This window comes from Humulus lupulus, chromosome 5 (genome assembly GCF_963169125.1).
Source record: "Humulus lupulus chromosome 5, drHumLupu1.1, whole genome shotgun sequence".
NCBI classification, from domain to species: domain Eukaryota; kingdom Viridiplantae; phylum Streptophyta; class Magnoliopsida; order Rosales; family Cannabaceae; genus Humulus; species Humulus lupulus.
In genome coordinates this window covers 151,818,089-151,890,177 of record NC_084797.1, presented here as the reverse complement: position 1 = coordinate 151,890,177, position 72,089 = coordinate 151,818,089, and the positions used below count along the sequence as shown (strand labels likewise).

The following is a 72,089-nucleotide window of genomic DNA, read 5'->3' as shown; positions in this document are numbered from 1 at the left end:
AGGGTAATACGGTTCAAAAGTTACAACCTAAGCCGACCTAGGCTACAAAATAAGGGATACAACTCTAGCTCCACCAAGATAACCCCGGTCGTGGTGGTTGAGAAACCACATATGTACACGCCGCCACCGCAGCTCTCCAACTCATGGATAGCCCAGCTTCCCTTTTCCCTTAATTGCACCGCATAACACTCGTGAGCCAAAGCTCATCACAAACTTAACCATGTGCAGAAATAGTTAATAAAGATTCCAGATGCATATCTAGCATGCCCTACAGTAATAAACTACTCATGCATGCATACAATTACAAATAATTGATTATGGGATCATTCTGGGGCCCATTTCCCTGAATAGATAACCATAGAGTCAACTCGGGGCCCTTTGCCCTAGCTATGTGACCATAGAGTAACCTGAGGCTCTTTGCCCTAGCTCTGAGTAACTAACCATAGAGCTAGCCAAGCATTTTCTTCTTTTCCAAGCAACTATAGGGTTGGTCAACGTAATAGTACGTCACTAATTAGGCCTAATAAGTCAATGCCTTAACTAGATATTTAGACAGATAGATAAAAAGATAACCATATACAAATAAGCATACTTTAGATAATATAAGTATGCATAAATATTAATCACAAATCTCAACCAATTAAATGCAAACACAGTAATAACCATTTTCCTTAATGGGTCCAAGCCCTAAATACGCAGATAATGCAAACAATCATATATCATTGAACAATTATCAAATCACAGAGCATTCAAGCAAGCTTAATCAACGAGCACACTCATAACTTTAATCACCTTCATTCTCAGAGGCCCAAGCCCTATTAATAATTATATTTAACAACCGTCCCAAGCCTTCATCACATATATCACGTATTGGGTGTAGTTTTCTTACCTCAGGTCCGAGTGCAATGTATAATAAGAACGACCCTCATGTACAATCCCGATTCCGAGGCCCTAGGGGTAACCTAGCCACAACCATAATATAGGAACCTATCAATAACGAGTAAATGAAGGATTCCAAACCGATTCCTAGCCTCCGAGACATCGAATTCTACTAAACTCGGTAGAAGAATCAATCCCGAGCCCTTATGTTTGAGTTCCTGCACTCAAAACCTTCCGGGGGCACAAAAGCCCTTCAAGTGTTGTGGCCCAAGGTAAAAGAGTCGCGGCCCGCCTCAAGTCCGAGAGATCAAATCCTACCAAAAACCAATCCAAACATAGCCAATCCCATAAAAAAAATTCCCAATTAACTCAACACTTACATACCAACAAAAACCAAGCTTAAACTTCGCAAAAACCTCACCAAACCTCCAAATTCAGAATTGAGTTTTCAAAAATCCAAGACTTAGCTAAAACTAGAGAAAACACATAGGATTAAAGCTAGAAATCAATACCTATGTTGCCCAAAATGATGCTAAAATTCTCCCCAAGTAATTCTGAGCCTAAGATAAGCTTCTCACGAAGGAATTCCCAAAGAATTGAGAGAGAGCATATATGAGAGAGAGAGAGAGAGAGTGCTGAGTGTTTTCTTTATTTATTATTTTTTTTTTTTTGTGTGTGTGGTTTACCTAAGGTTAAAGTAACCTTAAGCAAATCTCGAGGCTCGGGATACCAAAAATGTCCCCGAGGGTAAAATGGTCAAAATCCCTTAAATTCCTCCTAATTACCTGTTATCCTCAAATATTTACTCCCATTACCCGTTATCCCGACAATGTACTAAATACCCCTTGACTCACCCTGAGTCGGGTATTTGGTCCTGTTGTGACTTTCCCGCTAGTTGCTCCCTAGGATCTCATCATGCCATGTAACTCGAATATATCCACATAATAATGTGGTCTCATGCATATATGACATATATGTACATATATTCAAAATATACCTATAACGGGCCAATTATGCAAATTTCCCTTCTAATATGAAACGGGCCCACATGCATATTTAAAACACCTAAACATGCATATCTAATCATATTATAATATAACTCACAAAATCTTATATTGCTACACATATATATCACATAAACACATATTCAATAATTAAATCACATATATTCCATAACTTTCCATCCTGACCCAAAATCAAGGCCCTAAGCCTTATTAGGTAATTTGGGACGTTACAAATATCCCCTCCTTATAGGAATTTCGTCTTAGAAATTTTACCTCAACAACTCGGGATAATGGTCCTGCATATCTAATTCCAGGTCGAAGGTCGCTTCCTCGACCTTGCTGTTCCTCCATAATACCTTAACCTAAGATACAATCTTGTTCCTCAGGGCCTTGTCCTTCCTATCAAAAATCTAAACTGGCTGCTCCTCAGGATAAATCTGTCTCCAGTTCCATATCCTCAACATGAAAATATGAAATACATTGTGCACACTAGATAGTGTCAGGGGTAAGGCCAACCTATAGGCCACCTGATCGATCCTCTCTAGGATCTCAAATGGTTCAGCAAACCTAGGGCTCAACTTGCCCTTCTTCCCAAATCTCTTCACCCCTCTCAGTGGTGAAACCCTAAGGAAGACATAGTCTCCCACTTAGAACTCCATGTTCCTCCGCTATGGGTCTGAATAACTCTTCTGTCCATTTTCAAATGCGAGCATCTGAGCCCTAATATTTTCAATAGCCTTAGTGGTCCTCTGAACTGCCTCAGGACCCAAATATTTCCTCTCACCCATCTCATCCCAGTGAATGGGAGACCTACACTTCCTACCGTAGAACATCTCATAAGGTGCCACCTCAATAGTCAATTGGTAGTTGTTATTATAGGAAAATTCTATCAGAGGAAAATATTTACTCCAGGACCCTTCAAAGTCCAATACACATGCTCTTAGCTTGTCCTCCAATATCAGGATAGTCCTCTCAGACTGACCATCGGTGTGAGGATGATAAGCTATACTGAACTTTAGCTGTGTATCCATCGCCTTCTGAAAACGTCCTGAAAACTTTGAAGTAAAGATAGGGTGCATATCTGACACGATAGATCTAAGAGTCCCATGAAGGCGTACTATCTCTCTCACATTGAGATTTGCATACTGGTCAATTGTGTAGTTTTTCCTCATAGGTAGAAAGTAAGCTGACTTCGTATACTGGTCCACGATGACCTAGATTGAATTGCGATGGCCCACTATCCTGCGCAAACCCACCACAAAATCCATCATGATGTCCTCCCACTTCCACTCTAGGATGTCTAGAGGCTGTAACAACCCTGCTGGTTTTTGATGCTCTACCTTGACCTGCTGACAGGCTGACAGGTCAGGCACTTTTCCACATACTCAGTCACATCCCTCTTCATCCAATGCCACCAATATAAAACTTTCAGATCATGGTACATCTTCGTGGTGCCTGGATTTAGAGAATAAGGGGTAGTATGAGATTCATCCAGAATCTCCCGTCTGATCCTAGTGTCCATCGGAGATCCTTGTACTTCAATAAACCCATGTCTGACACTGTATAGTTCTCATCCACTCCAACTAGGACGTCCCCTCTAATCTTTCCCAACTGTGGGTCATTCAACTGCTTCTCTTTAATCTTCTCCAAAAGAGTAGACTGCAGGGTGATGTTGGCAAACTGGCCCACCACTAGCTCAATACCTGCTCTACTCATATCCCCTGCCAACTCTCTGGATATCTTCCTAGCACTATACAACTGTCCCTGACCCTTCCGGCTTAAGGCATCTGCCACTACATTGGCTTTCCCTAGGTGATAGAGGATCTCACCATCATATTCATTCACCAGTTCTAACCAACCTCTTAGGCTCATGTTCAAGTCCTTGTGGGTGAAGAATTATTTCAAACTATTGTCATCAATGTATATCTTACACTTCTCACCATAAAAGTAGTGTTAGCACACCTTCAGTGCAAAAACCACTGCTGGAAGTTCTATATCATGTGTAGGGTACCTCTGCTCATACTCCTTCAGCTGACATGATGTGTCGGTAATCACCTTTGATGTATGCATAAGGACACAAAGAATTAAGAGAGAGCATACCCGAGAGAGAGAGAGTGTGTGTTCTTCAATTAGCCTTAAGAAAATCCCGAGGCTTGGGGTACCAAAAACGTCCCCGAGAGTAAAATGGTAAAAATCCCCAAAATTCTCTCCTGATCTCATTAACACCAAATATATCCTCAAATATTTACTCCCATTACCTGATATCTTGGTAATGTACTAAATACCCAAAATACCTCCTTAACTCACCCCGAGTCGGGTATTTGGTCCTATTGTGACTTTCCCACTAACTTGCTCCCTAGGATTGCCTCATGCCAAGTAACCTGAATATATCCACATAATAATGTGGTCTCACACATATATGACATATATGCACATATATTCCAAATATACCCATAACGGGCCAAATTACGCAAATTTCCATTCTAATAAGAAACGAGCCCACATGCATATTTAATACACCCAAACATGCATACCTAGTCATATTATAATATTACTCACAAAATCATATAATGATACACATATATATCACGTAAACATATATTCAATAATTAAATCATATATATTCCATCATTTGCCATCCTGGCCCCCTAAACAATGCCCTAAGCCTTATTAGGTCATTTGGGACGTTGCAGCTACCATGGTGGTACCTCGCTATGAGGGTCCACTCGCAGCCCTTGGGCGAGTAGAGTAGACCTTATGACATTAACCATCTCTTGCAAGGCAGCGATATTTCCCTCATGGGCATCAAGTTTTTGCTGCTGGGTGGCAACCTAGCTGCAGAGCGCCACCACCGCTGCTGGCTGATTCTTTGTGTCCATAGGTTAAGGATAGTCCTCCTCATAAAACTCTCCATCTTCACCATCATATTCAACATTCTCATCGTAATCTTCTTGGGCCATCTCCGAGAAGTCGTGTGGAGGTGGCTAGTTTGTTTCTCCTCCTTCAGCTCTAGTGGGAGGTACAACATCGGTTGTGGCGTTTCTACGCGTGGTCACCATGACTTTTTCTTCAATCTTTCCTCAAGTTCTCAATGAAAGCACCAAAATGTTGACTGACTTTTTCACTATCAACTTAACAACAAAACTTAAAGAAAATAATGAAGATAAAAACTTAGGTTTTATGTGGTTCAGGTTATAAAACAACCCTAGTACATGATTATGTAGTATTATAGTTTTTGAAGCTTGAGATGGCAAGCTTCAATGGGGGTTTTCTCAAGTAGCGTATATATTGCTCTGAGTAAAAAAGTTGTGAACCCTTTATATCATTAATTACAAATATTCCCCAATTTTTGAGGAGTTAATTGCTATTTAACCCCTTTGAATGTTCTAATAAAGATTGTGGGCATGTGCGTATCACAGAGGGCCTGAGTCGTAGGTTGCAGCCCACCATCTTTACAGGAGACATGCCTCTGATACTGTCAGGATGAAGCTGCACACTTTCACATGTCAGACAACATTGTAGGAAATACCAATTTTTGAGTGTATGAACTTGACATCACTACTCGAGACACCCAAAAAGTTGTCAGATAATCTGATAGGAAGTATCTGGGAATGATAAACTCAGAGAAAACAAATAGTAGAGAAACTATAGATGAATTTGGAAGATAATATTGAATTAACAGGATTTAGAGAGCCTGTATCTCTCCAATTACAAACCTACTCACACATTCCACCCCTCTCATCTCTCTAGACTTCACAGTTAATATCCTAAGGAAATCCATCCAGTATTCCCTGTACCCCAATATAGAATACCCCAGCCCATATAACTAACTCCCTCACTAATCACATCCCTGCTGATTCTTTATTTCCTACAGCTGACTGAGCAGCCACCTCACCCCTCTTCCTCTTACGAGCATACACATATGTCAAGGGAGGCCTATCATAATCTTGTGGTGGCCCAAGGTTAAAGTGATTGACACCTGGCACTACCTCCAGGCTCAAGGACAAAGCTCCTAGACCTGAAGGACTATCAAATCAAGAAGACGGGAGGACCTCTAAGGTGGTCCTTGGAACATGGCCTCACTTGGAAACTTCCACACCTTAGGGAAACTCGGCCTGCAAGGGCGGATACCGTATTTTGAGGATATATGAGCCAGCTCTGCACAACTTCACTATCTTACGAGGAGCTTAATTACTTCTCTAATAACTGTCACGCGTCCAATGATTAAATCACAGACTATATGTATAATTGGAGCAATTACTTGCTTACCAAGTCTACTATATGGCTGACCACTTGAGGGTATAAATGTCATTTTGATTTTTCAATTTTGTTTCCAAAATTACCCAAAATCAAATCCTTATTTATTTATTTTAAAATATAATTAATTAAATTCTTGTTCAAAATAACAATTTATATTTTGAACCTTTATTTAATTTATTTTACTATTAATAATACTAACATATTAGTATCAATAAAATTGACCAATTTTCTATAAAACTATCTTTTTAGGATTTCCAATTAAATCCTCGCACTTTCACTTATTTCTAATTCTTACCTAATATCAGTAAGAAATTCACCATTATTTATTTATGTTGACCCAGTCAACTCGATATTACTAATTGATAATTAAATCGATTATTTAAAACTATTAGATTTAATTTTACTAGAGACAACATGTGGACCACTAATCCATGAACCCAAACTATAATAAGTTCCCGTGAGTTTATTTATAGTAATAAATTATCTCACAACTTATTAATTCCTCGTGACTTTGTTATAGACTCGGAATTGAACTCTTGAATTCACAGATCGTAATTTCCAAACAACAAATACGTTATCCATTGTTATAACCATTACAGTCAGTCAATCCTCTATCGATGACTTACTAACGAGTCGGGTGCAAATTACCGTTTCACCCATCATCAGTATTTTATCCTTAATCACAGAAATGAGATCTCAATCATTTAACCTTTTGAACAAAGAAATAAAGGAAATTATCTTTTCACTTCTCATATAGAAGATATAGATTTTATGTCTATGAATAATACCCCCACTTAATTACACTAAAAAATCTCCAAGATGTAAGTATGAGTTGCACCGTAGGGTAATCTAGTAATGAATAAGTCAAGAGATTTAAATAATGTAATTAGCAGAATATTATCACTCAGAATTAAGATCAACTTGACATTTATTAGATTTGGTAACAACAATCTTATTTATCTATCAATAATTAATATCTGTCCAAGTTTGATGTACAAAAATACATCAGATCTTATCTAATTTTTCAATGCCTTGGACAAGTCATCACACCTCAAATGTGTAAGTAGATCATATCATAGTTTGCCAAATCAATGTTTGTATGGTTACAACTAGAATCCTCAATGACTTAGTCACTATAATTATAATCATACATATGTTAAGGATTTTATGAATGTTTGTATTAGTTGAATAAACATGTAATAAAACAGGCGAACAATGAGATTGAATAAACAAAATGATTTATACTTCCTTTAATGACAATAAAAATGTGATACATGAGAAATATGGTTTTATTAAGGCATAAAACCCAACAGCTGCTACCATGCTTATCTTTGGATCAATCCATTGAAAGAAATGACATGCTTTTGCATTGCGATCCTACCATACATGTTATATGATGATGGAAAATTTATGCAGGCTTTACAAACTTGGTAATGCAAAATGTTATTATACTTATAAAAAGGAGAATGTTTGTATACAAAAATCCCTTTAAGAATCTTTGGCATGGATTTGCGTTGGAACATGAATCTCCAGCATGGATTTTCGTTGGAACATGAAGTCGTTCACACATTATCCATACGACAGTAACATTTGGGAACCTCATCACTTCACATGCAACTCGAAGAGGATGCAGAGCTCTCCATGGGAAAGAAGGGTTGACTATAAGGCATATAAAATTATGATTGATTATAATTTTGGACATATATTGTGTTAGTATACCTATAGGAAGATGAAATAATATTAATAAATTATGTGGGGTACAATTCACTACACCTTTTCACTAATAGCTGTAAAATTATATACTGAAAAAAATCGTTGTAAAATAATTAATATTATAGCATAAAAGAAAATCAATTACCAATCAGAAAATTTGCACGGTCTTCGAGGACTAGAGCCCTTATCCGGCATATATTGGAATGGTGTTACCACCTATATTGTGACATGTACAGGGATAAGATTCACTGTTTGGGTCCAGCATCCCTTACTTGATGCCTAAAAGTGGAAGTTGCAGTCTTCGGGGACTGGAACCCTTATCTGGTCTATATTGGGATGGTGTTACCGCCTATATCATGAGATATGTAGGGCTAAGATCCACTGTTTGGGTCAACCATTCCATATTTTATACCTAAAATTTGAAGTTGGAGTCTGCGGGGACTAGATGCCTTATCTGGTCTATAATGGAATGGTGTTACCACCTTTATCGAAACATGTGTATGGCTAAGATTCACTGTCCGGGTCCACCATCCCCTACTTAACATCTAAAATTGGAAGTTGTGGTCTTTGGGGATGGAACCCTTATCCAACATATATTTGAATGGTGTTACCACCTATATCGTGACATGTGTAGAGCTATGATTCACTGTCAGGGTCGACCATCCCTTATTTGACATGTAAAATTTGAAGTTACCATCTCCGAGGACCGTCAACCTTATCCAGTCTATATTGGAATAGTGTTACAACCTATATAGTGACATGTGTAGGGCTAAGATTCACTATCCGGGTCCACCTTCCCTTACTTGAACCCTAAAATTGGAATTTGCAGTCTCCGGGGACCAGAACTCTTATCTGGTCTATAGTGGAAAGGTGTTACCACCTATATCGTGATGTGTGTAGGGCTAAGATTCACTGTCTGGGTGCACCGTCCCTTACTTGACACCTAAACGTGGAAGTTGCGGTGTTCGGGGACCAAAACCCTTATCCAGTGTATATTATAATGGTGTTAGCACCTATATCGTGACATATGTTGGTCTAAGATTTACTCTCTAGGTCGAGCATCCTTTACTTGACACCAAGAATTGGAATTTATGATCTCTAGGGACAGATCTATATTTAAATGGTGTTACAACCTATATCGTGGCAGGTGTAGGGCTAAGATTGACTCTCCGGATCAACCATCTTTTATTTGACACCTAAAATTGAATATAGTTGTAACCGGGGATCGGAACCCTTATCCAGTCCATATTGGAATGGTGATACCAGTTATATCGTGACATGTGTAGGGCTAAGATTCACTGTCAAGGTCGAACATCCTTTATTTGACACCTAAAATGTGATGTTTCAATCTCCAAGGACCGTAACCCTTATTCGATCTACATTGGAATGATGTTCCACCTATATCGCGACATGTGTAGAGCTAAGATTCACTGTCCGAGTCGGTCGTCCCTTACGTGAAAACTAAAATTTGAAGCTGATGTCTTTGAGGATAAGAACCCTTATCTCATCTATATTTGAATGATGCTACCGCCTATATCGTGACATGTGTGGATAAACATTTTAGTAAAGGTACTGTGTATAATAGTAATTATACATGACTGGACTGATGTAAATTAATATCTTTTATTAATGTGTCGTTTATAATAAAAGATTTAATTTATATCACAAAGATGATCATTAGTAGACCAGTCTAAATCTTGAGTATTAATGAACTCCTGTTTGTGTTTATTAGGTTCTCTGATTCACTCGTTCAGGTATCTTATATATAATGATACCAAATAACTTTTGTTTTGGGAACTTAATAACATGAATGGCTGGGAACATGTTATACAACAGTGGAATCTAAGCTTTTCGTAAAGGATCAAATATTAGTTCCCTTGAGGGTTAATTCTGGGAGTGAATTTAGTTATTGAGCTCAAATCTATAATTGGATTATAGATTTACCATTCATTATGAATTAATGGTACTTAAGGAATCAAGAGATAATTAGAAGGGTAAAACAACAATTTTGACTAGCTCTAATTATGAACTAATAAATTGGAGGACAGAGCTACTTATATTAATTATATCAACAGACTACTAGTTAGAACTCAGTAAATATAATTTTATATTTTCTAAGAGTGCAATTCCATATTTATAGTGGAGTAATAATGGAATTAATAAATAAGGTTATTACATTGATGAGTTCAATCAATAATTTTATTTATTGGAGCTTAGACTCATAGGTCAACGGTCCCCAAGTAACCTCTGTACTACACTGTCCAATGTAAGATTGACTAAGGAAAGATTAGTGACAGAAAGAACTATTTTGTGAGAAAATTTATTCTCGAGGGTAAAATGGTAGTTATGACATAATTATTATTATTTAATTAATTTTAACTATTTAGTTTTATTTATTAAAACTATATACTAGTTAAAAGAGTATTATTTAATTATTTAAATAATATTATTAAATTACAGATAAAATAAATATCTTATTTAAAGAAATTATTTTAATCCAATAGAATATTTTATTAGATATAATATTCAAAATATAATTCTTTAATAAGATATTTTGATTAGTTTAAAATATTGGATATTAAATAAAAAGGTAATAAAGATATTTATTATTTAAATTTAGTTTAAATAAAAAATATATTTTTATATTATTTATCTTTATTGGATTAAATAAAACCCTATAAATACATCATAATAGGTTTGACTTACGATGATGATCAATCTAGTTTTTTGAAAACCTAGCCCCTATCAAAAAAGTCTCTCTTCCTTTTTCTCTTCACCATCGCTAAGTGTCATGAGTTTAGAACACTTAGTGATCACTAGAAATCAATCCTATAGTAATCTATGCGCCCACACACATCCTGGTGGGTTAGAGTCTGATTTGGAAGATCAAGGTGTGAGATCTATCACGTTGGAATTGCGAGGATTGGATAATCGTAAATATACAAAAAGATACAAGCATTCTTGATAGGCATCAAGAGGTAACTTTCTTTATCTTTAATATGATTAATTTAATGCAATGCATATATGTTTAGATTCTAGGCTTATGGTTTTAATTGAATAATAATAAATTGCTTCAGCTGTTCTCTAATTTAGACCATAAAAGCCAACAATTGGTATCAGAGCTATCTCCATATATGCTTGCATTAAATGCTATGTGGGTTTCATGCATTTAATATGTATGTGATATATATGTGAATGGATGGTTGAGTTTATGAATGTGTGGTTGAATGTTAATAGTTAATTATATGGTACTATTGGGTTATGTTTTTTCATGCATTGTTAGAATTCATGTAAGCCATTTTTAATGGGATAGGAATTTTTTTCAATGTTTAATGTAAATTATTGCCATAAAATTTTGACTCACCATGGATGAGCGAGCTTGGGTTCAAGGAGTGAACCCCGGCCTCATCGAGATGAGACTGAGATGAGCCAAAGACCCGATCGGCCCTGGAGGACCAACCCTAGCCACGGCTTCCAGCCATGTGTCTCAGTCTCGAAGTTACAAAGCCACCGCCTCGGAGCTTTATTGCTCCTCGTCGATGTTGGGAGCTTCACAGCTCCCATTCCTCATGGTTGATCGGAGCCATCGACCCCATCTAGCTTAGCCGCATGCATGCGTGAAAGCCATGCACGAACGGATCCCAAGGGTCAAGGCCGACGTCCTATCCCATCCGATCAGACCACAACCACATGGCAGTGGTGGTACTTGTTGTCGCCGGCCGTGCGGTTCTCCCTCCCGAGCCGACGATCAAGCACCGGACCACCACCACAACCATCGACTCCTAGCAGCCGAACCCCTATAGTTATGGAACTATTTTCTTAGTTTGAACATTTTTTTAATATCCCTATATTCTTGCAAAATTGGTTCAGATATTTTTTGTTTGTTAAATTAGTTAATTAGAAATTAAAAATATTTAAATTATTTTGCTTTTTCTAAAAAATAAAATTGGTTAGTTGTGTAGGGTATTTTTCCAACATATCTGAGTTTAAATAATAGGTTTAAATATTTAATTATTTTTTATACAACTATATAATTAAATATTATTTTAATATTTTAATTAGTTAATTTGTTAAAATTGGTTTAATTGGAAATTAACTATTAGTTTTTCAAAAGAGGTTAGTTGTTAGTTTTTAAAATAATTATTTTGAACATTTATTGCTTAAACAACAAGTAATTTTTTGCATAAATATCTTGTGAGTTAGTTAAAATTGTTTAATTTGAATTTTAACTATTTATCTTAATTTCAGAAATTAAAATGTAGTTAGTTGGTTTAGATATTTTAAAATATCTCAAATTTAAATAATTAATTAAATTCCAATTATTTAATTGCAACTAATTAGACAAGATTACTAGATTAATTAATTATAAAATTATTTAAGTAATTATAAATATATTTTTCTAATTAATAGTGGTGGGCCATGGTGATTCCTAAAATTACATAGTATGGGTTTTCAAGAGAAGAAGAGAGGAGATTGTGGTTTCTACATCAATAGCCCATTTTGTAATTTGTTTCTATTTTCCTAAGAATTGTAATTTTAGAATTGCCCAATAGCTACTCGGTTCACTATTCATTGTTTATTTATTTATTGTATTTATTTAAATAAATGATATTTGATAGTTGATTAATTTCATACTCATGCATTATATCCTGCCATACATGTAATCCCACACAGTTATTTTGATAATCACGCATCTCATTTATAGAAACATGATTATTTAGAATGCAATGGAAAATAATTAAAATATATTCAAGCCAGTTTAATAATTTAGTTAATAATTACATTGCCAAGGTTAAATAGAATTAAAACTTATTTTAATAAAAAATAGTTTTAATTACCAAAGCACATTTTTTAAAATAGTGAGTGGGAGAAGGTCATCATTTAATATGAAACTTACGGTCTCCATTATTAGTACAACAATGTTTAGTTTGGGAAGGCCTCACAACGGCTTAGTTTTCGTCCCCCTAAGAAATGTATTGAACCCTGCTTTTACAAGGTTGACTTCTTTAATTAGATAGGATGAAATGACGTATTTTAGGTTGAGCGACCCTAAGGCAGTTAAGTCATGGCATCTAAAATAATGGGTTACACTCACAAAGTCACATCTTAGTCTCAATACGGAGGATGTGACTTGACCAAATAAACGGTACTTTATTTTATAAGGAAAATAAGAGTTTTTTTAGTTAAAAATAATAAAGATAAGACTGTCTTATAAACTATTTGAAATTAATTTAACCGACCCTAAGGCGACACTTTAACATTTAAGTCCTTTTATCGTGGAATAATTAAATGCTTGTTTTATGTGTTTCAATTGTGCTCATGCATCATGTTTAATTTTATGAAATTGATATTTATTTTTCATTTATTATTGTTTAATTGTATTTTTTTTTTTTTTGCTTAAAATCTTTGTTTTTCTTTTATGTTTTATTTTCCAGTATAGTTTTAATATTGTTTGTTACGCTTTTAACCAAGTGTTGATGCAATTCTTCGCCAACAGTAGTATCATAAATCTAATAAGGATATTAGTGCTTATTTGTAAACTGCAATGAACTTATATGAACATTTTTTCACAAACACGATTTTACGTGGTTTAGTTGTTAAAATCCATCTAATGCAAGAGACAATATTATTACTCTCTAACAATATCGATAAAGTTTCAGTATTAAAAAAAGTCGTCCCCTTTCCTATCCATTATCCCTAACATTTATAGTGGAATTTCATGGACATGTTTGGGTAACCATGTGCATAAATATGGTAAACATTTAATAAAGATAATTCTCATTTACATAGGGATATAATTGTCTGACAAAGTATACTCCTGTTATCTCAGACAATAAATGTGCAATACAACCTAGACATTAATGAGTGTATAGAATTCCTACGAGTCTCTTAGGATCCTTCAGTATGCGTCATGACCCGGTTTCCACGAGCTGTACATGTTCATCGAGCTGAGGATCGAAGACAATCTGAACCTTAGTTCGGACTAAGTTCAAAGCGCCCTAAGAGGGATCTAGCCACTACATGTCTCGAACTAGATTGTCATCCTAAGAGGCGACACGTTAATAACTTGAAAATCGTACTGCCAAGTATTGACTCAAGCTGCTAACATTATCATTAGGTAGATGTTCTACTCGTCTGCTTTTTCCATATATTCATCTGCCAACTCTATCCCTAGCTTAGTGATTAAACCCGTGCTAATTTTTTAGGGTATAACATTTTCCCCCCAAGGTCCTGCTCATGCTTAACGTCAGCATTTTCTTACATGCACAATATGGGCCTTCAGGCTTCCGTCATGTAAAATTGTGCCTGCCTACTACTCGATTGTTGAACACGTGGCCATCTGTAATTTGCATATGTTCAGGTTTCGAGGACTGTGACAACTGTCTTGTCAACTTTTTACTGTGGCACTGGTCATTTAATCTTCACCTTTGGATCTCGAGCTGACCCAATCAGATGGCATAAATTAATTCCAACAGTTTACATATAAATAGGGAGATCAAACCTTAACCTTACCACCTTTACATTCAAAAACTTTCCTGTCACAAAAAAAAAATTCCCTTTTTCTCTCAATTTTTTTTCCATAAACCTCCATCGCCCTTCAATTTCTCAAAAGCTCTCAAGCTCTTACCTCTGGAAGCATGAACATTCTCATCGAACAAATGTATAAACTGTAAGTATTTCCTCATCTGATTTGAATATTTCACTTATTTCTTTCTTTTTCTAACCTTGACTTGCCTTTTCCGTTTGCAGTCTGTCCTGGCTCAACTTCGCGGTATTTCTCGGGTCTGGCCTAGGAGTGACGAGCCCCAAACCACCCTAATCGCTACCCAAGAGAGTGAGCGGTCCACCATAGCTGCTCTGGTTTCCTCCCAGGAGAGCGAGCGGTATGCAAAGAATCAGATCGTGGAAGTGAGTTGTTGACTGGACCAGCTACAGACCAAGAATGATAGCATCAAATATTAGCTTATCGAGGTCAAGGCCAAGGCCGAGGAGCAGGTTGAGAGGGTGAGGTTGGAGATTGTGGAGTTGTCAAACTCAATGGAGGAGATGCTTTACCGGTGTTGGGCTTTCAACCAGGATGGGAATTTCACTTTCATGCACCCAGGGTTTTGGGACCTTGTCTTGCCCAATTCATGATTTGATTCTCTCAGGAAACCTCTGAGACTGTCGAGGCCTCCGATGCTACTAAAAGGGACGAAAAGGAAGTGACATCCTCTGAGCAAGTCGATAGAGCTCAATGATTCCTTTTCTTTATTTTGTATTTTGTAACTAAGTCCCTGGGGATTAAGACTATCGCTTCCAGGCTCAAGTCAAGGTTTTTTTCCTTCTCAAGATAACTATATGCTTTTGAATACATATTTCATTTGTGATCTATTCGTGTTCCCCTTAGTCTATTGTTTTCTCATGTTTGCAAATTCTGAATTCTCATACACTTGAAATCTTAGGAGTTGCCTTTAGATCGCAATAAGTTTCATATGGCTTGACTAGTTAATTTTAGTCGATATCTTAGTTATATCCATGATTTTAAAAAGTCGCTGAATAATCAATTTTTCCAAAATTTAAGTTTCAAGCTTTATTCGAATTCGCTAAACTCTTTTAAAAGCTCTCTTCAGTTATGTCCCCCCCAAGTGACCAGAACTTATAAATGTTCTAGGTTGCTTTTACAAAAGAATCCCGCAATAATAAAACGACAAAATTGATTACGTAATAATCCAATTTTTATTAAAATGAAATGGCTTTTAAAGATAAGCCTTACATGAACAATAATTCCAAAAACATTAAACACAACAAGATTATTGATAGTACTTTTTGAGGTGTAGGGCATTCCAAGTTCGTGGAACTATTTCTCTATTTAACCGAGCTAGCGTAAAGGTCCCTTCGTGCAAGATCTACACTATCTAGTATGGTCATTCCCAGTTCAGCCCAAACACACCGTCCTTGGGATCTTTATTTGTAAGAAATACCTTTAGGAGAACCAAATCACCTAGTCCGAGTCTACGTCCTTTTACCTTCGAGTTGATGTAATGAGTGATTTTCTGCTGATAATGGGCGAATTGCAATTGTGACACTTCTTGTTTTTCTTATATTAGATCAAGGGATGCACTGAGTAGCTCATGAATCTGATGTCAATCAATGCTTTTTTATCTATGGGTCATCAACAACGCCTCAATTGGGAGCATAGCCACGCTTCCTAAGGTCAGAGGAAAAGGGCTATGTCCTGTGGTGGTTCGATGTGAGGTTCTATAGGCCAAGATTACTTGCGGGAGCTGCTCGAGCTATAGTTCTTTGGCTTCATCTAATCATTTCTTTAAGCTCACCTTTACGATCTAGTTTATGACCTCGACCTGCCCATTAGTCTGCGGGTATGCTACCTTTAAAAACTCTTGGTTATGTCATATTTTTCACAAAAGTTTGTGAAGAGATCACAATCGAGTTGAGTTCCATTATCAGACACAATTTTTTTTGGGAGCCCAAATCAACAAATGATATTTTTTACGACAAAATCCAGGACTCTCTTCGAGGTGATGGTTGCCAGAGGTTCAGCTTCGACCCACTTCATGAAGTAACTGATGGCGACAACAGCATAACGAACTCCTCCTTTTCCCGTTGGGAAAGAACCAATTAAGTCAATTCCCCATACTGCAAACGACCAAGGGGATGAGATCATGGTTAGCTCAACAGGAGCTACTCGGGAAATTATGGTGAAACGTTGGCATTTGTCACATTTCTACGCGTACGAGATCGATTCCTTTGTCAGCATGGGCCAAAAATAGCCTTGTCTCAATACCTTTAGAGCCAGGTTTTATCCCCCATCATGGTCATCGCAGAAGCCTTTGTGTATTTCTTGCATGATAGGTTGCGTTTCCTCGGGCAGAACACATGGTAGGAGGGGTAGCGAATGCCCTCATTGATATAGAATCCCTTCAACCATAACATAAAGCGGAGCCTGATATAGCAGCTTCCTTGTGTCCTTTCGATCGTCGGGTAACCTTCCAGTTGTGAGATACTCCACCATGGGATCATCTAGGTCAGTTTTATGTCAATCATTCTGACCTTAATCATTTCTGCTATTATGCTTAGTTTTTCCAAGAAATCTACCAAAACTACGTTCAGTGTATTCACCTCTTTGGTGGTAGCAAGTTGAGCTAAAGCATTAGCATTAGAATTCTGCTCGTAGGGTACTTGTTCAACGGAGCTAAACTCAAATTTAGATAACTCGCCTTTAACCTTGGCTAAGTAGGCCGCCATCTTGATACCGCGAGCTTGGTTTTCTCCCAATATCCGATTGACTACGTCCTAGGAATCACTATAACATTGGATCGCCTTTGGTTTTAGCTCTTTCGCAACCCTTAGCCCTGCCAATAAGGCCTCATACTCGGCTTCATTGTTCGATTCTTCGAATCTAAACCTTAGAGTTATATGGAATGGATGCCCTTCAGGTGAGATTAAAATTATCCCAGTTTCCGATCTGTTTTCATTAGAGGATCTATCAATGAATATTTTCAACAACTCATGCACCAGTTCTCTAATTGACTCTTGATTGTTGTGCGTGGCATATGTAATATCTCGAACTGGTTGAGTTTGATGGCCCACTTTAGTAGATGTCCCGACGTTTCACGTTTTTGCAAACACATGCCTTAAAGGTTGGTTGGTTAAGTCAAGGATAGTGTGGGACGTAAAATATGGCATGAGCTTCCTTGAAACCAAAATAAGGCATAATGCGTGCTTTTGTACTAATGGATATCGAGACTGAGTTCTGAGAAGTATTTTACTTACATAATACACTGGTTTCTTTGCCCGATTTTCCTCTCAAACTAACACAATGTTGATCTCATTTTCAGTTACACCCAGATATAGAAACAAACATTCTCTATATGTCGGTTTCGATAGTATGGGGGATTCAGCCAGGTGAGCTTTTAGGTCGTGAAATGCCTGTTTGCATTCTTTGGTCAACTCGAACTTCTTGTTTCCATTGATAGACATAGTTAAGTCACTGCTATCACCTTTATATGCCAAGCCTCCTGCATTATTAGGGCTTCATCCACTTTCTATCCTTCTCTAATCTATTCAAGTAGGGATGATTGTAATGTGAGGCTTGCTAGGCCTCCTGCCACGAACTCAATACCACCATTTATAATCGCTTTCTACAGATGCACCTCTATTGTGCTCAGAGCTGAGACACTCCCATGTCCTCGCCAACTCAATGCATCAGCAACTACGTTGGCCTTGCCTGAGGGGTATAGAATTTTGCAATCATAGTCCTTAACCAGATCTAACCACCTTCCCTATCTCATATTCAACTATTTATGAGTGAAGATGTATTTCAAAATTTTGTGATTAGTGTAAATTTCACACTTATACCCATAAAGGTGATGTCTCCACATCTTCACAGCAAACACCACTGTTGCTAACTCAAGATAATGGATGGGATATCGTTTCTCATAGTGCATGAGTTGTTTAGAAGCATAAGCTACCACCTTCCCATCCTGCATCAACACACACCCTAAGCCATTCTTCGATGCATCGCAATACACCACCAATTTCCTGCCCTCTGTAGGAACACAAAGATAGGTGCAGAGATCAACTTATCATTCATAGTCTGAAAGCTTTCTTCACATTTCTTGGTCCATGTGAAATTTTGGTGTTTGTGAGTCAAGTTGGTCAATGGTGTGGAAATTTTTGAAAAACCCTCGACAAAATTCTGATAATCACCCACTAACCCTAAGAAGCTTTGAAACTGTGAGGCATTTATTGGCTGGGGATAGTCTCTAATGGCCTCGATCTTTTCCGGATCAACTGCTATTCTATTTGTGCAGACTATATGCCCTAGGAAAGTCACTTGTTCCAACCAAAACTCACATTTAGAGAACTTACCATACAACTGATGCTCTTGTAGTCTATACGGTCATCCTCAAGTTCCCCTCACGATCCTCCTTTGTCTTTGAGTAGATAAGGATATCATCTATCTACACTACTACAAACTTATCCAAGTATTCCTTAAATACCATGTTCATCATGACCAAGAATGATGTTGGGGCAGTAGTGAGTCCAAAAGACATCACTAGAAGCTCATAGTGCCCATAGCAAGTTCTGAAAGACGTTTTAGGAATGTCTACCTCCTTTACTTTCAACTGATGGTACCTAGATCAAAGATCAATCTTTGAGAATATTGCTGCCCTTCGCAGTTGATAAAGAAGGTCATCTATCCAAGGCAAAGGATATTTGTTCTTAATGGTTACCTAATTGAGTTCTCGATAATCGATGCACATTCTCATGCTTCCATCCTTCTTTTTCACAAATAGGACTAGTGCCCCCCATGGCGAATGACTTGGTCTTATGAACCTCTTATCCAACAATTCCTATATCTGGGTCTTGAGTTCCTTCAACTCTCCAGGTGCCATTCGATAGGGTACTTTAGATAATGGTGCAAGTTCGATCACAAATTAGATTTCTCTGATTGGGGGAAACCTGGAAATTCCTCAGGAAACACTTCCAGAAACTCACAAACGATATGAACATTCTCTGGTTTCAACTCTATCTCCTTGGATTTATCCACCACATAAGCCAGATATGTCGTACACCCATGCTGCATCATATTCTGAGATTCTAGTGCCGATATTATGGGTATACAATCATTGCTCCATGTTTGATTAATCAATCCATGCCAAGTATTGCCATAGTCTAGTATGTCTAACACTATAAGATCTGTCAGGCACTCCCTACCATTTATTATTATAGGTGCTGACTGTAACAACCTAGTTGACAACATCATGTATCCTGACGGTAACATTGGTTTAAAACTATGCTCAAACAATTTGCAAGGCATACCCAATTTATCAATCACATTCATAGAAACATAAGAGTGAGTTGCTGCAGAATAAATAAGGACTCTACACATCATACCAAAAATAGGGGGCTGACCTGTGACCACGGTGTTACTATTGATTGCTTCCTTTTGGGTCAATGCAAAAACCCTTACTAGCACTAGGTTGTTGTTACTACCCTGCCCCGCTTTCCGCTATGGGCAATCCTTCTTCAAATGGCCTGCCTAACCGCTCTTGTAACATTTGTTGGTGTCGGCGTGACATTCCCCCAAGTGTTGTCTCGAGCATTTAGGGCAGCTAGGGTGCTCAACTCTATTGTTCTGGTGATTCTCGCAGTTACGATCATTATTGTGATTGTTGTGGTTGTTGTGGTTGTTATGACTATTGTGATTGTTTATATTTGTGGCCAGGGGTATAGGCCTCTTGTTAGTGCCACTGTTCTTCCCTTCATTAGCCTTCTTCTTATTTCCCTCATGGAAGCTGTTTCTATTGGCCTCTCTTCTGGCAACACTGTCCTTCCATATACATTCCTCCAAGTATTCAGCTTCAAGTGCCTTATCCAATAACTTAGCATAACTGACCACCTCAGCACTAGTCATCTTAACATCTCTAGCAATCATTGGCTTAAGTCCTCTTATAAACCTTTGGACCCGCATGGCTTCGATTGATACTACTTTAGGTGCAAATCTAGCCAACCTATCAAACTTCTATGCATAGTCAGTAATAGAGAGGTTCCCTAGAACCAAAGTCACAAGCTCATCCACCCTGGCTGCCAATACAGCTGGACTGTAGTACTTCTTGCAAAATTCCTGAACAATGTCTTCCCAGGTAATAGTATTCAGGTCACGGGTCTGCTGTAACCCCCTGAATAGCCAAGACCTTTACACTGTGTGTTTACAAATGTGCAAGACTTGCTAACCAAGTCATTTAGTTAGAAACGTGTTACAGAAACTACAGTTGAACTAGGGCTAAAAGATTTTGGTCTCAAAAGTTTCATTTCTTATAATCAAACATTTTTACATGGGATCCCAAAAGTAGTAGCATTAAAATACACTTTACAAAATTTCAGGATAAAAGTACAGTTACTAGCCAGTTGACTATGTACACTAAAACAGACAATTAGGCTTTTCTCGTCCTGTACCACTCCTCGGCTGTGGCGGCCGACCAGCTGACTATGTACATTCAACCCGAAAGCTCTCCATCTCAGGACTGGTCCACTTTTCCCTTGCCTTTACCTGCACCACGTAGCACCCGTGAGCCAAGGCCCAGCAAGAAACCAGACAACAAAGCATAATCATTAAGCAATCAATTTGCAAATCAGCAATCAAGCAACTCATAATGCATAGCCATATACTCAACAATCCATAGTATTCATATAAATAGATATTCAACATACCAAACTCATCGTTAAACATTTAGAACCAATTCACATAATAAACAAGGTTGACACCCTTAGGCCGCACTCCCTATTTACCCCACTGACTTTGGCCCGCTTAAACCAAGCTCAGTGAATATTAAGTTGTCCTCAGCTACCAGTGGCCGAGCCGCGCCCTGTGAGCAAATATAGATTATGGCACTCTTAGGCCGTTTATGACATGTCCCATGGCATAATTCCATCTATGACACAATTCATGTATAAGGAGCTCTTAGTCCCATCATTAACACATAACCAGGTGAAGTTTCTTACCTTTAGATTCCGATAGCTTTGTTCAATTCAACCCTCAAGCACGATCCCATCCGAGCCCTAGCGTACACCTAGTCATGGTCACAAGTTAGAACCACACCAAACTTCAATTCCAAAACCTAACCTCGAGACCAATCCCAAGCCCTCGGGAAGCCCTAATTCCATCAAACGGGGTGGTGGAATCAAACCCCGAGCCCCTGGACAAAAACCATAGGAAATAACCCAAAACTCCCCGTCTGGGAATAGGGTAGCGCTACAGCGCTATAACCACAGCCAAAAATGCCCCAAACATCCAAGCCTAGCGTTGTAGCGTCCTAAGGCTAGCGCTACAACACTAGTCACAGCCAGACAATCCCCAGATTTCTCCTCTTCGAACCTCCTTGAGCCAAAACCCTCCAAAATCCTTCCAAACCTCAACCAAACTCCAAAACAACCCTACCAACATCTATATCTCACCCCATAAGACCCAACCATACCAAACTCAATCACATGAATCCCAAAATAAAGAAATCACCATAGCTGAGCTTAGAGCTCAAAAACTCAACAGAAAACAACAAAACCTTAGGACTATGGAGCTAGAATTTCATATCTTCAATGGAGATTCTCTTCCTAGATTATCCCTAGTGTCCTTTCAGCCTTAAGCCCTTCACTTCCTCAAGCTTATCCCCCTTGTTTCCATCAAAAACTCAAGTTAGAAAATCATCTCAGCCAAAACCAGAAACACAAGAACAGAACCTAAAAACCTACCTTAGTTGGATGCCTAATCCCTGCTGTACTCTCAAACTTGATCAAGGTCTCAAGTGCATAGCCTTAGCGAAGAGCTCCTCTGAATTTTAGTTCCAAGAGACCCCAGGAATGGAAGAAGGAACCCCAAACCGTGAGAGAGAGAGACTTCTATTTCTTTTTTCTTCTTTCCTTTCTTTTCTTCAGACTTCTACTACTTTCTACACATCCCACTAAGGCATAAAGCAGCATGACCATTATCTCTGATTTTAAACACCCAAAGACCAAACTACCCTCCCATTTAAAACTAAGCTTTTAAACCTCCTAAGGGCGTTTTAGTCATTACACCCAATTCCCGCTAATTCCTCGAATGTCTCTAATATTTACCATTTACTTCCCAACACATATCTAATCACCAATTATATTATTTAATATCAAATAATCTTTGATATATTTCCTGAATTCCCAGAAATACCCCCAAGCTCACCCCGAGCCGGGTATAAATCCCCGCCGTGACTTTTTCGCTAACCCACTCACTAGCATCGCCTCGAGTCACAGATTACAAATATATCCACATAATAATGTGGACTCAACAATTTATCACAGATATTTATAGTTACGCCCTTAACGGGCCAAAATTACGAATATGTCCTTCTAACCTAATCAGAGCCTACATGCATACTAATAGACATAGTCATGCATCACATATATCCAAATTATCATATAACATGCTTTTAATCATTTATTTCACATATAATCTCGTTATGCCCTCCCGACACACTAATCAAGGCCCTTAAGACCTATTAGTAAATTTGGGTCGTTACATTTACTTTACCGCATCCCACCATATTCTTTCATCCAACATGAGTAGGTGGGCTACACATGAAATTCTTTGATGATCGTTCAACTCCATGTGATCGAAGATGGCTTCTACTGAATTCAACCAATCCTCTGCCACCATAGGGTTAGCTTTCCCTTTGAAAATAGGTGGGGCATCCTTTCTGAAGCGCTCATAGACTGGCTCAAATCCATAAGCCATAGGTAGTGGTGCAGGTGGTGGTATTGGAGGCTCAGGTTGTGCCACCAGTACTTGGGGCACTTGGGGTCCTTGCCTGGCTTGAGCCAACTCCTCATCTCTCTATCTTCGTTGTTCCCTCAACCATGCTATCCCTACAGCCAAATCCATAATCGGTGCAGCTGGGGCTGGTAGTTGTGCTGGTGGCATTCCTAGATCAGGAATTGTTGTGGCATTAGATCTTGTGGAGGCACCTCTTCTTCGACCTCTCCCATTTCCCATGCCTCCTTTTCCTATTGTTGACTTTATCAGATTCTAAGGCACCAAAAGAAAGTCATAAGAGAGGATAAATCACATAATGGTTTGGTTTGTATAGATATTCATGAAGATTGTCATACATTCCATATCCCCACCATTTGGAGTTTGCTAGAGAAAATTATAAAACTACATTCAAAGTTTGTTAAAAAATTATTCCTAAATTCAAACATCCCATAAAATGTTTAATGACCATAATGAAAGCCATAAGTTCTTAAGGGTTCTTAATGAAAAGTCCCATCTTATTCGTTAACATTTATTGAAAATAAAATGCGAGACAGACTCTAGTCCTCAACTGTGGATTCATCCCCTGAGCTGTAGTCAAAGACGTCCTCCGAAATGTGGAAGTAATCAGGAGCGCTCGCCAACACCCTCATCCTATCACTTATTTCTGGAATGGGGTACACTACCTCTTCACACGCCATCTCCCCTTCCAAATCGTGCACTTTCTCGTATCATTCCTCCATCTCTCTGTCATCCTTCTTTACCATGAGCAGCTCCAAATGATTAAAATTGTAATTATCTATTGGGTCGTAGATCGTGTATTCGATGGTGCTGAAATCCACCTCGTTCTAAATGACGTCGTGCCATGCTATGGTCAAGTGGAGGAAGGCCTCAGGATATATCAATAATAATTCCCTTAACACCCAGTATTGTTCTATGAGCCATATCAATGCCCCTCATTGGTTAATCATTCCTTGAATACAATCTCAAACCACCGTTGTCATTTTTAGTACAACGATCCTCCAATCGTTGTGATCCTCATAGAGTTGAACCTAAGGTATTGCGCAAATCTCCTTGAGTAACTGTTTCTTAGTGGTTCTAATAATAGGAGGCATCTTTCTACACTACAATTACAAAACTGCAACATTATAACCAGAAAGAATAAAGATAACATATACAACAAATACTTACGACACGGTGAGGTGAGATTTTCCCGTCTTTAGCGTGTATAGGGAGGATCCTTATAAACATGAACGACTGTCTCTGATAACATTTGTAAAGCACCCTATCCTATTACTTTGTAAAAACATCTCTTATCTCAAAAATAATTAAAAAATACAACTTAACATATGATATTCATTGGGGCATTGATAAACACATGCAAGTTAGGCTCAATTGCTTAAAATAAAAATAAAGTGTTCTTATGGAACATTTAATGAAAATAAAAATTTAAGTCCCACTAGTAATTTAAAACTAAAGTCCATAACATGATTCTTTAAAACTCGGCGCTTATGTTGATCATTTATTCGTTCATAGGATACCCCCACGTCATACACACCTAGACGTTGGAACTCCCCACATCACAGTGCCTACCAGAGAGAAACCCTATTTATTACCTGAATGGGGCAAAGTAAGAGGGTGAGCTAAAAGGCTAGTAAGTTGTACAACAAAAATCAAAGATAAGGCAAGACAAAGATGTATAATATAACAGAACAATTCATAACATCATCATATTCGTATCTCATCTCTCATAATCAAAATGAAACATAGTCACACATCACATTCATTCAACATAAGCATATTCTTTGTGATCATGACACCTCTATTGTCCATGTCACACCTTGAGGTAACCAGTATAACTGGGTTGGTAAAACCTCCTCTATGAGGTAAACAGGATTTCAGGTCCTTGAATAACATCGGCGCATCCGCCCTCTCAGTTACATCATATCCTTAGTAACTCCTTTGTCGCGTCACTGCTACAAAAATAGGCTTTAACTTTAGCTTTTTCGCTTGTTATTCTTCAGATCCCGCTGAGATATTAACCGAAGTCAATCCAAGCAAAGTTAAAAGTATCTAAGAACCGAAGTTAAAAGGTAAAAGTTAAAAGTATCTAAAAACCGAAGTTAACTTCGGTTATTATAAAAAAACTGAAGTTAAAGGTATTTTTCCCTAAAAAAATATATTTATTTTATTTGTATTAAGAATTTGGTTTTTTATTAAATATTTTAATAATTATTTTTTAATTCCAATTTGCAATTATTTTAATATTAATAAATATATTTGAACATTTAATAAACCTAAAATAAATTAAAATTCACAAACTATAAAGACTTAACATACATATATATACACATCCAAACAGAAATAAAAGCTAAGTACCACATAAAAATGTAAAGTGTTCATACAACTAAACATGTGAAGTTCACCTAAGAAATTATTAGAAATATAGAAATTTCTTATGTATTAAATATTTTTCAAAAAAATTAGCAGAATTTCCCCTATAAATAGGACTACCCAAACTTGTTGACATTCAATTTACAACTAAAATTTGCAACAGTTCACTGAGCAAATAAGCATAATCATGTCAAGTTTATCATAAATTGGCGGAATACCTCATACCGAAAAGCAAAGCTTAGTCTCCAACTACAATAGAACTCATGTTAATCCATTTTCATCTTGAATGCTTGCCTTGAATTTTGACGATATCCATAAGCTTCCTAGTTCAAAGTAACTTTATCTAGTCAAGTGGCATGATAAGGTTACTTCAAACTAGGGACTTATGGTTATCACCACAACACACAAATTCCTGATAACCCATTCAAACCTAGCGCCAAAACTAAAAAGTTTAAATTATAACTCTATGAATAAATACTACATATTTAAAAACATGTTCAATTAATAAATCCTAAAAAATTGGGCAGAGTTTCATATGTTTCTGTAACATATCCCAATTTCATAGATACCTATTAATTCAACACAAACAAACATAATAATCAACATGAATAATTTCACCATCATACCACCGCAACACACAAATTTCTCAGAGCCTACTTCACTAATTTTCAAACCTAATTTCCACTAAATTCAATATGGTTAAACTATAATTCTGTAAATATGTACAACAGTAATAAATAAAAATAAAAATCTCACTCACCTTAAAATTAATCTTCAAGCTAGTAACTACCAATGAAAACCAAATTACCTCCAAAACAATAACCATCCTAAAAATAATATAAACAAAATTAAATACAATAATTATTGAGTTTATAATAACTAGTGTGGATGCCAAAAATCCACCAAGAAAAAAATCCCCAGTAAATGGTTAAAATACGCACTTAGTCACATTATCAGGCTCAGACCTGTAAGTCTTGTGAAACCGAGAGATTATCCCAAGGGAAGCATCACCTTGTGGGCTGTGAAGTATGGCTTTGTTAGGCCAGGAGGCCAAGCTACGGGTCACAAGGGGCCAGGCGCATCAAGGGCCTCGCGCCATGCACCCCCCGACCACGCACAAGGGTCTCACTATGCGAGGCTACCCTTCCCCCGCATGCGCCTGCCAAGGCCACAAGGGTCCCACTATGCGAGGCTGCCCTTCCCCCGCATGCGAGGCTACCCTTCCCCCGCATGCGCCTGCCAAGGCCACAAGGGTCTCACTATGCGAGGCTGCCCTTCCCCCGCATGCGCCTGCCAAGGCCACAAGGGTCCCACTATGCGAGGCTGCCCTTCCCCCGCATGCGAGGCTACCCTTCCCCCGCATGCGCCTGCCAAGGCCACAAGGGTCTCACTATGCGAGGCTGCCCTTCCCCCACATGCGAGGCTACCCTTCCCCCGCATGCGCCTGCCAAGGCCACAAGGGTCTCACTATGCGAGGCTGCCCTTCCCCCACATGCGAGGCTACCCTTCCCCTGCATGCGCCTGCCAAGGCCACAAGGGTCTCACTATGCGAGGCTGCCCTCACCCGCGCGCCTCGCGACCCAGCTGCGCGCCAATGCCTCGCACAACAAGACACACCTCACCACGCTCATGTGCATCTCGCGAGGTATGACCACACTATGGAGCCTCGTACCACCATCGTCTTGTGGCCCTCATGCAACCCCATCACGCCTTGTGAGACCCATGTCCGAGCCTCGTGAATGCCCGGGTCATACATGGGTACTCACTTAGGCACCATGGGTCTTGCCTTGTGAGACACATCCCCATTCCTCGTGAATGCCCAAGTCATGCCTGGATACTCGCTTAGGCACCAAGGATCTTGCCTTATGAGACCCCTCCCCAAGCCTCGTACATGCCTATTTCCAGGCCTCCTACTTGGAGGTAAGGACAGGATAAAAGAAGTATGGATCGACACTTACTAAAATATAAAGAAACCTAGAGAAGATATTTAGGTAAAGGGGACCACTAGGGATGAGATAAATGTACGAGCACGGGATGTACAACCCTGAAAAAGGGCAAAGGCATGACTCAGACATCTGTGTCCTACAAGTAGTGGAGGTACGGATTTGTACAGAGAGTGGAAGCACTACATGCATACCTCTGACTATGTACCAGGCCGACACCATAACCTTCTGCTCCACCACGACCTGTGCCACTACCCTGACAATGTACCTCTGTACAATCTTGTCCCCTGGGACCACAATGTATGGGGAGCCATTAGAGCTCCAGTATAAATAGGTCATCACCCCTCTAGAAAGGGGGTTGGAAAATTGATTGTATGCTAAGGCTGTTAAGTAATATACAATTTCGACTCCATTGCAGTTCTACACATTTACTCTTTCAAGTTTTCTCCATCTTCTTCTGAGATACCTTTGGCAATATAGTCTTAGTTTTCTAACCTTATATCGTTGACGAGATTTCACCGTCAACAACTAGTACCAAGCATTAAAACATATTATACAAATAAAACTTTATTTTTACTAAATATTAACTTGAAATTTCTTTTACAACAACAACATATCTAAACATTAAAACTATATTTTACAAATGAATTTTTTTTAACGAGATATTAACTTGATCTTTTTTTATTATAACAAAAACATATTAACCTTTTTTCAACAACAACAAAATATTAACTTCATTAGTTTTGTAAATAATTATTTTAAATAAAAACATATTGTAAAATAAAAAAATAAATTAAATAAATTATAAATTTAGAAATACATTAATATTAAATTCAGATTGATAAAAAAAATTATCACGAACACATTTTTTAAGATTCATACATTCTTAAATAATCAAATACAACTCTAAAATATTATTATCAACCATAAACACATATACATTATCAATATATTATCAAAAAAATATAAGAAAATTAGAAGTAATATATATAGAAAAATCATGTAAACATCTATTTAACGATCAATACATAGTACAAACCTCAAAACTTTGTATAGAAGTTGAACATCCGTTAAAAATCCCAAAACAATGGGTATTTCTGACCACCACATGTCACCATTATCAAGACACCATTTTTTTCACTCAAAACTGAAAATAACCAAGTTTCTATGATATATTTGAGTTTCCAGCAAGATTGATGGAAGAAAATGAGGGACAATTGTGTTCTAGACGCTCAGTATTCCGCGCCCATAAAAGAACCAAGCATCGCGGGACGGCCCCGAGTGCCCGAGCTCACAGCCCAACAGCATCGGCCTCGCGTCCGAGCGAGGCCCCACCTCCTCCTGGTGCATACCCCGCCTCGCGTCCGAGCGAGGCCCCTGATGTGCGCGCACCCCGCCTCGCGTCCGAGCGAGGCCCTTGGTTCGCTCCGCCTCGCGTCCGAGCGAGGCCCCTGCTGCGCGCCCCGCCTCGCGTCCGAGCGAGGCCCCTGATGTGCGCGCACCCCGCCTCGTATCCGAGCGAGGCCCTTGGTTCGCTCCTCCTCGCGTCCGAGCAAGGCCCTTGCTGCGCGCCCCGCCTCGCGTCCAAGCGAGGCCCCTGATGTGCGCGCGCCCCGCTTCACGTCCGAGCGAGGCCCTTGGTTCGTTCAGCCTCGCGTCCGAGCGAGGCCCCTGCTGCGCGCCCCGCCTCGCGTCCGAGCGAGGCCCCTGATGTGCGCGCGCCCCTCCTTGCGTCCGAGCGAGGCCCTTGGTCTGCTCCGCCTCGCGTCCGAGCGAGGCCCCTGCTGCGCGCCCCGCCTCGCGTCCGAGCGAGGCCCCTGATGTGCGCGCAGCCTTGCTGAATCTCCCTTGGTGTCACACCTCGGCACCGTAGCCTCGCACCTCAGCAGATGTTCAGCCTCACGCCCCTAGTGAACCACGCTTTTGCATGGCCACGTGAGAGGAAGAAGGCTTTGTGAGCAACTAGGAAGCCGCATCGTCAATAGGCCTTCCAAGGGGGCCTCACGAAGGAGTAGGAGACACGCTACCTGGTAGCCACGCGAGCGGAACCATGCACCATGTGAGCCGCACCACCAAGGTTCCTATCCCTTACACCTGGAGACCCCTATGCTTAGGAGATCCAGTACGGGTCGAATGGGACATACTTGTACGACCCAGTACTGGGTACGGATACCAGTGCCAGTGAGATTGCTGGGGTAAGAATCATGGTCCGTACGTCTACGGCCATGGGTCAGAGCCGACACCACTACCTCCTGCGCCACTACGCCTGCCACCATGCATCAGATACGGGTACAGATGAGTAGTGGAGACATCCTCCTGACACCTGCTCCTGTACAGGATGTACAACCACAACCTCTGGAGCCACCCCCCTAGTACAGTACGTATGTACCACTTGGTCCCCTGGACCACTATGTACCTAAGGCCATTAGAGCCTACTATAAAAGGAACTCCAAGGCCACCTGAAAGGGGGTTGGAAATTTTACTGTAGCAGAGGCATTAGTGTGAATGAGATACTGAATTCTCCATTGTTGTTATACCATTGTTCTTGAGTTACTGTTCAATTTTTCATAGCTTTCCAATTAGCGATTTTAATTTGATAATTTTTCCAACTTAACTTCATTGACGAGTTCTCACCGTCAACAGTTTGGCGCCGTCTGTGGGAACGTTAGTTTCAAGCTACTGTTCCACCATTATTTCCGACAAGAAGAAGATGCCAAGACGCTCGAAACGACTGAGGGAGACGCGGGAGGTAGAAGTTCACCTGAACGGAGTCCAGCTGAAGGCCTCCATGAAAGACGCTCCTCCACCCAGGGACGTGGAGCCCCCGAAAGACCCTGAGGTTCACGGAGGAGACAGGGTGGCCTCGTCGCCAGCCGCTCCACCTGGAGGGAGTCCTCCCAGAGCACCACCGGTACACGCTGATGATTTCCCTCCTCCGAAACCGCCGCGGGCACCGAACTCTGGCCGGCAAGATCCGGGCCCTTCTGCCTGTAGGCCTGACAAACACCCCCGGGTCCACTCCGTGAGCTCGAGTTCGAAGTTCCGGTTTTACGAAGAGGAGATACGTGAGCTCCACCATAAAAACCAAAGGTTAGAAACTACCTTAGAAAACATGCAAGAGGTCCTTAACGGCCTACTGCAGGGGAAGTCCAGCATAACCTTGCCTAAGGGAAAGGAGAAGGGCAAGGATGGGGTGGAGACCACTGTGCCGGTAGATGATGGAAGAACCCAGCATTCAACTAGCAACACCCCCCGCGCGAAGCAACATGATCACCCCGAACCGCCTAAGCAGGCCCAGAAGCCAGCGCCGAGAACTAACGCTGCCCCTCGCCATGAGGATGAGGTCACCTCCAAAAGAACACCCCCAGACTTGCAGGAGGAGCTCAATAAGAAGAGGGCGGGCAAAGGAACCGCGCCCCCTGTGGCGCCTCAAGAAGGCAAGGGAAAGGCAGATCTTAGCCCGTCCACTTTGAGAGACACCCTCAGCAAAAGGAGGCAGGACCTAGATACAGAGATGCGGAGCTGGCGGAGTAAGATCGTCACCGCGTCGGGTGCCCAGGCCTTTGAGGAAGACTTTGACCATGAGTCACCTTTTGTGCGGGAAATTCAGGCAATCCAGCTCCCTGCCAATTTTAAGGAGCCCAATATGACCCCTTATGAAGGGAACACGGATCCAAAATACCACCTGGATGCGTTTAATGATCTGATGAAATTGAGGGGATCGGAAGTGGTGCCAGGTGCCATTGCTTCGCTGTTACTCTGAAAGGACCCGCCTACAAATGGTTCAAAAGGCTAAGGCCAAGGTCCATCAGGTCCTGGTAGCAGTTCTCTGACGAGTTCCTCCAACAGCACCATGCCGTGCGGGACTACACGATGCCAGGTACCAGCTTGGCCAACGTGAAGCAAGGGGAGAAGGAAAGCCTGAAGAGCTACATTCACCGGTTCAATATGGAGGCCGCAAAAGTGGGGAGCCTAACGCGCCGAGAGTTAAAAATGGCCATTACCGCTGGAGTGCTCCCAGGAAGCAAATTGTGGGACAACATGTTAAAGAGGGAAGTCACTGACCTGGATGACTTCTATGAAAGAGCACAGAAGTACATCCGTGTGGAGGATGGCCACGCAAACCTGAAGGCAGGGAAGGAGGAGCCCCACGCGAAGTCCCCAACCAACGACGGGTCGAATGTAGCAAAGAAGAAAAGGACGTACGATGGGCCGGGGGATGACCAGCAGAGGAAGACCAAGCGAGGGGGTGATCATAGGCCAACAGCCTATACTTACTACACAGACCTCACAGATACCAGGGAGCACATTTACCTCACCAATGAAGATCGAGTTCCTTTCAAGAGGCCCCCACCAATGAGAAAGGACCGGTCTAAAAGGGACCCTAGCAGATACTGTCGGTACCACAAGGATACCGGTCATACCACGGCAGAGTGTATCCATTTGAAGGAAGAAATCGAGGAACTCATCCGCATGGGACATTTGGGCAGGTATGTGCGCAAGGATAACCAGAGGCCAGAAGGAGGAGTGTCCCCGCCGCGGGCACGTGAGGTGGCCCCAGAAGTGCAAGGAGAGGTCAGGACCATCTTTGGAGGACCAGGATTCGGAGGCGATTCTAGGAAGGGGCGAGACAGGTATGCCAAGGAGGCCCGACGAAGTCCACCACATTGCGTTTTAATCTTGGAACAACGCCCCCCGAAGAGCTTCAAGGGCGAGAATGACTCAATAACTTTCACTGAAGAAGATGCGCAGGGAGTGCACTTTCCTCATAATGACCCCCTGGTGCTAACCGCCCAGCTAGCTAACATGAGGGTACATCGGGTCATGGTGGATAACGGGAGCTCCGTGGACATCTTGTATCGACAGGCGCTGGAGAAGATGGGGTTGAGCCTCCGTCACCTAAAGCCTTGCACTACGACTTTGTATGGGTTCACGGGAGATTCGATGCAACCCCTGGGGACAATCGAATTGGCCCTCACCATGGGGGAGCAACCCAGGCAAACCACCGTAATGGCTAACTTTGTCGTGGTAGATTGCACCTCAGCCTTCAATGCGGTATTAGGGAGACCCTCCCTGAGAGAATTGAAGGCGATAACTTCAGTGTATCACCTGGCCATGAAATTCCCTACCCCTGGGGGAGTAGCATGTGTGAAAGGGGAGCAGAAGGAAGCGAGGGAATGCTATAACATGTCCCTCCGCGTAGCCACCAAACCATCCATGTCAATGACGATGGCTATGCATGAAGGAGCGACTCACACAAGTTAGATCCGCACAAGATGGGACAGGCTACGGAGCCTTCCGAGAAGTGCAACCAGCAAGGCTTCGGCTCTTAATGCCAAAAGAACCTATGTTTAGCTTGTTCTTCGTTATTTTAGTAAGAATCAAAGAGGCTGCCCTAGGTAGCCTCCTAGTCAGATGTAACCCCCCCCCCTTTTTTATTTTCAAAGTTAGATGTAAACCGCGTTCTATGAATGAAACCGTTTGCTACTTCCTGTGTTTATTTTCTTCGTTGCACGAGCATCAGCCAAAGTGCCTGCCAAAATAAATTTCACCAAGCACTTGGGGGGCAGGACAGGAGGGCAAGAACATGTAGCCAGCAAAAGGAATCCTAAAAAAGGACCCTCTAACGGAGGATCCTAAAAAGGACCCCTTGCCCTCCTAACTCCTAAAAAGGGACCCTCTAACGGAGGATCCTAAAAAGGACCCCTTGCCTTCCTGACTCCTAAGGGAGATCCTCTACCAAGAGGATCCTCAAAAAGGACCCTCCATCAGGAGGACCCCAAAAAGGACCCCTTCAACAGGGATCCCAGGGGGACCCCCTATATGAGGGCCTTAAGCGAAGTCTTTACAAGGCAACTCCTGAGATCACAAGGATTAGCTACCCGTGTGAATATCAAGGAGGCCTTAGGGACTCACAAAAAAATATATATATGGTATCGATGATAATAAGTCTAGAGCGGCCACCAAGCCATCTAGCCAATAATAAGTCTAGCCATTATATGGTGACGACAATAATAAGTCTAGAGCGGCCACCAAGCCGCCTAGCCAAAAAGGGTCCCAAAGGAGACCCTTGCAAAAATAGTACTATGAATAACGACGAGAAGGACGCTTCTCGCAAAGAAATAATAAGCGCGCGCAAGAAAAACATGAAAGGATAACTAAGACCCAAGGGGTCAAAATATCCTTATGAAAGCAACCAAGAGGCACCAAAAGAGGTCCCAGTGAACCCTTGCACATGGGCTCCAAAGGACCTCCAGCCTGATAAATAAAAGAGGGGAACCAACCAAACCCCATCATACAGGCATAAAAGGGCCTCGAATGCAATAGAACAAAAAATAAACAGCAACATCATATGTATTCATACATTAGAAGAAAAAAGAGTTCTCTAGATAATACAAGGGTTACTAACAGAAAAGTAGCACTAGTAATGACGTTACAAAATAAAAAACAAAAAAGGAGCGAGACTATTTCAAGGCCTCCTGTAGTGGGCACTCCACCAGGCCGCTCGGGCAACAGCTTGCTCGCCGAAAGAGGAGAAGTCAAAGTTGGGATCCTGCCTCCACACATTGTAAAGAGCCCGGTCTATAGACTTGCGCTCGGTTATGACCCTCTCCGCTTCCCAGGAAGCCTTCTCCGCCTCCAAGGAAGCGACCTTCTCCTGAGCCGACTGTAGTTCAGCCCTAAGGGCCTCAACTTCAGTCCCCATTCGGATAACCATCTCATGCGACCCGGATGCAGCGGCCTTGGCCCCCTTGAGCTCGCGCTCCAAGCATTTGGCCTTGCCCCTCAGCTCCTTGATCTTAGTCTTCAGCTTACCATTCCTCGAGTCCGACTTGGCATACTTAGTCTGGGCTTTTGACAATTGGACCTTGGTTGCGCTAAGCTCATTTTCGAGCTCCTGGACCTGGACTATGAGGCCGTCCCTCTCAGTGGTAGATGCGGAAAGGATGCCAGTCGAGTCAGCATGTCGAAGAGACACGATATAGACCTGCACAAGAAAATCAATGGCATCAGCAATAAGTAACAAAAAGAAGAACACAGGTGCATCTATGCATAATGCTAATCAACGCAAGGTGTAAAGCCTCACCCAGGCCGCGGCACGCCTTAGCATCTCCCCGAGGTCTGATTGAGTCACGTTCCCCAGGCCCCTCCAGTCGGAGACAGGGAGACTCGCAGCTATTGGAACGAAACGCTGCCCATAAACTGAGGCCATCCTGGTCACCCAAGCCTCTGCCTCCACGCTAGGAGCATCTGGTTGTACCGGGACAGACGACCCACTCGCCGAGGCAGGAGGAGGCGCAGCAGAAGAGAAAAATTGAGACTCTGGTGCATCAGCAGGGAGCTCCGCGAGCCCAATGAAATCAGCATCTGGTACCCCGAGATCATGAGGGATCGGAGGGAAGGCATCGCCGCCACCGTGGCCAGGAGAGGCGTAGCATCCTGCCGCGGCCTGCAGGTCCAGAGGGTGAAAGGCCGTGTCCTGGTCGTGGGGGTCATGAGGAGGACGTCCCCCTGGGGACAGGGGGGCATCGTCCATCTCCACCTCAGCCTCATCCTCGTGCAGCGATGGCCCAGCCGGCGTAGCCACAACCTTTTAGACCCGGTGATCGACCACAGGAACTTGGAGTTAGTGACCGGGGACAATTGGTGGCGGGTGAGATTTTCCACCGTAAAAAGGACCGTCGCCTTCTTCTGAGCGGAATCTGCAGCAATGAGTTTGCCTATGGCCTCCGCCTCAGACCCAATGACCGAAGGATCCGCAAAGTACCCTACAAGAACCGCGTCAATGTCAATACAAGCAAGAGTGCAAAACAGTAAGTTCTAGCAAGAAAGAAAGAAGGATCAGGATACTTACTAGGATTGGCACGGAAGCTTTCACGAACCGAGAGAGGCCCCTCTACCCAAAAAAAATCTTGCTTCCAAGGCCCGGTATTGGACACCGAGCCCTCTATTAAGGGGAGCTCACTGTTAGCCTTTTGCAAGTAGTAGAAACCTTTGGACCTGGGCAATGCTATAAGGTTATACAAAGTATGCACCTCCTGCGCCGTCGGGGCACGTTTCTCATTGTCCTTAAACCAGATGAAGAGACAACTTAAGGTCAGCCAACTGTTGGGCGACAGTTGGAGAGGGGCCAAATCAAAATAGTTGAGAACCGCCACGAAGAATGGATGCAGAGGAATGGTGCCACCCGCCTTCAGAATCTGTTCGCTCAAAGCCACAAAGCCCCGTTTAGGGCGGTCAGCCCGGCAAGTCTCTTGAGGAGCGTGCAGGGCATATTCTGGAGGAGCTCGGTAATGTTTCACGATTTCCTTCAATTTATTCGGAGACACGTGGGACACTAGGCTGGACGCCAATAGGGGGGTGTCGTCCTCTTCCTGGACAGACACCTGTCTGCGTGCCTTTGACATATCTGCAAAATCAAAAGAAACATGTGAGGAAGAGGCATAACACTTGATCCTCCATTTTTTCTTTCTAGCAAGAGTTTTCCATCGAGGGAGCGATGGCGGAAGCGCTAAGATAGGATCAACTGAGACTAAAGGCTGAGGAGAGGAGCTAATAGCCCCATGGCCGTCATCAGGCGAAGGAGGAGTGGGAGGTTCTGGCGGAATGTGTCCCTCCATAAACTCTAACTCCCACCGCAATTCAAAAAGGGTCGTCCTAAGACGCGATGTATGATCACTAAGGCCCAGGGGTGAAGGTCCTCCATCTCCCCTCGACACCGAGTCAACTTCGCTCTCTACCACCCAAATTTTATGCCTAAGATCAGCCATGCACTCGAGGTGGCGAATGCGGGCTTGCCTCAAAGAATCATAATCCTGGTAAGGGTTGCCCTCAGGGGACTCTGAGTCTGAAGACAGGTCGATAAACTCAGCCCTTGGGGGTATATCGGACGGGCCCTCACTGGCCATGAAACCACGTCCCAACAGCAAAAAGGGGCTCACGTATAAACGAGGGGAAGGCTACAAAACACAAAGGCATAGGCTTAATACCTCTAGATGCAAACGCCCTAAATGGACTGCTACAGGGTATATAAAAAAATAAAAATAAAAGAGGAAGGGCGTGCATATGGTCAAACTCACTACAAGCTCGAGTTAATGAACCCCATCCCAAGTGTTGCTGGTCTGGATCCGATAAAATAAGTAAATAAACGGGACAAGGAAAGAAAATATAACTCAAGCGATTAAGAAAGCGAAGGCGGGATTCAAAGAAGGTCAGGGAGCGAAAAGCACCACAGAGTCGAAAGCGCGCGCCTGCAAGAATTAACCAGGAAAGTGTGTTAGACATTAAATATACACACCAAGTAATTAGCCATAAAAAAATAATAAAAAAAAATATAATAAAATAAAATAAAAAATAAAAAATCTATACAAAACAAATGAAAGGAATTATGGTGAAAGTGAGGTTGTGGGGGATCGAACCCTTTACCTCTTGAAAGGAATAAGGGTCTATGCACCACTAAGCCAAGGGAGTAAGGTGAAAATATCAGGCCATGCATGAGGGTCTATTTATAGGGATCAAGGTGAATAGTCTACAAGAGTACCTAAAGGTCTCCTCCTAGACTAGGGGGCAAGTGTAGACGCTCAGTATTCCGCGCCCATAAAAGAACCAAGCATCGCGGAACGGCCCCGAGTGCCCGAGCTCACAGCCCAACAGCATCGGCCTCGCGTCCGAGCGAGGCCCCACCTCCTCCTGGTGCATACCCCGCCTCGCATCCGAGCGAGGTCCCTGATGTGCGCGCACCCCGCCTCGCGTCCAAGCGAGGCCCTTGGTTCGCTCCGCCTCGCGTCCGAGCGAGGCCCCTGCTGCGCGCCCCGCCTCGCGTCCGAGCGAGGCCCCTGATGTGCGCGCACACCGCCTCGCGTCCGAGCGAGGCCCTTGGTTCGCTCTGCCTCGCGTCCGAGCAAGGCCCCTGCTGTGCGCCCCGCCTCGCGTCCGAGCGAGGCCCTTGGTTCGTTCCGCCTCGCGTCCGAGCGAGGCCCCTGCTGCGCGCCCCGCCTCGCGTCCGAGCGAGGCCCCTGATGTGCGCGCGCCCCTCCTTGCGTCCGAGCGAGGCCCTTGGTCCGCTCCGCCTCGCGTCCGAGCGAGGCCCCTGCTGCGCGCCCCGCCTCGCGTCCGAGCGAGGCCCCTGATGTGCGCGCGCCCCTCCTTGCGTCCGAGCGAGGCCCTTGGTCCGCTCCGCCTCGCGTCCGAGCGAGGCCCCTGCTGCGCGCCCCGCCTCGCGTCCGAGCGAGGCCCCTGATGTGCGCGCGGCCTCGCTGAATCTCCCTTGGTGTCACACCTCGGCACCGTAGCCTCGCACCTCAGCAGATGTTCAGCCTCACGCCCCTAGTGAACCACGCTTTTGCATGGCCACGTGAGAGGAAGAAGGCATTGTGAGCAACTAGGAAGCCGCATCGTCAGTAGGCCTTCCAAGGGGGCCTCACGAAGGAGTAGGAGACACGCCACCTGGTAGCCACGCGAGCGAAACCATGCACCAAGTGAGCCGCACCACCAAGGTTCCTATCCCTTACACCTGGAGACCCCTATGCTTAGGAGATCCAGTACGGGTCGAATGGGACATACTTGTACGACCCAGTACTGGGTACGGATACCAGTGCCAGTGAGATTGCTGGGGTAAGAATCATGGTCCGTACGTCTACGACCATGGGTCAGAGCCGACACCACTACCTCCTGCACCACTACGCCTGCCACCATGCATCAGATACGGGTACAGATGAGAAGTGGAGACATCCTCCTGGCACCTGCTCCTGTACAGGATGTACAACCACAACCTCTGGAGCCACCCCCCTAGTACAGTACGTATGTACCACTTGGTCCCCTGGACCACTATGTACCTAAGGCCATTAGAGCCTACTATAAAAGGAACTCCAAGGCCACCTGAAAGGGGGTTGGAAATTTTACTGTAGCAGAGGCATTAGTGTGAATGAGATACTGAATTCTCCATTGTTGTTATACCATTGTTCTTGAGTTACTGTTGAATTTTTCATAGCTTTCCAATTAGCAATTTTAATTTGATAATTTTTCCAACTTAACTTCGTTGACGAGTTCTCACCGTCAACAGGTGCTAAACGATGAAACCCTCGTTTTTCTCACAGTGGAAATGGAGGTTTTTGTTCTCTGATTGGGGGGTTTCAGCGTTTCAGAAATGAGGGAGAAGTCAAAGGGCTCAGGATATAAGCACCTTTAACTTTGGTTTTTAGAAAGAAAAAAAACCAAAGTTAAAGGGTAACTTTTTAACTTCAGATTTTTTGCTAAAACTGAAGTTAAATGGTAACCTTTTAACTTTTGTTTTTTGCTAAAAAACAAAGTTAAATGGTTAACTTTAAAATCGGTTTTTATCAAAAAAACCAAATTTAAAAGATTCCGTCATTTTTTCCCCCTCCGCCTATTCCCCTTTAACTTCACTTTACATAAATAACTGAAGTAATAGGATAATTCTTATGAGTGCTAAACCAAAAAGCGAAGTTAAAAGTCCATCAAATGCTTTAACATCAATTTTTATGTATTTCCCAACAATTCTATGTATAAAAATCAAATTTAAAGCCTATTTTTGTAGTGGTGCATTGTGTTCAGCATGCTAGCGACCATCTCTTTTCATTCATCAAACAAACACATGTAATCCATTTCATATCAAATCAAAGGAAACACATGTTACATCATACTCATCATAACATTTCAAGATAGAACTCCATTATTCATAGCACATCGTTTCTTTATAACATACATATTTGACCATTACATAGCATAAACATAGAAACTCTGTCTAATTCGCTTACCTCAGGTCCGAGCAAAGAAAAAATGAGAAAAACTTCACAACGAGCCTATAATCATAATCAAACATCGTCTCTTAGAATCACATAACAATACTCATGCCCAACACATATACCCCACGTATGCATGGGTCATGCACACATGGTACAAGTTGCCCAATAATTCCAAACGTACCTATTAACCATTCATTGTTACAAAGTAAAAACCATATGTTCGAAAAATAGGCATATATTTGAACATAAAAATGCATTTGCATGCGACATGCATACGTGAAAACGTTCTTAAAATTTAACGTTTTAAAACGATAGCTCCTACATGCTTATTTCTTGCCTCTTCAAACAAAATTCAGCAACATAATTCAATTACCATTATTTGTTTCTTTAAATCCCAAAGTTTGATTAAACAATTTAATACATTAAATTTACTTTATAAAATAATTATTTTAGCCTTTCATAATTTCTCATAAAATTATAATTCCATTTATTATTTTATTTAGCAGAGAAAATGAAAAATTTGTAGCCATCTATAAATACTTAATAAATTTCTTATTTCCTTTAGAAAATAACTTTCTAAATCAATAATAAAAAAAATTACATGTTTTAAATGTGAAAATTTTATTATTTAAAGTGTGGGGGAAAATGTGTTTTAACTTATATTATTTAAGACATTAATTATTTAGGTGTAAGACTTTTTAATTTTAAACAAAATAACTATTTTAGCTTAGTGACTCAATGTTTCAGCAATTATTTATTTTGTTTAAAAATCATAAGTGAATTTAAGCCAAAATCATTTCTCATTTAAATAAAAAAAACTACACCAAAATAATAATGTTTGCATTTTTTTTAAATATCACTAATATTATTTATCTCATTTAAAAGACCTTTCACATGTTTAATCTGAAATTCTAGCAACTACTAATCCATTCAAAATCACAAACTTGGATTAAAAACTATATTTTCTTCATAAAATATACAAAAAAATCTGCATGTGTTAATTTGATCAAAACACCTTTTATATGTAAAATAAAAATGTCTTTCTGTTTACATAAACTCATACATCATTTTAAGACATTACTTGAGCATGTCAAACATTGTTTCACCATTACATTCACAAATTATAAATAATAAAATCACCAAGCATAATTAACATGAAATTCACTTTTAAATCATGCTTAAAAAAATGCTGAAAGATAACTTTCATGTATCATCAAATCATCATTTATAAAAGACTTAAGACAAATTCTCAATTTAACCAAATAACCTAGCATATTTCTAATGAGTATATGTGACATAAAATAAAAAGAAAAAATGACCAACATGCATCAATAACCCCTATAGGCCGAAACCCACTTAGTATCAACATACAAATTTCAATAACCTCATATACATTCACATGAACCCTAGCATGTTCCTATTTCCCAAATAACCTGACCAAGTTCATAGAAACATAAATAAAACCCAACATGCATTTTCTACAAATGCTTTGGCCGAAACCTACATAGGGTTTATATTCTTGAATCAAAAATTACAACCACCTAACATGCTTCTCAACAAGCCATCACAACAACCTATGCATCATTATACCAAATGGTGCAAAGCATACCCAAAACAATTATTCAACTAGGTCAAAATAACCAAAACATTAGCTTTAATTCCAAACATCATATTCAAAAACATCCATAAAATAAAAGGCTAATCAAAAATTATAATCTTTCCCAAACACCAACCCAAATCAAATCATAATCTTACAAAAAACAAATCCAAAAATCAAGGGAGAAAACCAATACCACTCTTGATAGTACAGAAGAGCCCAAACTATGGCCACCACTTTGTTCGACCCTAGGGTTTCGAAACCCACACAAAGAAGACAATAAAAACCATAACAACCAAGAACAAACTTAGAAAATCACAACAAAACAGAGGAGATGAACTAGAAAATCACAAATACAAAATACATACCTTAGGATTTGAATCCCTTTTCTCTTCTTCTCCTCCTCCTCCTTTCTCTTCTCTCTATCTCACAGCCTCTCCCTCTCTCTCTCTAGCTGACGGTCCCAATGAGCATAATGGCTCTTTTCTTTTCTTTTCTTTCATTCCTTTTTATCTAACCTAGAGAAATAACTAGCCTAATGGGAAATGGGTAAATTTCCTCCTTTTTCTATATTTGTGTTTTATTGGTTGCTTTAATAAAAAGAAAAATAACGAATATGATAAAGATGACAACCGTTCTCCTTTGCATTTTAACCATTGTCATCAATTTAATTATTAAATTTCCAAATAAAATAGGAAAACAAATCCCCTCTTTCCCACTATGTCCACACGCCCATCCCCTCCTTTCCTCTTCTTTTCATTTTCATCTTTAATTCTTTTAATTAAATAAATAAATCAAATAAAAGAAAATAATGTGTAGGAAATCTATTGCATGCTCACCATGAAACCAAGCACATACACACACCCAAGTGCTAAGGTGCATTAATACCTACCATGAACCTTTGTGCAATAACCAAAACTTATTTTCTTACTAATTAAATTAATAAATAAATAAAACAACTAAAAATTAAATTCACATAATTCCTACCCAAAAAATTAAAACAATTCAAATAATTTCTAACACTTAATAATCATTAAAAAAACAAAGCACAAAATTAATAAAATAAAATAAAAAAATTTGTGCGCTACAATATACCCTCCTTAAAAGGAATTTCGTCCCGAAATTCTTTCTTACCAAATAACTCAGGGTATATTTCTCTCATGTCTTCCTCCAACTCCCATGTTTCTTTTCGTTCCGTGCTTTTCTTCCACAAGACCTTAACTTATGGAATCATTTTGGATCTCAGTTCCTTGATTCCCTTTTCGATAACATGCTAAGGTTGTTCATCGTAACTCAGATCTTGCGTCAGCTGTAACGACTCATAACTCAGAACATGAGAGGGATCTGACACATACTTACGCAACATTGAGATGTGAAAAATGTTATGCGTTTCGGCTAGTGTTGGGGGTAGTGCTAAACGGTACGCAACTTTCCCTATTCTGTCCAAAATCTCAAATGGACCTTTATATATCAGGCTCAACATTCATTTCTTCCCAAAATGCATAACACTTTTCATCGTCGAGACTCTCAAGAACACAAGCTCGCCCACTAAAACTCAATGTCCCTTCTCTTTAGTCTATGTAACTCTTTTGTCTACTTTGAGCGGTTAGCATCCTTTGGTGAATTTTCTCGATTGCCTCGCTGGCTTCCCTAACTTCCTTAGGGCCTAATATTTGGTTCTCCCCAACCTCATCCTAGTGCAAAGGAGATCTACACTTTCGCTCATAAAGCATCTCATGGGGAGCCATCCCAATAGTGGAGTGATAGCTATTATTATAGGATAACTCCATCAGGGGTAGATATCGACTCCAAGATTCCAGAAAGTCCAATGCACAATATCTCAACATGTCCTCTAGAATCTGTATAGTCCTCTTAGATTGCCCATCGGTCTGGGATGGAATGCGGTACTGAACTTTAACCTCATACCCTTAGCTTTTTGTAATCCCATACAAATTTTTGACATGAATACTGAACCTCGATCAGAAAAAATCGACTTTGGAACCCCATGAAGTCTCACTATCTCGCTCACTTACAACTCTGCATACTGGTCCACTGAGTAGGTGATCTTAACTGGTAGGAAATGGGCAGACTTAGTGAGCCTATCCAATATTACACAAGCAGAATCATGTTGTTTTGTGTTCCTCGGTAACCCAACCACAAAATCCATTGCTATATCTTCCCATTTCCATTTTGGAATATAAAGCGGTTGAAGTGACCCTGCTGGCCTTTGGAGTTCTACTTTGACTTGCTGACATGTCAAAGATCTGGTAAAAAATTCAACAATGTCCTTCTTCATTCCAGGCAACAAGTATAATGCCTTAAGGTCTTGCTACATCTTTGTCAACCCTGGTTGTAAGGAATAGGGTGTTGTATGCGCCTCCTTCATAATACTTTCCTTAATCTCATCATTGGTAGGCACACAAATCTTATCCTTGTACCGCAGAAATCCACCGGTAGACATAGTGAAGTCACCGCTATAACCTTTTTGTACCAACACCTCCTGCTTTATTAGGGCTTCATCCACTTTATATCCTTCTCTAATCTTTTCTTGTAAGGAGGTTTGAAACGTGAGGTTTGCTAGGCCTTCTGTCACGAACTCAATACTGGCATTTATAATCTCTTTCTGTAGAAGCACCTATATTGTGATCAAAGCTGAGACACTCCCATGTGCTCACCTATTAATGCATCGACGACTACATTGGCCTTGCTCAGGTGGTATAGAATTTTGATATCATAGTCCTTCACAACCTCTAACCTCCTTCGTTGTCTCATATTCAACTCTTTTTGAGTGAAGAAGTATTTTAGACTTTTGTGATCGATATAAATTTCACACTTATCCCATAAAGGTGATGTCTACATATCTTTAGTGCGAACACCACTCCTGGTAACTCAAAATCATGGGTGGGATACTGTTGCTCATAGTCCTTGAGTTGTCTAGAAGCATAAGCTACAACCTTCCCATACTGCATGAATACACACCCTAAGCCAATCTTTGATGCGTCGCAATACACCACGAATTTCCCGCCCTCTGTAGGAACAGAAAGCATAGGTGCAGAGATCAACTTATCCTTCATAGTTTGATAGATTTATTCACATTTCTCAGTCCATGAGAACTTTTGGTGTTTGCTGGTCAAGTTGGTCAAGGGTGTGGTAATCTTTGAAAACCCATCGAAAAACTTCCGGTAATAATCTGCTGACCCTAAGAAGCTTCGAACCTCTGAGGCATTCTTTGGCTGGGGCCAGTCTCTAATGGCCTCGATCTTTGCCAGATCAACTACTATTCCATTCGTCAAAACAATATGCCCTAGGAAAATCACTTGTTCCAACCAAAACTCACATTTAGATAATTTAGCGTATAATTGATGCTCTTGTAGTCTATTTATGGTCATCCTTAAGTGCTCCTCATGATCCTCCTAGGTCTTTGAGTAGATAAAAATAACATCTATTAACCTACTACAAACTTATCCAAGTAGTCCTTAAATACCCTATTCATCATGTCCATGAATGTGGCTGAGGCATTAGTGAGTCCAAAAGACATCACTAGAAGCTCATAGTGCCCGTAGCGAGTTTTGAAAGTCGTTTTAGGAATGTCTCCGTCCTTTACTTTCAACTGATGGTACCCAAATCACAAATCAATCTTTGAGAATACTGCTGCCCCTTGCAGTTGACCAAAAAGGTCATCTATCCTAGGCAAAGGATATTTGTTCTTAATGGTGACCTTATTGAGTTCTCAGTAATCGATGCACATTCTCATGCTTCCATCCTTCTTTTTCACAAATTGGACTAGTGCCCCCCATGGAAAATGACTAGGTCTTATGAACCTCTTATCCAAGAATTCTTGTAGCTGGGTCTTGAATTCCTTCAACTCTACAGGTGCCATTCGATAGGGTGCTTCTGAATTGTTGTTGATTTTGGTGCAAGTTCCATCATGAATTCGATTTCTTTGTCTGAGGGTACACTTGGTAATTCCTCAGGAAACACTCCCAAAAACTCACAAACAATATGACCATTCTCTGGTTTCAACTTAATCTCATTCGATTTATCCACCACACTAGCCAGATATGTTGTACACCCATGCTGCATCATAATTCGAGATTCTAGTGTCGATATTATGGGTGTACAAAAACCCGCCACTTCTCCTTTAAAGGAAAAGAGTTCTCCTTCTTCTTGTCTAAACTCCACGGTCTTTTGCTGACAATCAATCGTCGCTCAATGTTTTATTAACCAATCCATGCCAAGTATGGCATCATTTTTCTGGTATGTCGAACTCTGTAAGATCTGTCGGTCACTCCCTGTCCTCTATTGTTATAGGTGCTGACTGTAACCACCTAGTTGACAACATCATGTCTCCTGACAGTAACATTGTACTAAAACTATGCTCAAACAGTTTACAAGGCATACCCAATTTATCAATCACATTCATAGCAACATAAGAGTTTGTTGCTCCATAATAAATAAGGACTCTAAACATCATACCGGAAATAGGGAGCTGACCTGTGACCACTATGTTATTGTTGGTTGCTTCCGTTTGGGTAAATGCGAAAACCCTCGCTAACACTACGTTGTTGTTACTGCCCTGCCCCTCTTTCTACTGAGGGCAATCCTTCTTCAAATGGCCTGCCTAACCGCACTTGTAACATTTGTTGGTGTTGGCATGACATTCAACCAAGTGTCGTCTCGAGCATTTAGGGCAACTAGGGTGCTCAATTCTATTGTTCTGGTGATTCCCACGGCTACGATAATTATTGTGACTATTGCGGGTATTGTGGTGGTTATGACTGTTGTGATTGTTGTTATTTGTGGTCAGGGGTGTAGGCCTCGTGTCAGTGCCACTGTTATTTGCATTTTTTTTAAATATCACATTTATATATACATAACTTAGGTTATAATTTAGTTGATGCTCTAACATTATTTATCTCATTTAAAAGATCGTTCTCATTTTTAATCCAAAATTCCAACAACTATTTATCCATTCAAAATCACAAACTTGGATTAAAAACTATATTTTCTTCATAAAATATACACAAAAATATGCATGTGTTAATTTGATAAAAATGACATTTATATGTGAAATAAAAATGTCTTTTTGTTTCCATAAACTCATACATCATTTTAAGGCATTACTTGAGCATTTCAAACATTGTTTCACCATCATATTCACAAATTATAAGAAAAAATCACCAAGCATAATTAACATGAAATTCACATTTAAATCATGCTTAAAAAAATTCTCAAACCATAAGCTTCATGAATCATCAAATAATCATTTATAAAAGACATAAGACAAATTCCCAATTTAAACAAATAACATAACATATTTCTAATGAGTATATGTGATCTCAAATCAAAAGAAAAATGACCAACATGTATCAATAACCCCTATAGGCTGAAACCCACTTAGTATCAACATTAAAATTCCAATAACAGCATATACATTTACATGAACCATAGCATGCTCCTATTTCCCAAATAACATGACCAAGTTCATAGAAACATAAACAAAACCCAACATGCATTCTCTACATATGATGTAACATCCCGTAATTCTCTTAACATAATTTGCGCTAAACCATAACCATTTTCTAAAATAAGGAAATGGAAAATCCATATAAAGAAAAAACTTTTCAAAACATCCAAGAGTTATGAACTATGCACATACTTTAATGTAAATTACAATGTCATAATTTTAAACATTCAACCAGCCCAAAAAAAAATTCTTAGTTATGAGAAAGGTTCTAGTTCCCAATACATAATTTCCCCAATAATCCGGTCCACATGTACATCCTTGTAGATAAACTCCAGCGCTCACTGATCAACTTTTCCTTTGAGCTTACCTACAACACGAAACAACTAGGTAAGGGAAATGCTTAATAAGAACAACTTAACAAACATAACCACATAAATAGAGCAAGAATAGGATTCTGATGAAATTGAACCCTAACATACAATTTAAGAACGTGTGAACATCCTTGCAAACTTATGGTCATGCCTCATAACAAAAATTTATAACCTAAAGGTACACCTACACATAGAAAATCGCAGAGCATACATATAGTCTTAAGTGGTAACATACATAGTTACTTACTCAGTCGTATCATAACATACATACTTACTTAGTCATTCACATCATAACATACAGTCTTAACTGGTAACACACATGCAGTCTTAACTGGTAACATACATACTTACTTACTCAGTCGTATCATAACATACATACTTACTTAGTCATTCACGTCATAACATACATACTTACCTGGGGTTCTGGAAGAACCTTCAACATAGCTTAACATATCTTAGCATATCTCACCATTGCGTCGACGGGTGTAAACTAGTTACACTGGTTACCCAGACACCTGGATGAATTTGGCATACTTTCTTAGCCATAGACATTTGATTTCAAAATTAATTTACTTACGTGTCACGGAGTTTAACAAGACTCTTATGTCACGAGTGTTGAGCTGGACTTCTTACATATCGCGATGGCCAAGCAACTTTAGCCACACAGGAATCAGTGGCAAAACGGACTTCTTACATGTCATGGTGGCGAACCGACTAAGCCACATAGGCATCGATGGCGAACTAGACTTCTTACATATTCCGATGGCCAACCAACTTTAGCCACATAACCATCAGTGGCGAAGTGGACTTCTTACATCTTGTGATGGACAACCGACTTTAGCCAGACAAGCATCAGTGGCGAACTGGATTTCTGACATATTGCGGTGGCCAACTAACTTTAGCCACATAGGCATCGGTGGTGAACCAGTTTCTCACATAGTACCCTGGTGGCTAGCAGAAGTTCATAGTTGTCACGGTAGCTAGCTGGAGTGCTTACCTTAGTCATCAGTATGCGAATTATCTAGGACCATGGTCTTGAGTAAACCTTCTCGGACTAGTCATTAACGTGTTGTAGCCAAACTTATCATAAGTTGTCGTACCCGAATTCCTTAGCGCTTGCTTATGGAAACCTTCTATCCAAAAGCGAGCCTTCACGCTTAGATAACACTGTAGTGAAACCACCCAGTGACTTGGATTAAACTATGACATATTCTTATAGTTAATATTCCATAATAGCTACATGAAATAAATTCTTAGGGAGTCTATACTACAGTCTCTTATACACTTCGGCTAGATTTCGTTTCAATCATAACAGTATCATAGGAAAATCGGACTCACTACATCACGCTCACCATGCCATGCATTTTAATATTCTTTAAATGAAGAACTCACTTATCGGATAACATGTATTTTGGTGTTAGGAAAAAGGAGTTATACTCAACTCATGTCTTTAGAAAATACCAACTTGTCGTCTTCTTATGAAAATTTACCGTTTTCAATCATTTACCAAAATACTGCTTTTTAATTCATTTCAAATAATATCTAGCAATGTCATATCACTCTCTTAAAGGTTCTACAAAACCCAAACTCTCATTCTTACCAATTCTTACCCATAACCTAGGATCTCTCTTTATGTTGTGTTTTTTTTAAAGAAGGGAAATTGGACCCTTAACTTATAAAATGGTAAAAATCAACTTCTCGTTAAGGTTCGAAATTGCTACCTTTATGTTTTTAGGGCAAACTTAGAAAAATTATTTCTCTTAAATTGTAATACATTTTTCTCTCAAATTTTACAGGAGTCCATGTACACATCTTAACTAATTCCCTTAAAAAATTTATAGTTTTTGGGATGGAAAAACCCATTCGAATTTTTTAAAAATCTGGGCAGTGCCTGCTGCCCAAAAAATTTTCCCAGTTTTTATGGTAAATTTGAAAATTTATTTCTCTTGCATCGTAGCCCAGCTCTTTCTGAAATTTTACAGGGATTTTTATACATGTCTATATTTGCTTCTTAAAATATTTCATAATTTTTGAAATAATAAAACTCAACCAAATGTTTAAAGCCATCTGGGCAGTGTTTGCAGCCCAGAAGTTTTGTTTTTAGATTCTAGGGAAAACTTTGAGAAATTATATCTCTTATACCTTAATATATTTTCCTTTTCAATTTAACATTGACCCTTATACATGTTTAAAATAACATATTACAAAATTTCATAGCATTTTGATTAGTAAAACCCATTCAAAAGTCAAAACAATCTGAGCAATGCATGCTGCCCAGAAATTTTCTAAATTTACATCAAGATGCCAAAAAGTTCATAACTTCGGTTTGAAAATACATTTGTTCGATTTTCAAAAGCCTAAACTCAAGTAATCATCCAGAAATATGAAAACATACAAATTATTTTCACAAACAGAGGTATTAGGGTACGATCTGACTCATTGGAAGTCAAACCACGGAAACTTAGGAGCATGGATTTTTACACATTCTAGCAAAACTAAACATAACTAGCAAAACCCTAGCCACATGCACTGATGCAAATCAACAAATCAACCAATCTAACCCTCAAGTATAAAATAAACTTCAAAAACCAACAAAAAAACCTATATAACCAAATCTAACATCGATAACCAAAAGCAACTCAAAACCAACCAAAGATCTACCCTATGGAAGTGTGTAGTTTTGGTTAAAAAGGATTAAGGACAGAAATATGGAAGAGCAGTAATCATTAGGGTAGTCTCATAATCTTCCCTAGGATATGTGTCATAAGACACTTGAGTGCATAGGCATAGCCTAGCTGCCCACATTTCTCTCTCCTCCCTTGTGAAAAGACTTTTATGCCCATGCCAAATTTTACCACACTTTAAGGCATTCAAGGACCCTTTTGTAATTTTACTTCTAATTTTTAAGCAAAATTTTACCCTACAGTTTTTAAATATCCCAAGCAAAAATTAATTAAATAAATGTGACTAAAAATAATTTTTTTCACATAACACATAATTTTGATAATTTACTCAAATTGACCAAAATGCCCTTAGGGACTCGGTCAAGAATTTCCATTCTTAAACCCGGTCTATTGGAATTAAATCCTCAATCAATTTTTCTTAAATTTATTGGCTCGAATATAAAGTCCCAATGTCAGAAAAAAAAATTAATATTTTTATGCCATAGTATTTCCTATTTAATAAATCCGAGATCTTTACTCGATTATGGTTTTCGACCTGGTCCACGACGAAAGGTCTCGGTTTCTAAAAAAACCGCACTTACCACAGCATGGCAAGAAATCACACATCCTAACTTCTTGTAATATTAAATATTTCCCTGACATAATATATAATACAGGGAATTAAAATATTCGAACTACGGCTTACCCGACGCCCTTACGCGGGGCGTTACAATACCTACAATTTATACAAGTTTTGTCCTGGAAATTAGAAAAACTATGGGTATAACTCTCTCATCTGGTCTTTGGGTTCCCGTGTTGCTTCTTCTACCCCGTGGCTACACCATTGCACCTTTATAAAAGGTATTGTTTTGTTCCTTAACACCTTGTCTTTCCGATCTAGAATCACGTCTGGTTTAGCTTAGCTGAGGATCTATTCTAAGTTCATCGTAACTTAGCACACAAGTGGGGTCATTTACGTACTCCCATAATGTTGAGATATGGAATACATCGTGTACTCTAAAGAACATGGGCAGAAGGGCTAGTAGGTAAGCTGCCTTTCTAATGCGTTCTAGAACATCAAACGGTCCTATGTACCTAGGGCTCAACTTGCCATTTTTCCCCGAAGCTCATAACTCCACTCAATGGAGCTATTTTTAATAGTATCTTGTTCTCAACTTCAAATTCTAATGGTCTCCGATGACGATCAACATATTTACGTTGTCGATCTATAGAGGTCTACAACCTTCGACGGATTGACCTAATGTCTTCCATAGCTTGGTCTACCTCTTCTGATCCCAAGAATTTCCTCTCACCGATCTCATGCCAATGGATTGGAGATCAACACTTCCTTCCGTATAGTGCCTCATACAGAGCCATTTTTATTGAGTCATGATAGCTATTATTGTAGGCGAACTCAATTAATGGAAGTTTTACACTCCACGAACCTCAAAAATCTAACACGCAAGCTCTCAACATATCTTCCAAGGTTGGAATTGTTCGTTCGCTCTAGCCATCCATCTATGGATGGAAGGCTGTACTAAGCTTGATTTTAGTTCCCAATGCCATTTGCATTTTTCCCCAAAATGCGGAGGTAAATCGTCCATCACGATCGGACACTATAGAGGTGGGAACCCCATGTAATCTCACTCTCTTAGCAATGTACAAGTCTGCCAACTTATCTGTGCCATCTATTGTCTTAATGGGTAAGAAATGAGTGGGTTTTGTCAATATATCCACGATAATCCAGATAGCATCGTGCCCCTTCAGAGTGTGTGCTAACTCGGTAACAAATTCCATGGTGACCATTTCCCATTTCGATTAAGGGATCTCAAGTAGCTGCAATAACCTTGCAGGTTGCTGATGTTCCACCTTGGTTTTTGACACATAAAACAATGTGCCACGTATTCCACTACATCTCTCTTCATTCCTACCCGCCAAAAGTATCTTTTGAGATCCTGTTACATCTTAGTGGTTCTCGAATGCATAGTGTAAGGAGTATTGTGAGCCTCATAAAATATTTGCCTCTTGCTCTCCTCATCATCAGTCACACATATTCTTCCCTTGAAACCCAACACGCCATCCTTCAATATGTGAAACACCAATCGCATGTCTTTCATTGTCTCATGCACCAATTGTTGGATGAGCATGATTACCACTATCCTTGATTTCATGAGGGTAATTAGTAATGAGAGGGTGGCCTGTGCCACCTATATGTTTCGAGAGGATGCCCAGATTTGGTGGGAAGTAATTACCCAGGCCAAGAATGTGAATGCCCTGAGCTGGGAGGAATTTCAGACCTTGTTTAATGAAAAGTATTACAATGATGCCATCAGGGCAGCTAAAGCTGAAGAATTAATCAGGCTACTTCAGGGAAGTTTATCAGTCACTAGTATGCCTCAAAATTTGATCGTTTGGCAAAGTTTGCCAAGGAACTGGTGCCCACTGATGGGACCAGGAGAGAGAGATTCCTTCAGGGGCTACAGCCCAGGTTAGCCTGTGATGTACGTATCACCACTGTGGCAGGGGTTACTACCTATGCACAAGTGGTTGAGAAGGCACTCACAGCGGAGAGTGCAGAGATCAAGATTTGGTGTGACAGTGCATCTAGAAAGGATTTCAGGAGGATAGTTCCTCCATTTGTGGGTTATGGTAGGGGTGTTGGCCCCAGTGATCAGAAGAGGAAGGTTCCTGACACCTTCCCAGTTCCAGGTCCTGACAGGAGGCCCCGTGGTATTACAATGGGTCATCCAGGGGGTAGTGAAGCCTGGAAGACTCGTCCTGAATGCCCTAAATGCAAGAGGCGTCATTTGGGAGAGTGTAGGGCAAAATCCTGCTACTTATGTGGAGCAGTGGGTCATTTTAAGAAAGATTGCCCTCAGGTAAGAAGAGAAGAACCCAGGAAGGTGGAAAGTTCGGTCCCAGCTCGAGTGTTCACGTTGACACAAGCTGAAGCGCTTCTCCTTCAGTTGTTACAGGTCAGCTCCTTAGTGCTGAACCCCTTATAATTTGTTGATTGATTCTAGTGCTACACATTCTTTTGTTGCTAGTAGTATTATTGATAGACTGTGTAGACCTTGTGATTTCTATGCTGTGGGGTTTGGTACTTTTTTACCCACTGGAGAGTTAGTGGTATCCAGGAGATGGGTCAGATCTTTACCAGTGATAGTGAAGGGCAGAGAGTTATCAGTGGACTTGATAGAGTTGGTCATGACTAACTTTGATATGATATTGGGTATGGATTGGTTGGCAAAGTATGGGGCAACTATTGATTGCAGAAGGAAGATGGTCACCTTTGAGCCTGAAGGTGAGGATCCTTTTGTGTTTGTTGGTGCTGTGCATGGGCCTCGCATTCCTATGATTTCTGTGTTGAGGGCCAGGGATCTGTTGCAAAGAGGTTGCATTGGATTCTTAGCCAGTGTGGTTGATACCACTCAAGTCATGCCAGTGAGACCAGAGGATACTAGACTTGTATGTGAGTTTCTGGATGCGTTTCCAGAAGATTTGCCAGGGTTGCCACCACACAGGGAAATTGAGTTTGTTATAGAACTGGCACTAGGGACAGAGCCAGTGTCCAGAGCGCCTTACAGAATGGCCCCAGCTGAGTTGAAAGAATTAAAGGTACAGTTGTAAGAGCTGTTAGATTTGGGTTTTATCAGACCTAGCTTCTCACCTTGGGGTGCACCAGTTCTGTTTGTGAAAAAGAAGGATGGTTCTCGGAGAATGTGTATAGATTACAGGGAACTAAATAAGCTGACAATTAAGAAAAAGTATCCTTTGCCAAGGATAGATGATCTGTTCGATCAATTGCAAGGTAAGAAGGTATTCTCAAAGATCGACCTTCGTTCTGGTTATCATCAGTTGAGGGTCAAGGAAGGAGACATACCAAAGACTGCCTTTTGTACCAGGTATGGGCATTATGAGTGTCTAGTTATGTCATTTGGATTGACTAATGCCCCTGCTGCTTTTATGGATTTGATGAACAGAGTGTTCAAGGATTATTTGGACCAGTTTGTGATCGTCTTTATCGATGATATTCTGGTATATTCTCAGACTGAGTCAGAGCATGAGCAACATCTGAGGTTAGTTCTATAGAGACTGAGGGAACACAGATTGTTTGCTAAATTCAAGAAGTGTGAGTTCTGGTTGTCTCAGGTATCTTTTCTTGGGCATATTGTCGGTAAGGAGGGGATTAAGGTAGATCCAGCAAAGATCAAAGCGGTCAGAGATTGGACAAGGCCAAAGAATGCTTCTGAGGTTAGAAGTTTCCTTGGATTGGCAGGTTATTATAGGCGTTTCATGGAAGGGTTCTCAAAGATTGCTATTGCTTTGACTGAGCTGACACGCAAGAGCTAGAAATTTGTGTGGTCAGATAAATGTGAGAACAGCTTCCAGGAACTGAAACAGAGATTGATTACAGCTCCGATTCTGAGTCTTTCGACAAATCCGGAGAAGTTTATGATTTACTGTGATGCTTCTTATCAGGGTTTGGGTTGTGTTTTTATGTAATCAGAGAAGGTAATTGCTTATGCTTCTCGTCAGTTGAATGAGTATGAAAAAAGATATCCCACTCGTGATTTAGAGTTGGCGGCTGTGGTGTTTGCTTTAAAGATATGGAGGCATTATCTCTATGGAGAGAAGTGTGAAATCTATACAGGCCACAAAAGCATGAAATACTTCTTCACCCAGAAAGACCTAAATATGAGACAAAGGCGTTGGCTGGAGTTAGTAAAAGATTACGACTGCGAGATTCTGTATCATCGAGGAAAAGCCAACGTGGTAGCTGATGCTTTAAGTCAGAAAGGTCCGGGACAGATTCATGGTATGAGGCTGATTGCCAGAGAGTTGGCAGATGATATGACCAGAGCTGGTATAGAGTTTCTGGTGGGCCAGTTGGCTAACATTACGCTATAGTCTACGCTGTTGGAGAGAATCAAAGAGGGTCAGTTGAATGATCCACAGCTGATCAAGATCAGAGAGGATGTTCTGGCTAGAGCATCCAGGGATTATACAGTGTCTTTGTTAGGCTTGTTGAGATACAAGGGGCGGATATGTGTTCCGTTTGACACTGCATTGAGGCGAGAGATTTTGGATGAATCTCATACTACACCTTACTCTTTGCATCCAGGCACCACGAAGATGTATCAGGATGTGAGATGGTTGTATTGGTGGCCAGGGATGAAGAGAGATGTAGTAGAGTATGTGGCTAAGTGCTTGACATGTCAACAGGTCAAGGCCGAGCATCAGAGGACGGCAGGGTTATTGCAGCCTCTGGATATCCCAGAGTGGAAGTGGGAAGACATCACAATGAATTTTGTGGTGGGCTTACCCAGGACTACTGGTCAGCATGATTCTATTTGGGTGATAGTGGATCGCTACACCAAATCAGCTCACTTTCTGCCAGTGAGGATTACTTATACAGTTGATCAGTATGCAGATCTCTATGTGAGAGAGATCGTGCGCCTCCATGGAGCACCTAGGTCGATCGTGTCAGATCAGGACTCCACTTTTACTTCCAAGTTCTGGGGAAGTTTGCAAAAAGCCATGGGGACACAGTTGAAGTTCAATACAGCTTATCATCCTCAGACAGATGGGCAATCTGAGAGGATGATCCAGATTCTGGAAGACATGCTAAGAGCATGTGTGCTGGACTTTGGTGGGTCTTGGAGTAAGTATGTGACTTTGATAGAGTTCTCCTACAACAATAGTTATCAGCCTACCATTGGAGATGCACCTTATGAGATGTTGTATGGTAGGAAATGTAGATCTCCCATTCATTGGGATGAGACAGGTGAAAGGAGATACTTAGGTCCTGGGGCAGTTCAGAGGACCAGTGAGGCCATTGAGAAGATTAGAGCTCGGATGCTCGCTTCTTAGAGTAGACAGAAGAGCTATGCAGATCCCAGGCGCAGGAACGTGGAGTTCCAAGTGGGAGACTATGTCTTCCTTAGAGTCTCACCATGGAAAGGGGTGAGAAGGTTTGGGAAGAAGGGCAAGCTGAGCCATAGATTTGTAGGTCCATTTGAAATCCTGGAGAGGATTGGTCAGGTGGCTTACAGATTGGCTTTGCCTCCGGCGTTGTCTGCCGTGCATAATGTGTTTCATGTATCAGATCTTCGAAAGTATGTATCTGATGTGAGCCATATTCTAAGTTATGATGATCTGGAGCTTGAGCCAGATCTCTCCTTTGAGGAGCAGCTTGTTCAGATACTTGACAAAAAAGATAAGGTCCTCAGGAATAAGACGATACCTTTGGTTAAGGTATTGTGGAGGAACAGTAAGGTTGAGGAAGCGACCTGGGAGCTGGAGTCAGATATGCAGAGTCAGTATCCCGAGTTGTTCAGGTAAATTTCGAGGACGAAATTTCAGTAAGGAGGGGATAGTTGTAATGCCCTGAATTCTCCGATGAGGTTTAGTGGTGGTTTAGTAGGCCGGGAGGGCCCTAACTGTTTAATTATGCCATTAAATGAATATATGCATGTTTATGTGAATTATATTATAATATGATGTTATATGCATGCATGTGGGTCCACATTTGAAATATTATGATGTTTTGATAATTTGGCCCATTGAGGGTAAATTTGTGTATTTGGGTGCATAATGTGATTTGTGAATGAGATTCCATTATTATGGAGATATATTCGAGCTATTCGGCATGAGACAGTTTTATTTAGTGGATTAGCGGTTTTGTCATAATGGGGTCAATTATCGGGTAGTAAGAATGTTTATTTGATGATAAGTTTTGACTATAATGTCCCCGGGGGTGTTTTCGGGACCCCGGGCACTAGGTTTTATTTGAGGTTAATTAAGCAGGAAGTAGCTTGAAAGATAGAACGTAAGATTAGAAAACCTCTCGTTCTCCTTCGTTAGTTCATTTTTGCCATCCGAAGCATTTTCGAAGAAATCTCGAGTTCTAGGAGTCGGAATCAAGCGAGGATCAAGGCATAGCAATCCTAGCAACGATTAGGAGCTTCTTGACTGAAGGATTTGATGGAAAACAACCTAATCGAAGGTAATCTAAGTTTAAAGTTTTGAGTTTTTAGAGTTTCTAAGCTTTGAATTGGACATTGTAAATTGTTGAGTTTTCGGTTCGTTTGAACCTTGGGTTTTGAGGGTTTTGGAGCATTGGGAAGCTTGGAAACTTTGATTTGATGATTGGGGAATGTTTAGATATGATTTTGGAGGCTTTGAGAAGTTGAAAACACGTTTGGGAATGGCCCAGGGTTGGGGGCTGCGACCCTGTTCTTGGGCACCGCGGCCCTAGTTCGATGAAGCAGGAGAGGTGGTTCTGTTTCCGCTGGGCGCCGCGGCGCTTGCTTCAGGTTTTGCTGGGTGTCGCGGCTCTTGAGCAGGGTTGAGCCCGTTTTCATGTTTTGACCCCAGGAACATGGTTTTAGGCCTCGGGATCACTCCTACTACCCGGATTAGTGAGGATTGATGTCTCGGAGGCTAAATCTTGGTTTGAGAACCCTTGATTATCATGTTATTGATGGTATCCTCTAATGTGTTATGATTAAGTAACCGCTAAAGGACTAAAAGCTAAATCGTTCTCAAGGGTCGTTCTTTTGTTCATTCTAGCTCGAATCAGAGGTAAGAAAACTGCACCCCATATGTGACATGCATGATTATTCTTGAGGCATGTTGATGGTGTAAATGTGGACATGGATTGATTATTGAATGATTAGCAAATCTTGCTCACTTGTGCATGGTACTGACTCATTAGTCAGATTTGGCAAAGGTGCCTGTATCAACTGTGAAGCTGTGACTTATTAGTCAGGTTCGGCAGTGGTAGTGGGCACTGGTCACATAGTACTGACTCATTAGTCAGGACGACTTTAGCGTGTTCAACGCAAACCAATAAATATTATATCTAATCGATATCTACATTGGATGACTCAAAGAGCATTAATGCCGGACCGACCTCAAGTTCGATGGATATTATAAGCGCTTGTGTGACTTACCCATCAGTCACTCATCTGTTAAGTTAGAGGCTTACCCACCAGTCTCTCATCTGTTCAAGCTAGTGACTTACCCATCAGTCACTCATCTGTTAAGTTAGAGACTTACCCATCTGTCTCTCATCTGTTTAAGGCTAGTGACTTACCTAGCAGCCACTCTTCTGATTAAATTAGTGACTTGCTTGTCAGTCACTCAGTATGGTTTTCTAGAACCTTATGTGATATTTACTCATCTGTTTAAGAGCTATGAGCTCTGTGTGATTATAATGATAATCATTTGATAATGTTTGCATATAATGCCATATTTTCTTGCTGGGCTTTGGCTCATGGGTGCTATGTGGTGCAGGTAAAGGGAAAGAAAAGCTCACCCAGCCTTGAGTGGAGAGCTTAGGTGGTGATGTGTACATATGCGGCCGCTTGACCATCACGGCCAAGGAGTTCTCAGAGGAACTAGGGGGTTTACCCTATTTTTGCCGCTTAGGTCGGCGGGTTTGAAATTTTGGAATAGTAATGACCTTTTTGAGTTGTAAATACCTTGTAAATGTTCTTGTGGGCCCATGAACAATTTTATGTATTAAATAATACATATCCTTCCTTTTTATTGATTTTCACCTTAGCCTGTTAATAACACTTAGAACACGTTTTTAACCAAAGGACTCGGGTAGCGGGTCAAATTTTCGGTTCACCGTTTACCGTAACGGTTCTGGGGTAACCAAGGCGTTACACCACGTGTCCTAGAAAACTCACTTGAGTCAACTAGAATTCGCACTTGGAAAACTTGGCATACAAATTTTTCTCACTAAATTAATTCCATGTGTTGAGCATGGACTTCCTGGTTTCGTGAGTATACGAGTATATCGTCTATAAACATGATCACAAAATTGTCTAGAGACTCACACAGTACCCTATGCCTAAGATTCATGAATGTCGCGAGCGCATTGGTGAGGTTTAAAGACATCACCAGGAATTCATAGTGGCCATACTGAATTTGGAATGCGGTCTTGGGATTATCCAACTCCTTGACTCTAAGTTGATGGTAACCTGATCGGAGATCTATCTTGGAGAACATCGATGCACCCTGGAGTTCATCAAACAAATCATCGATCCTGGGAAGTGGGTACTGGTTCCTAATCCTCACCTTGTTTAGCTTCCAATAGTCTATACACATTCTCATGGATTCGTCTTTCTTCTTTATAGACAATAACGAGGCTCCACACGAAGAATGACTTGGTCTTATGAACTTTTTATCCAATATCTCCTGCAGTTGATCCTGCAGCTCCTTCAATTCCGTTGGTGCCATCTGATACGGAGCTTTCAAAATGGGTGCCTTCCTAGGAAAAATTTCCATATTAAACACCACTTCTCGCCCTAGCGGTATCCCGGGAAGGTTAATAGGAAATACTTCCAGAAATTTTCACACCACTACTATCTCAGTTGGTTGTATCTTAGACTCCCTATTCTTGTCTATTACGTTCGCCAGGTAACCGATACATCCATCGTCCAATAATTTTGTAGCCTTCATCATGGAGATTATAGTTAAATCCTTCTCGCGGGCTGTGCCTTGGAACAAGAATGGTTCTTCCCAGAGGAGGCTAAAGGTCACCTTTGTTCGTTTACAATCTATCACTGCCCCGTATTTTGTTAGCCAACCCATACCAAAAGTAACATTGTACTCATGTAAATCTAACACTAAGAAATCCACGATCAACTCCTGAGCTTCTACCTAGACTGGTATGGCTTTAGCCAAGACCGAACCATCATATCCTCTCCCAAAGGTAAGGATACACCACATATATTTTCCATAGGCTTAGGATTCCTATCTATCTTATCAACATAAGATGCAGCAATAAAAGAATGGGATGCACCAGTGTCCATTAATGTGTGTGCTAAGTTATTAACCACAGGAAGTTGACCTGACACCATGTTGGAAGTCGTAGCTCCTTTATCACCCTGGGTGAGTGCATAGACTCATGGGGAAGTTCCTAATAGCTTTGGTTGTTAGAGTATCTTCCTCGGTCATTCGAAACATATGCTCGTTCTTCAGCCCCGTAGGGCTCCTTCTTTTCTTGTACTAATCAAGAATCTTGGTGGATTGCTCGATCTATGGCTTCATCATTAGTATCCGGGCTGGTCTTCCCAGTGTCCATGAACTGAACTATATCTCTTTTCAACCCCTCCATGAATTTACGTACCCGATTGGCTTCAGTGTGTACCAGATCTGGAGCAAACCTTGAGAGTTGGTCAAACTTGCACACGTACTCCTATACGCTAGATGACCCTTAGACTAGGTTGGTGAAATCAACCACCTTCCGGTCTATCACCGTCTGGTTGTAGTACTTAGCATTGAACATGACCAGAAATTCTGCCCATTCCATTTGTGCCATGTCACGTCCTTTCTTAGCAATACCCCACTAGATGCGGAAGTCCTTCCTTAACATATACACTGCACAGATTATCCTTTTCCTGTTTGATAGTCGCCACAAAGTCAAAGATTCTCTCCAGCACGCTGACCCATTCCTCTGCCATCAAGGGGTCGGAAGTTCCTTTGAACATAGGTTGATTTTTCAAGGTAAACCGTTCTGAGATTGTTTTCGGCTGTTCTGTCCTAGATGCATCAGCTCGTGGATTTACTCCCAAAAGTAGGTCTTCTTGCACTGAGAATTCCTACAACGTCTTCCCGGGGTGCTGGGGGTTCATGGTTATGTGGCGCTTTCGGGAATCTCTGCATCAGTGCCTCGAACATCTGGGCATTCACCGCATTCTTCTCATGCACAACCCTTCTCAGATCCCTTATCTGAGTTGCCATATTTGGTTCCGTCTATGCTCTTTGTCCACTGCCTCTCCCTCGACCTCGACCCCTTCCTCTCCCTCCACCATGACCTACATCTTGGTCAAAAGCCACTCGCTCGGATCGGTCTGGTGGATTAACCGCTCGACCTCCCCTGGGTCAAGTGTTAGGCACCATCCCGAGTCTCTATACAACAATGTATAGTAGGGAAGAATACTAACCTAGAATTAAATGAGCATACAAGTTTCCCGCGCACAAGGAAAAAGGAAAAAAAAATCATAACGATTCAACTCAAACAGGTAGTCATATCATTCAAGGCGATAACCTAGCAATACAAAATGATCATGACAAATCATGCCATAAAATCTTAGTTAGTAGAATGATAAATAGAAAAGAAAACCCTAACTACGCGTGGGGTTTCTACATACGCCTGCTACCACTATTCAAAAGTTCTACAATTTAGTAGGTTTGCAAAGTCTATACAAAAGTATCAACAAGACTTTCATATCAAAACCTAATCTACCCTATCCATCAGCATATCTAGCTCTATGTCAGAATCCTCGTCTGGCTGCTCAGAATCTACCGTCCAACCTCGAGATACGTCATCAACCATGGAGATAAGTTTATCCATGGCCCAAACACCAGCTCGAGCTCCATACGGAAGTCGTCCCACGTGATGCGAACCATCTGCCAACGTCGGTGGTAGAACCACACCTGGGTCGCACCTCTCAGACAAGTACTAGAAAATTGCACTCTCTGTCACTCGGGTGTGTAGGCCCTATCAAAACCCTCGATCATGTACTGCGTCCATCACCAAACGGCACGCCGATGTCGTTAATCGTACTCAAAGTGTCGAGGATTCTCGTTGTGAAATAACCTATAATAGTCAACCCTAGGTGTAGGGATCACGGGAAGGTTTTCTATCACAAGGTCATCTATCTCAGGTATATCAACCATAACCTACAATTTATAGGATTGAGTTAAATAAAAGAAACAGATATGAAAAGACATTACTTACAGTGAGTGTCGGTTTATCTTACAGAATGTACATGTGGGTTTGTCTACTGAACCAGTTAAGCTTGGTGCTCTGATACCAACTGTAATGTCCCGTAATTCTCTTAACATAATTTGTGCTAAAACATAACCAATTTCTAAAATAAGGAAATAAAAAATCCATATAAAAAAACTTTTCAAAACATGCAAAAGTTTGGAAGTATGCGCATGCTTAAAAGTAAATTACAGTGCATAATTTTAAAACATTAAACAAGCCCAAAAAAATTTCTTAGTTATCAGATGGGTTCTAGTTCCTAAAACATAATTTCCCCAAAAGGTCGGTCCACATGTACATCCTTGCAGATAAACTCCAGCGCTCATTGATCCACTTTGCCTTTGAGCTTACCTATAACACGAAACAATTAGGTAAGCGAAACACTTAGTAAGAACAACTTAACAAACATAGCCACATAAACAGAGCAAGAACTTAACTAACTGTAACTAGGAAAATAATCAACCAAGAATAGGATTCTGATGAAGTCGAACCCTAACATAAAATTTAAGAACGTGTGAACGTCCTGGAAAACTTATGGTCATGCATCATAACCAAAATTTATAACCTGAAGGTACACCTACATGCAGAAAATCCCAGAGCATACATACAGTCTCAACTGGTAACATACATACTTACTTACTTAGTCGAATCATAACATACATACATACTTAGTTAGTCATTCGCATCATAACATATATGCATACTTAGGGTTCTGGAGGAACCTTCAACATAACTTAACATATCTTAGCATATCTCACCATTGCATCAACGGGTGTAAACTAGTTACACCAGTTACCCAGACTCCTAGAGAAATTCGGCACACTTTCTTAGCCACAGAGATTTGATTATGGAATTAATTTACTTACGTGTCATGGAGTTTAATTAGACTTCTTACATATCGCGATGGCCAACCGACTTTAGCCACACAAACATCAGTGGCGAACCAGACTTCTTACGTATCGCAATGGCCAATTGAATTAAGCCACACAAGCATCGATGGTGAACCAAACTTTTTACATATTGCGATTGCCAATTGACTTTAGCTACACAAGCATTGGTGGCAAACAAAGACTTCTTACATATTACGATTGCCAATCGACTTTAGCCACACAGGCATCGGTGGCAAACCAAACATCTTACATATCGTGATGGCAAACTGACTTTAGCCACACGGGCATCGGTGACGAACCGATTTCTCACATAGTTCCCCGGTGGATAGGTGGAGTTCATAATTGTCATGGTAGCTAGCTGGAGTGCTTACCTTGGTTATCAATATGCGAATTCTCTAAGACCTCGTTCTTGAGTAAACCTTCTAGGACTAGTTCAAATTATTAACTAATAACTCAGTTATCTAAACTAGTCATTAACATGTTGTAGCCAAACTTATCATAAGTTGTCTTACCCAGATTCCTTAGTGCTTGCTCGTGAAAACCTTCTATCCTAAAGCCAGCATTCACGCTTAGATAACACTGTAGTGAAACCACACAGTGACTCGGATTAAACTATGGCATATTCTTATAGTAATATTCCACAATAGCTACATGAAATAAATTCTTAGGGACTCTATACTATAGTCTCTTATACACTTCGGGCGAATTTTGTTTCAATCTTAACGGTATCATAGGAAAATCGGTCTCGCCGCAACACGCACACCGTGCCATGCATTTTAATATTATTTAAATGAAGAACTCACTTATCGGATAACTTGTATTTTGGTTTTAGGAAAAAGGAGTTATACTCAACTCATATCTTTAGAAAATACCGATTTGTTGTCTTATGAAAATTTACCGTTTTCTATCATTTACCAAAATACCGCTTATTGATTCGTTTCAAATAACATCTAACAAATCCCTCTCTTAAAGGTTCTACAAAACTCGAACTCCCATTCTTACAAATTCTTACCCATAACCTAGGGCTCTCATTATGTTGTTTTCTTTTTTTTTCTTTCGAAAAGAAGAACAATTGGACTCTTAACTAATAAAATGGTAAAATCAACTTCTCGTTAAGGTTCGAAATTGCTACCTTTAAGTTTTTAGGGCAAACATAGAAAAATGATTTCTCTTAAACCGTAACACATTTTTTTCTCAAATTTTACAGGAGTCCATGTAAATATCTTAAGTAATTCCCTTCAAAATTTTATAGTTTTTGGGATGACAAAACTCATTCTAATTTTTAAAGCTATCTGGGATGTGCATGCTGCCCAGAAGTTTTTCCCATTTTTATGGTAAATTTGAAAATTTATTTTTCTTACACTGTAGCCCAGTTCTTTCTGAAACTTTTTAGAGATATTTATACATTTCGAAATTAGTTTCCTACAAAATTTTATAATTTTTCAAATTATAAAACTCAGCCAATTGTTTGAAGCCATCTGGGTAGTGCTTGCTGCACAAAAGTTTTGTTTCTAGATTCTAGGGAAAACTTTGAAAATCATATCTCTTATACCTTAAAATATTTTCCCTTACAATTTAACATTGACACTTATATATGTTTAAACTAACATCTTAAAAAAATTCATAGGTTTTATTATTAGTAAAACCCGTTCAGAAGTCAAGACAATTTGAGCAGTGCATGCTGCCCAGAAATTTTCCAGATTTACATTAAGATACCAAAAAGTTCATAACTTCGGTTTGAAAACACCTTTTTTCGATTTTCAAAAGACTAAACTCAAGTAATCATATAGAACTATGAAAAAATAAAGATTATTTCCACAAAAAGAGGTAGTAGGGTATGATCAGACCAATTGGAATTGAAACCACAAAAACATGGCAGCATGCATTTTCACACATTCTAGCAAAACTAAACATAACTAGCAAGACCCTAGCCACATGCATGCATGCAAATCAACCAATATAACCCTCAAGCATAAAATAAACTTCAAAAACCAACCAAACAACCTATACAACCAGATCTAACATCAATAACAAAAAACAACTCAAAACCAACCAAAGATCTACTTTTGATGGTTCTTCCTTGGAGATGATAGTCCTTAGCTTGTCCAAACTTCCTTCTTGGAGTCTATATCCTCAAACTGAGCCCCATAAGTTTCACATGATGATTTTTAAGAGTGTTAGGGTAGAAAATGGAGATGAGATGAAAGAGAATAGAAAACTTAAACAAATCCTAAAATCTTACTTTGATTCTCACTAAAGCACCAAAGTACTTCCAAACCTTGAAATCTCCTTAGAACCACTTTCCTTTTTGCCCTAGAACACAAGATTCATGTCATGCATGGCCATTAGAACCACATGCACGCACAAAAAATCCCTTTAGGGTTTCGGATTTGAAAGAAAAAAAAAAGAAGAGAAGGAAGAGCTATGATCTGAAACTTACAATGCTATAACTCTTGAAGATCTCCTTCCTTCAATGGAGGTGAGTACTCTTGAGCTTTTGAAGAAGAGAATATTTTCTGCAATGGGGGTTTAGGGGACTTAGGGTTTCAGTTTTGGGAGTGTAGGGGAAGAAAGAAAGTTTGCTTGAGTGGAAAAAAATGATTTTTGAGGGAAGCGTTTATTTTTGGTGAAAAAGGATTAAGGAAAAAAATATGGAAGAGCACTAATCATTAGGGTAGTTTCTTAACCTTCCCTAGGATATGTGTCATTAGACACTTGAGTGCATAGGCATAGCCTAGCCGCCCACCTTTCTCTCTCCTCCCTTGTGAAAAGACTTTTATGCCCTTGCCAAATTTTACCACACTTTAAGGCATCCAAGGACCCTTTTGTAATTTCACTTCTAATTATTAACCAAAATTTTACCCTATAGTTTTTAAATATCCCAAGCAAAAATTAATTAAATAAATGTGACCAAAAATAAATTTTGTCATGTAACACATAATTTTGGTAATTTACTCAAATTAACCAAAATGCCCTTATGGCTTGGGCAAGAATTTCCTTTCTTAAACCCGGTCGATTGGAATTAAACCTCAATAAAATGTTCTAAAATTTATTGGCTCGACTATAAAGTCCTAGTGTCAAAAATAAAATTAATATTTTTATGCCATAGTATTAAATTTGAGATTTTTACACAATTAAGGTTTTCTACCCGGTCCACAACCAAAGGTCTCAGTTTCTAAAAAAAATCGCACTTACCACAGCATGGCAAGCATTCACACATCACAACTTCTTGTAACATAAAATGTTCCCCTGACGTAATATATAATACAGGGAATTACAATATTCAAACTAGGGTTTACCAAGTGCCCTAAACATAGGGAGTTACATATGCCTTGGCTGAAACCTACATAGGGTTTATATTATTGTATCGAAAATTACAACCACCTAACATGCTTCTCATCAAGCCATCACAACAACCTATACATTAATTATACCAAATGGTGCAAAGCATACCCAAAACAATTATTCAACAATGTCAAAATAACTAAAACAATAACTTTAATTCAAATCATGAATTTCAAAAATATTCATAAATAACAAGGTTAATCAAAACGTTTTAATCTTGCCCAAACACCAACCCACATCAACTCATAATCTTACAAAAAACAAATCCAAAAATTGAGTGAGATAACCAATCCTTCTCTTGATAGTACCCAAGAACCCAAACTATGGCCACCACTTTGTTCAACCCTAGGGTTTCGAAACCCACACAAAGAAGAGAAGATAAACCAAAAGAACCAAGAACAAACTTAGCAAATCACAAGAAAACAAAGGAGGAGATGAACTAGAAAATCACAAATACAAAATACATACCTTAGGATTTGAATCTTTTTTCTCTTCTTCTCCTCTTCCTCCTGCTTTCTCTTCTCTCTCTATCTCACAGCCTCTCCCTCTCTCTCTCTCTCTAGCCGACAGTCCCAATGAGCATAATGGCTCTTTTCTTTTCTTTCTTTCCTTTTTATCTAACCTAGGGAAATAACTAGCCTAATGGGAAATGGGTAAATTTCCTCCTTTTTCTATATTTGTTTTTATTGGTTGGTTTAATAAAAAGAAAAATAATGAATATGATCAAGATGACAACCATCCTCCTTCGCATTTTAACCATTGTCATCAATTTAATTATTAAATTGCCAAATAAAATAGGAAAAGAAATCCCCTCTTTCCCACTATGTCCATACGCCCATCCCTTCATTTCCTCTTCTTTTTATTTTCATCTTTAATTCTTTTAATTAAATAAATAAATCAAATAAAAGAAAATAATGTGTAGGAAATCTATTGCATGCTCACCATGAAACCAATCCCATATACATACCCAAGTGCTAAGGTGCATTGCTACCTACAATGCATATTGGTGCATTTAACCAAAACTCATTTTCTTACTAAATAAATTAATAAATAAATAAAACAACTAACAATTAAATTTATATAATTCCTACAAAACAAATTTAAACAATTAAAATAATTTCTAACACTTAATAATTATTAATAAAAGAAAGCACAAAATTAATAAAAAAAATTGGTGCTACACAACCTTTGCTCCAAGTAAAGAAAGATCCTCATGTTATCACATCTACATACAAAAATTATAATTATCGATCATAGAAGAGAAATCTTCACAAGCATTATGAATAGGTATTCATAAGAAACAACAGAGCCAGTCATTACATCCAAAAAAAATAACATTAAAATCACCCAGAATAACTAAGGAATAGCAATTAAAAAAATTAATTTTGAAGATCACTCCAAATAGAGAACACTAGCTTTTTTTTTAAAGAAAAAAAATAAAGCAAATTAAAAGTGAGAAAAATATTGATGACATTCACTTTCCAAACAAGAAAGCATGCAGTCAAAACTAAAATAGACCAATGGAATCTGTACAATCATATAAGAATATATCACCAAAATTGAACCACCTGAACAACTAAAAATTGCCCTTTTTCGACGAGTCGAGATTGTCGAAATTGTGCAATCTCAGCGTGCTAGGGATGTCGAGAATTTTAGTGCCGAGAATGATAATGGAAATCTATCTTTGCAGTTTTAGGCCACCATGATTGGGTACCCATTTATAAGCCTGCAGAGATTACTCATTTTTCGACCATCTACAGAGCAATATCGACGGGCCTGTTGAAGCCTGCCGAGATAGGCTTCAATCTTTACGGGCTAGGCCTATCGAGATTGAATATGAGAAGGTTTTTTTTTTTTTGTATTTTCCCCGTCATATTTCATTAACTGTATCCTATATTTACAACAAACCCAAACAATTTACAGTAGATAGACATATTATAGAGTATATGTCTTATAACATTATGCTACCTAAATATTAGCCAAAAGCTCGTAGAAAGTGTATATATGTTGTGGATTAAATGAAAATAACTTTGACAACTATAGCTAGAAGTTAACCTATAAACTAAGCTAAGTAAATGTCTATACAATAATCATGTCGGCATATACTCAATATGAAACTATACATGACACTACAAAATAAAATTCAATATGAAACTATATATTAGTAGCTTCTTGATAATTCAAAATTTAAATTATAAAGACATATTAAGTACTTACATGATTCAAAAGATAAGTTAGTATATATATGGTGACACTAGCCAATTTTTGAATTAATTAATTGGTTTTAGAAATAAATATGTGAAAATCATATAAATAGTTAAAAATATTGGATAGAGTTTCTCCTATGTCTACATACTATCAACAATTTAGCATATCAAGAAAACAATCAAACAATATAACATAATAAATTTAATCTTTATTTCTCGGCAGCACACAATTCCACATATCCTAATTCTTCTCTATAATTCGTTATACTTTTTTATTTGTAATATATATATACATATATACATATCAATATGTTGTATAGTTTGTGTTTGTGATACCATACCTTTCAATCAACAAGCTTTAACACCGTCAAAATTCACCTACAAATATAATGAGAATTTTTTAAGATATTAACGCCATTAAACAAAAAAAAAAACGTTTCTAAAATTATATCTTCATAAATAATAAACTAAGAACATAGAAACTTTTCAAATGAAAATTACACCACAACAACCAATTTAACATATAAATTTCTTCAACAAAAATTTTAATCAACACAATACAAAATTTATAATATTTAAAAAATTAAATCTATTTTTTTATAATTTTTGGCCAAAAAAGAAAAAATATATAAAAAATGGTCAAAAAAATTCTACAATAATCTAAAAAGTTTCAAACATTATTTATTAACATACCCAATAATAATAACTCATAAATACCAAAAAAAAAAACCTACACGATCTAACTTTATAATACAATTTTCAGCCAAAAAATTGAAATGTTACCCAAACAAAAGTCCAAGGCAATTTTCCAAGCTTCTCTAGTGTTGTATGAACTTGCCCAAACTATTTTGAACCTATAACATACAAAAAATAACTAAGATTTGTTCTTTTTAATTCACTTTTTTCAAAGTTAAAAAAGTAAGAAATTTGGGCAAAAACACAAAAATGACTTACCAATCTCAAATACCCAAAGCCCTCTTTGATATTTGATTAAATAATGATTAAATGGAGGCAAAAAAAATTGAGTAAAGACCAAAAAATGGTGATTTTTGGGGCTGGTATGTGGGGGAAGTATGGAGAAACAAAGCAGATAGAGATAAAAAAATATAAAAAATGAGAGGGAAATGAGATGGGCTGATTTTGGGTTGGGTTTTGAATTTTAGAAGGGCCTATCTTAATGGGCCAATTGTGCCCGCCGAGATAGGCCCCCCAAAAATATCCAATCTCGGCAGGCCTAATAGGCCAGTCGAGATAGGCCCCCCAAAAATACCCAATCTTGGCATACCCAATAGGCCCATCAAGATAGGCCTTTTATTCTTTAATATCAAGGTCAACCTCGACGGTCATGTGGGTGATCGCCGGATTGGAGGCTATCTTGGCTCACACACACGGGCCCACCGAGATTGGGTGGATGAGATTGCCCAATTTTCTTGTAGTGCAGGATGGTTTTGCTCGAAGTTTTTTAGGCAATATCAGGGCAGTGCTTAGTCTTAGAAAACAATCGATGGGTGGATTTTACTCAGCCTGAATAAAAATAATCTGTCTAAACTTTGTAATCTACATAATCTTAGGCAAAATATCCTAGTAGCTTGTTGTACTGGAAGAATTGTAAGATAACTTACCTAGTACAATCAGGAAGCTCAACTTTGTGTGTCTGACATAAACCAGGAAGATTCATTGACCTTCAACGATGCAATTGGAAAATTCTCACAAGGAAAAATGACATGAAGTCATGAACTTATAAATTGAATTCATGTAATCCAATTCAATTTGAGAACTGGTAGATCTGAAGATATCAGGGCTACTGAATGCAAATGAATTTTCAAAATAGGAAAGATATGCAGATGGGAAGGTAGAGACTTTCATGGGATGTTTGGTATGAGGAGTTAAAAATAATATGATTAACTAGAGTATTAAAGAGGAGAATATGGTTGTTTGGAAACTTATAATCTATGTTTTGGTTGTGTATAACAATATTATGTTAGAATTTTATCAATTAATAAATTAGATTGTTTGGTTAAACATGGGAATCTTGTACATTACTTTGAAAAATTAATTTATAAAATTTAACACTTGTAGAATCCACTATATTATGAGTGATGAGAATGTTTAGAATTCAGCTATTTGAAAGGATTTAAGAATACCTTCTCATGGAGTAATCTCATTTCCACAATAATAATTTTTTACGACTTAAAAAAAGAAAACTCTTATACAAAACATGGAAATAATAAAGATTATTTTTCACATTACACCATACAAAACAACCATCAATATCAAACTTGTAACTAAGCCAAAGGCATTGTGGTAATTTTAAAATAATAATGATAATTAGATTATTCTATATTAATAAAAATTATTTTTAATCAATCATATAATAATAAGTGAAACCCTAGCTTATGAATATATATATATTATTCATTCATGAAAATAAACGATCACAAAAGAAATAGAGTAAATTGCAGCTAAAATACCTAATGTTTTCAAAAAGTTGCACTCTTATACCCAATATTTTTTTCGACATTAAATATACTCAATGTCATCAAAATGTTGCACTTTTATACCCAAACTTTTTTTTGGCAGTAAGTATACTCAATGTTTTTAAAAAGCTGCAGTTTTATACCTATTATTTAATTATTTTGAGAAATAACAGGAAAGTGAAAGAAAAATATAGGTTTTTAATTATATTTTAAATTTAAATTATTTTCACTGTCTTATTCTTTCTCAAAACAATAATAAAAAATAGGTATAAAAGTGCAACATTTTAAAAACATTGAGTATATTTACCTCAAAAAAAAGTTTGGCTATAAAAGTGAAACATTTTGAAGACATTGAGTATACTTACCGCTGAAAAAAAAAAAGATTGGATATAAAAGTGCAACATTTTGAAAACTTTGGATATTTTAGGCACAATTTACTAAACAAAAGAAAGCTTTAGAAAAAGTCCTAGTAGTGTTTCCCTCTTCCCAATTCACTAGATCTCATTCATCGAGTACATCTAGTGAACCTAAATTTGATCCTTGTTATATTTACACGTCCACACTCGTTTTAAGGTGTAAAGAACATTCTAGAAGACTTTGGTGTGAATCTCAACTAATCATTAACAAAGATTAGATTATTGTTATTTTATACAAGAAGTAAGGTAGAATACTTGATAAGTTGTCAAAGGTATAATTCCTTTCTTTTATCATATGTTTGGTAGAGAGGAAAGAAAATATGAGAAATTGAAAAAATAGAGAGGATAGAAAAAGTAAAGCAAAGAAAAGAAATGTATTTTATCTCTTACTTGTTTGGTAAAAGGACAGGAAAAAAAATTATTTATTTCCTTTATTTGATATTTGAGCTAAAATTCAGAGGAATAAAAGTTATTTTCATATTTTTACCCTTAGTATAATATTTATATGTCCTTAATTTTTATATATATATATTAATATTTCATTATTTTGACCCTAAAATTTTATAAAGTTACCCTATCTATTATTGAAAACTATTTTATTTTTTGCTTTCATGTTTTTATTTTAAAATATAAAGCATAAACTATTGAGTTTAACATGAAAAAATTAAAGAAAGTTTTTTTTTTAAAAAAAGCATTGGGAAAAAATTAATGAAATAATTATAAATATGATGCTTATATTGATAAAAAAAAAAAGATATATGTGTAAAAAAAAAGTATTTGAAAAAAAAATTAATTTATTAAAAATGACATGGAGAAAAATTATGAAATTTTAGTAAAATTAAATTCTTAAACATTTTTCTCCAATTTGGAGAAATTTTCTTGCATGTGGGTCCTATCTTTTTTTTTCTCCTAACTTTTATTTTCCTCCTTATTTCTCGCATACCAAACCAACCTTCATTTTAGCTTCTCTCGTTTTTATCCCAAAAATAGACAAGGTGACGTGGCAAGGCAAAATGACACATGGCAAGATAATGCATGAATTCTATTGGTCTTGTTCGATTACTCAACCAGGTGATTAATAGAAGTGTTTTGTGGGTTTAGCTGGCGAAGTTAAGAATTTATTGATTGAAGGGTGGCTGGTCGAAGACAAGCTAAATGTGTGACCTGCTCAAAGAAATGCTAGTCGAGAGAAATAACCAGGAGTAGTTTGAATGACCATGGGCGATCTGAATTTTAGGAGATATTTATCTAACTATAATTTGAATGTATAATTTATATTCTTTTATTAGATATTAAGTTCTAACAAACCCACATTATGCATGTAGGGCCCATTTCATACTTGTATCGCCTACTAGCAGCTCTATAAATAGAGATCTCTCACAGTTATTATTTTTTTAGTTGCACTTACATACAAAAATTCTATGAAATTGTATTCTCTCTCAGGCTTAATAAACTCAATTGAATCTTTTTCTTTCCATCTTGAGTATGAGATCTTCGTGATTAATAAAAGAGCAAGTGGACGTAGGTCATTACGAACTTTTGGGGTCGAACTACTATAAAATTATTGTGTCATTTATCAAATTAAGCTCTATATCATTTATTACTGTCATATACTTCATTC

At 39.4% G+C, this 72,089-nt stretch overlaps 1 long non-coding RNA gene across 2 annotated transcripts; it reads right to left on the bottom strand.

The window, feature by feature from the left end:
* Positions 1 to 46,387: 46,387 nt before the first annotated feature.
* Positions 46,388 to 66,006, bottom strand: LOC133777756 (uncharacterized). Of its 2 annotated transcripts, XR_009868812.1 has the most exons (4): positions 65,837 to 66,006; positions 65,624 to 65,713; positions 61,104 to 61,484; positions 46,388 to 46,675 (listed from the first exon to the last, which is right to left on the bottom strand). It is a non-coding gene; the product is annotated as an uncharacterized LOC133777756 (long non-coding RNA). The 2 variants fall into 2 exon arrangements; XR_009868811.1 differs by lacking the exon at positions 65,624 to 65,713 and having other exon boundaries at positions 65,837 to 65,998.
* Between the last annotated feature and the right edge of the window lie 6,083 nt (positions 66,007 to 72,089).